This window comes from Sciurus carolinensis, chromosome X, assembly GCF_902686445.1.
Source record: "Sciurus carolinensis chromosome X, mSciCar1.2, whole genome shotgun sequence".
In the NCBI taxonomy this organism is placed as follows: Eukaryota; Metazoa; Chordata; class Mammalia; order Rodentia; family Sciuridae; genus Sciurus; species Sciurus carolinensis.
Genome location: NC_062232.1, coordinates 92,640,684 through 92,712,772, shown reverse-complemented (window position 1 = coordinate 92,712,772; position 72,089 = coordinate 92,640,684). Strand labels below are relative to the sequence as shown.

General features: G+C 38.4%; 2 pseudogenes; both read right to left on the bottom strand.

Moving 5' to 3' along the window:
- Window positions 1-30,647: 30,647 nt before the first annotated feature.
- LOC124971608 (microtubule-associated proteins 1A/1B light chain 3B-like) lies at window positions 30,648-60,726 on the bottom strand (annotated as a pseudogene).
- LOC124972203 (small ubiquitin-related modifier 2-like) lies at window positions 31,444-31,753 on the bottom strand (annotated as a pseudogene).
- Window positions 60,727-72,089: the final 11,363 nt, after the last annotated feature.

The following is a 72,089-nucleotide window of genomic DNA, read 5'->3' as shown; positions in this document are numbered from 1 at the left end:
AGAAACCTAATATCTTGTAGAGCACCAATTATTATACATTTCTCAATACCTTTGCCAAAGGAGGCATGCATCTGTCATTACATGAAAATGATGCAGGTCAGGGACAAGATAAACTGCATTGGAACCCAGTGAAGGCATTGAGTATATGAAATGGCTTACTTGATTTTATATAATCCTCATTTTGCTTCCATAAACTTGGAATGTTTTAATATCTGTTTTCTGCTACCGGTAAACTTAAATGAACTTTCCTTATTTCATAAAGAGTAATGCACTTTTATTCTCTGTCATTTAGTTTGCCGTCTATATGAAAAGGATTTATTGATCATGATATAATTTGGGTGGCAAAATAATCTATAGATTGTGAACTATGGGCAAGACTTCCACATCATGATTTAACCAGACATTAATAAGGCCATTTCACTTATACTGATGAAGGTAGTTTAATTATTTCTATGGCGATTTGTAAAAATTAGTTAGTTGATAGAAATGAATTGATGATCTTCATGCCATAATACATTCATCTCATTTACTTATAGATGACATGATTTTCTCATTAAAATGAAAGTATGTTACTTTGACTTTATGAAGCATACTTAAAATAAGCAAAAGGACCAAGTATCTGTGTTTAAAAAGGACCAAGTATCTGTGTGTAAATAAATACAGATATTCTGACTGATATATAATTGTGTGTGTGTATATATACATATATAATATATATAAATAATTATACATATGTGTGTGCAGTTGAGATATTATACATACATATATAAAAAAATAAGCACAAATATAAATTATGTTAGAAATACAAATTTGCATTCTAACTACAATAAGTATAAATAAAATTTGTATTATCATATAAATGATAAAAACTTTTTAAAAATAGTAATTATCTTGTATCTGCATTTTGGCTGCTTGACATATCACCATCACAGACAATTACTAATTTCATTTATATATATTGCTGTACTAGGTATTATGAAAAGGTAATAAGCCAAAAACATTCCTGCCTCTAAATGTTTATAAACTATGAAAATCACTGCTGACAGATCTGAAAGCTTCTTTATGTCAAAATGTCCTCATAATATCTCAAAATTAGAAGGGAAATCATGTAGTCCAACCTTTGACTAAATACAGAAATCTCACCATGATATGACTAGCAGACAGTGTCACTCTGAAAAAAAAAGGACTGCAGAAGCAGATGCGAATTCAAATTCCAGCTTACCATTCATTAGTTTTGTTACTTAACATGACTTTTCATTTCCTAATCTGTAAAATAAAAATGATGATGATGTTAACCTTGGCTGATATTTATCAAAGCAGTCACTATGTAGTAGACATTGTCCTTTACATAGTAAGCACTTATAGTCACCCTTCCTAATCTCTCATATTTAAGGTTTCCCAAGATATATGTGTGGATTATCTAGAATAACCTAAAATAGTTTGTATTGCTGGGCACAGTTCAATAGGATAGTGGCTGAACAATGTAAAAGCTGAAGTTTGTTTTTAACATAAAGAGCTTCCACTTCTTGCAAATAGCAAATAACAGAGAAAAAAAATTTTATTCTAAAGAAGTCATCTATAGACCTTTAGTTGCAGGTGGTTGACTTAGAATACACTCCCCAAATTTAGTTATAATTCATGTATAGTTATTGTACTATTGTGTTCATTGTAAAAAATTCAAAAATTAGAAATTGAAAAACAAGATTAAAAACATGTCCAAATAGAAGGGATTGGTAAACAGAATATATAAAGAACTCCTAAATCGCAAGAATAAAAGGACAAATACCTCAATTTTAAAATGGACAAATGAGGTGGGTGTGGTAGGGCATGCCTGTAGTCCCAGCAATTCAGGAAGCTGAGACAGGAGGATTGCAAGTTCAGAGACCACCTCAGCAATTTATTTAGGCCCTAAGAAGCTTTAGAGAGACTCCATTTCAAAATAAAAAAGAAAAAAGCCTGGGGGTATAACTTGGTAGTAAAGTGTCTCTGGGTTCAATCCTCAGACCAGTCTCCCCCAAAACTGTACAAATGATGCACATAGACATTTCTAAACAAGATGTACAAATGGATGCACAAGGTCCTGGGTTTGTTCCCAGAACCAAAACAAACCAAACAAATCATTTAAATGGGAAATACATACACAAAAATGGTTCTCAACATCATTACTCGTCAGGGAATACCAATCAAAACCAAAAAATGAGCTGGGTGTGGTGGCTCACATCTGTAATCCCTGTAGTTCTGGACACTGAGGCAGGAGAATCCCGAGTTCAAAGCCAGCTTCAGTAACTCAGGGAGGCCCTAAGCAACTTAGTGAGACCCTGTCTCTAAATAAAATTTTAAAAGGGTTGAGGATGTGACTCAGTGATTAAGTGCCCTGGGTTCAGTCCCTGGTACCAAAACAAAACAAACAAAATGCACATGATACCACTGTACTCGCACTAGATGACTATAATCAAATAAATGGAAAATAACATGTATTGGTGAGAATGTGGATAAATTTGAATCCATAATTATATGTTGCTACTAGAAGTATACAATGTTTCAGCTATGAAAAACAATCTGCCAATTCCTTAAATGAAATTTTACTACTTGATATATATAGCCAAAAAAATTAAAAACAAAAAGATTTTGTTAGTGTTTATAACATTATTTATACTACCAAATATTGGAAACAACCTAAATATTCATGCACTGATGATGAATGTTCAACTAAAATCATTGACTTTCACATATTAATCTAGTGAGATTTATACAATGCAAATTAAATATCAATAAAACTTTTTAAAAGGGAAAAAGACAAAATAAATTTAAAAACCTAAATAAAAACTCCAATTTTCTTTCCTATGCCCCATGGATCATCCTGTTCATACGTGGAGTGTACATGTCCACTTGGGAACACTCTGATCTAAAGGTTTTTCTTGGTGTTCCTGAATATAACATTATATGGTTACCAAAATTGTAGGTAGGTGAAATGAAATCTTTCCCCTTAATGCTAGAGAGTTCAACAGAAAATGGAAGGTAGGACAACAATACTGATTTGGTCCTCTTATTCATTTCATTTTCCTGTCATACCTATTATCCCAAATGGAGATTTTCTTTTATTTGTTTGTTTATTTATTTGTTTGTTTGGGGTACTGAGGATTGAACCCAGGGGCACTCTACTACTGAGCCACATCCTCAGTTCTTTTTATTTCTTATTTTGAGAGAGGATCTCACTAGGTTGCTTAGGGCCTCACTCAGTTGCTGAGGCTGGCCATGAACTTGCAATCATCCTGCCTCAGCCTACAGAGTCTCTGGAATCACAGGCAAGTGTACTTACTGATCCCTGACTCCAAATAGGAATTTTCTTAACTAATATTCTGACCAACAGTACTGAGTGTGCTTTAAAAGATAGTAAATCCATGATCAAACACTTGCTTATGATTTATCTAATGGTCACTACAAATATTCAGAAACTTTAAAATTACTCTGGCCCCATACCAAACTCACCTATATCATTTTTGGTAATGTTCTCTTGAAAACTAAATTTGCACAGGGTCAACATAGCATTGTATTCTTCTTCTCAAGGTATCCATCTTGATTACCAGTTTTCCTTTGACTCAATTTCAGCTACAATGTTTTCACACTGGACTTTCCTCCTTCCCACAAATTATATGTTGCAAATTTTCAAATGAGTTTAAATATATTTATGTAATATTGCTGAAAGCCTGTAGAAGATATATTTTATAAAAATATAAAGTTCTTCTACATCCTAGTAATATGGAAAAACATAACTACATGCAAATTCTGCTCACTAGTGGTATGTTGTTTCATCAACATAAGTTCAGTTGAGGAAAATATTGTGAAATTAGTGAATTGCTTTGAACAGAGGACTACTGATTTCACTTATAGAAATAATCATTGTAAGTATATGCATGTCAGACATCACATTTTTCAACCACATAATATATTTTCATTTCTATTACAAATATGAAAAATCTAAATTCAGTATGTTGTTATTGATTTGGGACAGATTTTTGCAGAGATTGAATTGAAGAACAAGAATTGAAAATGTCAGAGTTTATCTCATTAGTAATTTCACATTTATAGATGCTTTACAAAACTGAGCAAAATATCTAAGTCCCAGCTAGGCACAGTGGTTCATGCCTATAATCCCAGTGACTTGGGAGGTTGAGACAGGAGGAACTCAAATTTGAAGCCAGTCTCAGCAACTTAGTGAGGCCCTCAGCATGTTAGCAAGACCCTATGTCAAAATAAAAAATAAAAAGGACTGGGGAGGTGGCGCAGTCATGAAAACACCCCTGGATTCAATCCCCAGTACACACACACACACACACACACACACACACACACACTAAAACTTCATTTTTGCAGGATACAATCTTTAAACAATGGAATACTAGTTAGTGTTGGGCTTTGTTAAGGAGACCTCAAAAATGTTAGTAGGTTCTTATCAAGTTAACCCTCTCAGTAATATTAGCTATAGAGATGTTCATGGTTTACCCTAATGCTGTACAGAATGTAAAATGCAAGTAGGGAGCTGACATATCTTTCACAAAGACTTTTAGAAGCAACAACATAGTATATGTAAAAGCCTGTAAATTAAAGCACATCAGATTTTTCCATGTAAGGAAAGCAATTTATGTCCAGAGAAATTAAACATGACCATCTGTGTCCTGATAAGAATTTAGGTACCTGGCCCTTCATTAACTCCTTTTAATATATGAGTCTTCCTGTAGTTACAATAATCAACCTATCTCCTTAACTCAAGCCATACCTCAATTTCAATTTGGGAAGATAAACTCAGATACTAGAATACCAAACATATACCTATGGCATTTTGATCTAAACAAAGTCCTTAGATTTTTTTTAGATGCATGTAACATATTTTAATTCATTATTATTTACAATTATGCACTGAGATTCTAATTGTAAGTATACATAAAAAACCTTTCCAGGAGATAAAAAGTTGATCTTGCTATAGAGCAAAGAAAAGCTACCTGATTGAAATCCACCTTTACTTTTTTTTTATACTGCTGGGGATTGAACCCAGGGCCTTGTGCGTGCTAGGCAAATACTCTACCAACTGAGCTATATCCCCAGTCCTGAAATCTACCTTTTTAAAAAAAAAATTTCATAGTTGTAAATGGACAGCAGGCTTTTTTATGTTTAATTTTATGCAGTGCTAAGGATCGAACCCATTGCCTCACACATGCTAGGCAAGCCCTCTGCCACTGAGCTACAACCCCAGTCCTGAAATCTTACCTTTATTTCTTCAATATTCTTAGTCTCAGAGAGGTCTAAGATCCATTTTTTAAGATTTGCTTCCAATAGTTGTTAACTTCTCCCTCTCAGAAGGGGACCAAATAATTTACAATGGACCTACTAATTACTAAACACGCACATAGTTCATTTAATGCTAGCAAAAGTGTGAGGAAGATTGTTATTACTGCTACATAAATGAAGAAAATAGTTCAGTGATGTTAAATTCATTACAAAGGCAACATAGAAAAATAAAAACAGACATAAACAGGGCTTTTCTGAATTCAACTCTTTTTTTTTTTTTTGTACCAGGGATTGAAGAGGCATTTACCACTAAGCATTCCCTACAGGGCCTTTGAGTTTTGTTTGGTATTGGGTCTCACAACAGTACCTATAGTCCTGAACTCCAAGACTGGATTTTGTGCCCAGCTCCCCAGTAATGGAGTCTTGCTCTCTGTTCTGCTGCCCACCTTTGGGAAAGGAATAAAGAGGTATTTAGCTGCCTGGCTTAACAGTTCCAGCAGCTCAGTCCACATAGGTATTGGCTTGGGGATAGCAATCCTGGGGCTCTCTTCACCTGGTTTCACTGTGATGGGTCTGGTATTGGGTTAAGGCCTGGACTTAATTCCTATTCTCTCCTTTCAAGCAGGGAATCTTTCTCCCCATGCTGGTTAAAGTTGGGGGAGAGATGATTCCAGCAACTCTTTCCTTCCTTCTTCAATGCACTAAAACTAGCTATTGTGATCTCTCACCAGGGTTTCTAAGCTCTTATGAATGTAGTTGGGGTTTGTGAATAACTGCTCAAACTGGTGTATCTGTAGGGAGACATTTGCTATAGGATTTTACTTAGTCATCTTTTTTTTTTTTTTTTTGTACCAAGGATTGAATGAATCCAAGAGCACTTAACCACTGAGCCACATCACTATGATTTATCTAATGGTCACTACAAATGTTCAGAGACTCTAAAATTACTCTGGCTCCATACCAAACTCACCTATATCATTTTTGGTATTTTTTCTTATTTTGAGACAGGATCTCACTAAGTTGCTTACAGCCTTGCTATATTTCTGAGGCTGGTTTTGAACTTGACATCCTTCTGCCTCAGCTTCCACAGTAGATGGGATTACAGGTGTGCACTACCATGTGTAGCCTTTTTTTCAATCTTTATGAGAAAATTTGAGCTTCCCAAAGAAGAATCAACTCTGCCTCAAGACTGCAACTTTCTGAAAACAGTGATGAACTAAAGGTGTAAGTGTGATGGCAAAACCAGACCTGGTTGTGAAGTGAAATTACAAAAATCTTATGGTAAGAGTCCAGTGCCTGGGGAAGGGGTCAGTTCCCCTCCCCTCTCTCAGCCTTTCTCCAGGAAGCCTAGTTAACCACGGGTCCCTACCTCTTGCATTGTCAATAACTGCCCCAAGAGTCAGACTACTCCCTCCTGAAATGTAATAGATGTCTGTGAAAAGAGTGGTTTCTCCCTATCTGTTCTGTGAACGTGCTTCATGTTAGAGACCTGCACAGGCCTTCAGTCGCATAGATTAGGAATTTTCTTTTAAAAAGAGGAAAAAGTCCCAATGATAGTATGATGTCAAATAACCTATAAATATTGTGAGAAACTGTGGATTGGGGTTCAGAATTTTGGAGTGCTAATCTCCTCTGGGTCCACCAGCATAAAATAGTTTGGTTTCTCCTACTTTCTGAGTGCCGTCTTGTCATTTCCACAACATAAGCATCCTAATAATTTCTGTTGATGACCAAATAAGTGTTTTCAAAACCTTGTTCAGCTTTTTGAAAATTGGTAAAGTCTAGGAGATAATTAAGTTTTCCTTTTCAGGCTATAAAGTACTAATGAAGGAAAAAAAAAAGGTCCATATAACAACCACCTAAAATAAAGGGATGATTGAGAAAGTCTTTTGTTTTCTTGATCCTCATAAGGTGGTGTTCAGCAATATGGTGTTGCTGTTAGCTTCCTCAAGACTGCTTTGTGATTCTGCTGGCTAATGCCAATGTTCATAAATCAGGCAGTGTTATCGTTGCTAGGGAACATTGTAGTTACCTTCTACTAACCCAATCAATTTTGAAAAAATAATCCAATAGCAAATTTCATTTGTGAGTGTGTGTTCTGAACATTCCAAGCTGAATAAAATCATAATGAATAATATGTAAAACATTATGATTTTGACTAGTATACCACTCTAATGTAGTAATACATTATGCTATGGGAGAGGTCAGCCAGGGTCTTTTAAAATCTATGTGTTCAGCCAATTCTAATACTTTCAAGTGCTTTGCTCTTTTCCTCTGTGAGGATACATCAGTTTAGCTTAAAAGGCCTGATTTCCAAAGGGGTATTTGATTTATTTCTTTTGGCAATTCAGCTTTCTGTCTAAATAAATAAATAAATGCTTGTATTTAAATAGCCAGATTCTCCACACCAAACTGATAAGTGGAATTCTGGAATGAGAAAAGATTTATCTTAGGGGTTGATTACTGAAGCACATTTGAAATAATGAACTATGAAGAAGATTTAACATTTTCCCCCATAATCCACTATTAGGAGGTAAAGATACAAAATCTTCTTTACAAAATTCACTACTCGTTCCTCTATTATGGATTGACCCTGTAGATATGAGGTCCAAATAGATTTTGCAGATGCAATTTAGGTCCCTAGTCAGTTTCTTTTGAGTTTAACAGAAGAGAGATTATCCTGGGTAAACCTGAACACATCAGGTGAGCCCTTTTAAAGAAGACACTAGGCTGCAGCAGACATGTTCTGTTGGCTTTGAAGACAGCCACGAGTTCAGCAGTTGCAAGGAATTGAACCCTGCTTACAACCACATGATCTTGGAAGAGAACCCAGGCCTCAAAGGAGACCTCAGCCCTGGGCAGCACTTTCATTTCACTCTAGTGAGATGATGATCAGGGATCCAGCTAATCCATGCCCAGATTCCTGAGCCACAGAATTAAATAAACGAATAAGAATAGTCAATGGTCAGCAATCAGAGTGATGGGCCCCAGTCTTGTTCAAATGCAGAAACTACACCAGGAGGCTAACCCATAGAAATATTAATGAGCACCATCAAGGCTTATTTCAAAGTAAAAGACGATGAGGCTCACCTGTGGGAACTCTCCAGTCAACTCCTTTGTCCCAGAGGCAGGAGTGAACCCAGATGAAAGTTATGGGAAGGATTAAAACTCAGGCTAAAGGACATAGCCAGTATTTTTTCAAGGCCTGTTTAACATAGATTTTGCTCCCAAAAGGGGTTTTTCTGTTATCTGCCCATCCCCCACATGGTGGTAGTTCTCGATTTTCTCTCTCAAATGAATCCTGCTCCATTTCCTCTTCCCTTCTGTTATCATCCATGAATTTTATTCTTCTAATTTTGTGAGACACAGACCCAGAAGGAAATTAGTGAAGTAGGGAATCTAGTCTCTCCTCAAAACTCTGATTTCACATATAAATATACATGTTTAAGCTGCTAGATTTATGATGTTTTCTTACAGAGCAATAGAAAACTAATGTAGCCTCCTTTCCTCCAAGAATTGCCCCCCCCCCCCACAAATGGATAAACTGATAGTTGTTGGGACTAATGACACGTTAACCAACTCAGGCTGACTCCTTACTCCCTGGCAAGTGAGCAAGATCAAGGCCTCAAAGGCGGTTTCAAAAGTTAATGATGATAAATCGGACCACCGTCAGGGATTGGTTAACAACAGTTCCGCGAACGTGATCAGCTATGCTTACCATATAGTCCTATGGGACTCTCACCTGCGTGAACCCCGTGCCTTGCTGACCTTTAAGCTGATTGGTTCCCGCCTAGCCTCCACCCTACATAAAAGCTGTGTGACTTCCTCAATAAACTAGTTCCTGCTGTGAGTGGTCTCCCTGACGCATCTGATTGTCCTCCGCCCGGAGGACTGGGTGCGAGCGGTCAGTCAGCCCTACCTATCCCAGTCTGACCTTGCTGGGGAGTGTCCCCTTCCCTTGTCGCTGGTCAAGAAGAGCAGGGGGGCTTAAGACCCTGACAGATATTTAATTAAATGAATAAGGAAGGAAACAAACAAACAAAACCCATAGGAATAGTTTGTGGTCTTGGTTAGGACAGCTTGGTTAGGCATATTTTGAATAATAGTTGATCCTCCTCTAATCAAAAATAATAAGGCCATCTTAAATAAATCAGTATGTCAACATTTTGGGTTTGTGTTTTGTTTGGTTTTGCATTCACCAAAGGAATGCATGTTCCTTCTAGAAAAACTGAAAGCCACAGAAAGGCATACCATTAATATTTGAGTATTTCATATTAGTTTTGTCTCTATGCATATTTCTCATCTACCATGATCATCTTTGCCTACCACTGATCACCAGTTCCTAGAGTAGTGCCTGCTACATGGTGGATGCTAAGATAATATTTACTGAGCATAGAAGGATGAATAGATAAACAATTTTATTTTTTGTTGTTATTTATGGATATTATGTAACCCTAATTCTTGTAACATTTTCCACATCAAGAATGACTAGTCAGGTGTGGTGGTGCATGCCTGTAATCCCAGAGGCTCAGGAGGCTGAGGCAAGAGGATCCTGAGTTCAAAACTAACCTTAGCAATGGCAAGGTGCTAAGCAACTCACTGAGACCCTGTATCTAAATAAAATACAAAACATTGACATACTGATTTATTTAAAATGGCCTGATTATGTTTGATTAGAGGAGGATCAATTATTATTCAAAATATGCCTAACCAAGTTATCCTAACCAAGACCACAAACCATTCCTGTGGCTCAGTGGTTGAGTGCCCCTGAGTTCAATCCCTGGTACACCCCCACCAAAAATAGAATGGCTAATGTAGTTCTGAAAGAAGGGGTAAGCAATGTACAATATCCTGTGTATAAGAGAATACCTGTTGGGGGCTGTGCCATGCAGAGGGCACCAGAACGGCGCCTGATCACATTGGCAGTGAGGAGGTTAATTAACATAAGCACACTCAGGTGATTTATCACTGGCCGTATTCAGTTAAGTCCACGCGCACAATGCGTGCACAGGTGTTCCCCAGCAGGCCTGCTTGGGCCTGCTTGTTTTGACCCTTGCTGTGATGGGGCAGCTGGCTCCTCGCGTGATCGCAACTGGTGTGGCCCCGCCCTCCGCCTCCTGGAGGGAATATAAGCGGGCAGTAGGCGGGGGCGCTAGAGTAAGGAGCAGCAGCAAGCAGAGAAAAGCAGCAAGCAGAAAGAGAAGCAGTGCACCTTTAGTTCACAATCCTGTGAACTAAAATTCCAGATTTTTACAGTGCATGCATGTATTTTTTAAAACAAAATCAGGATGCACCTTTAAGAAAAGCTACAGAAGCCTAAGAAGAAATAGACCTCTGATAAGCGTAGAAGCCTTTCTTTCTCTATCTTTCTCTCAGTCTCTCTCCCCTCAAAGAGTCTTTCTTATGCAAAGTCTCTCTCTCTCTCCCTAAGAAAAACCTTTCTTCCTCTATAGCCCAGGGAACAAGCGAATAAGCGAGAAAGCAACCCACTAAAGAAAGATAGTAAAAGTAGTTCGTTTCCAGTCCACCACCCATAAAGACCCACGCAAATTGTTGCCAGGCGGCGACAAATACCTGTGGCAAGTCACACCATTGGAAAACCGGAGACTAATAAAGAATGCCTTAGTCATTGATTCATTCAAATTTATAACTATCCAGATCTTTGGTGACTTCTTCAAAGGAAATAGGTCATTGTAATTACTCTCAGATAGTGATTATGGTAACTAAAAGAAATTTTTTTTGTTACTAAAGTTAAAGATATTATTTGGCATAGAAAATTCCAGATTTTTACAGTGCATGCATGTATTTTTTAAAACAAAATCAGGAGTATATGGTCTATAATGTTTTGTAACCCATTTTCTTTTTCATAACAAGGTATCATAAAATCGTCACATGTTAAATATTTGTATAGAACAGGTAGCATACACACTGTATATATCCATGAATCAAGATACCTTCTAAGATCTGGTATAAAACAAGCCTGTATACTCTTACCATTTCTATTTAACATTTTACTAGAGCTTCTGTCCAGTGAAATTAGACAAGTAAAGGAAATAAAAGGGATCTATATTTGAAAGGAAAAAGTAAAACTATTTTTATTCTCAGGGAACATGATTGTTTATATAGAAAATCTGATAGAATCCATTAAGAAGCTACTAGAACTAATAGGTGAGTTCATCAGTTTTGTAGCTTATAAGTCAATAAACAAAAATCAATTGTATATTTATATATTAGCAATGAACTATCAAGAATTGAAATTTCAAGGCTGGGATTCTGACTCAGTGGCAGAGCACTTGCCTAGGGTGTATGAGATACTGAGTTCGATCCCTGCACCACATAAATAAAATAAAGGCATACATCCATCTACAACTACAAAACTAAAAAAAAAAAAAAAAAAAAAAAAAAAAAAATTAAAAAGATTTGAAATTTCAAAAGCAAGATCTTTTTTTTTTTTTTTTTTTTTTTTTTTTTTTTTTTTTGCGGTGCTGAGGATTGAACTGAGGGCCTTGTGCTTGCACTCTACCAACTGAGCTATATCCCTAGGCAAGGCCATTTATAATAGCACCTAAAAATCAAAAATACAGAGATAATTAGGGTTAAATACATAGAGACAAAGCTAATGAAAGATGTGCAAGACCTACACATTAAAAATTATGAATCATTGAAAAAGTGAAAGAAGACATAAATGAAACAAAATAATTTGTTCATGTATCAAATGACTCAATTTTGCTAAAATGTTGATCTTAATAAATAGATCTGTGAGGCTTGGGTTGTGGCTCAGTGGTAGAGCATTTGCCTGACATGTGTGAGACTGGGTTCGATTCTCAGCACCACATAAAAATAAATAAAGGTATTATGCACATCTAAATATTTTTAAATAATATTTTAAAAAATATTTTTTAATATTTTTTAAAATATTATTTAAAAATATTATCTAATATTTTTAAAAAACAAAAAACAAATAGATCTGTAAATTCAATGCACTCTCAATCAAATCCTGGGTTTTTTTTGAAGAATTGATTCTAAAATATATGTGAAGAACCTAGATTAGGCAAAACCAGTCTGAAAAGGATGGACAAAGTTGGAGGCTAATACCACCTGACTTGAAATCTTATTATAAAGTTACAGTAATCAAGTCAATGTGATATTGGCATCCAGACAGACAAATAGATCAGGGGAACAGAATAAGTACAAATATAGACTCACATATATGAACAACAGATTTTTTTTCTTTCTCTTTTCTTTTTTTCTGTCCTTTTTTTTCTTTTGGAAGTACTGGGTACTAAACCCAGTAGCACTCTGCCACTGAGCCACATCCTCGACTCTTTTTATTTTGAGACAGGCTCATGCCAAATTGCTAAGGATGGCCTCGGACTTGTGATCCTCCTGCTTCAGCCTCCTGAGGAGTTGGGAATACAGGAGTGTGCCACCATGCCCCACTGGACCACTGATTTTGACATAGGCACAAAAGCAATTCAATAAAAAAGACTGTATTTTTAATAATGCTGCTAAAACAAGTGGCTAGCCATATGCAAACAAAACAAAATGCCTTAGTCTAAACCTCACATCTATGGGCATGTATGAATACATCACAATTAATTCCACTTTTATATATAACTATTACATACCAATTAAAAATGGAAGGAAAACCAACAGTGTAGAGGAAGGAGATGGAGGAAGGAGGAAGGGAGGAAAAGGAAAAGTACCTCGGATTTAAATGCAGCATGTTCACATGAATCTTTTATAACTAGGCGGTTGTGAAAATAAATTTAAAAGAGGCAAACCAGTTTTATAATTTTGGGGGGGTGGGGGATTAACAGGGATTGAACTCAGGAGAACTGAGCCACATTCCCATCCTTTTTTATATTTTATTTTGAGTGAGGATCTCAGTAAGTTGCTTAGAGCTTTGCTAAATTGCTGAGGCTGGCTTTGAACTCTCCATCCTCCTGCCTCAGCCTCCCAAGCTACTGGGATTACAGGCATGCACCACTACACCTGGCTAATTTTATAATTTTTAGGTGACTGATACAGAAAAATGGATAGCTAATTTTTGAAAGTACTGCTAGGATTTATGATAAACTCCATAATACTTAGCTCATTATAATGAATTCATTCCAGAAATCAGAAACAGAAACTATACATAGGTAATTAGCATTTTAAGTCATCTGTTATTTCCTTTGAGCTATCACAGTTCTAAGACAAAGAAAACATAGACTCACTTGCAAATTTCCATATCTGTTAAACACTTAATATTTTAAATAAACCATGAATGTCACATATATAAGCATTACACACTTACTAAAAGAAAACATTTCTGGGGTGTGAAAAGCCTAAGATTTCTAGCTCTGAATTTAGGTTTCCTTGTAAAAACAAAACTATATAAAAACTCCATTTCTAAGAATTCCAAATGCCTGTTCTAAATGTATATATTTAATTTATTCTTTTTATCGTTATCTTTTAATTACCCATGGAAATCAAGCAAAATCAATATATTGTTTTTTTTTTGTTTGTTTTGTTTTTGCCGAAAATGTCCTAAGAGGCTGGGCGTGGAATGCTCCAGAGGTTAGGGCAGGAGTTTAAAACCAGCCTCATCAACATAGCAATGTCCTCAGCAACTTAGACACCTGTCTCAAAATAAAAACTAAAAAGGGCTGGGGATGTGGTTCAGTGTCTCAGGGTTCCTGGTTCAGTCCCTGGTACCAAAAAAAAGAAAATCCAAATGTAAATAGTCATCCATTTTATGCTTTGAATATAGCCCTTGATGCTCTACCACTGCAACTTATTTTTAAAAGGACTCTTGTTTCTTTCTCTTCCTCTCTCCTCCTCCTCCCTAATCTCTCCCACTCCTTAAACTCAGAGGAAAGAGGATTATCATTCTTCTGCCTCATCTTGGTTCCAGAGCAGTGGAATTGGCCATCAGTGGATTGATACTAGAAAATGTGAGCCAAAATAAACTTTTCCTTTTCTAATTTTTCTGTCAGTTCTTTTGGTCACAGCAATGACCAAGAGTGACTAAAACAGAAATTGGTACTGAGAGGTGTGGTTGTTGCTGTGACTAAAATGACCATGTGATTCAGAAGCCTTTGGAGCTGGTTTATAGGTGGCAGGAATTTTGAGACATTTGAAGACACAAGCTGGAAAAACTTTAGAATGTCATAAGCAGAGCTTAATGGGTGATTCTGGTGGGAGTTCAGAAGACCACAATGCTGATAGGACTGTGGACAGTAAATACTGGACTCATGAGGTTTCAGAGGAGAAGAACTCCATTGGAAATTTGACTAGAGGCCATTCATGTTACATTTTGGCAAAGGAGTTGTCTACATTTTTTCCTGTTTTGAGACTTTCTGAGACTCAATTTAAAGGTGATGGACTAATTAATCGGATGGACTTTTAAGGCATCATAGCATTCAGGGGGTGGCATGGTGATTGCTGGTGGCTTTTAGCCAAGTTTGCTATGATAATCAGGAGCAGAAAGCAAAGCAGAAAACTTTGAAAAACTTGCAGTTTGGCCAGAAAAGTGAGAGTAAAATTGGGGCTAAGGAAATTGTGGTTGTTAAAGACATTCTAGACACTAACAGAATGTCAAATACTTTACACGGAGAAAACAGAGCATCTCAGGAATTGGCACACCCATCTCAGGCTCAAGGATGCAAAAGTAAAATCTCCTTTGATAAGAGACCTTGGGGGCACTCTCTTTCAATGAGAGACCTAGGAAGTTGTTTCACCATGCTCTGCTGCCCAGGCACTCAGAGACTGCTGCATCCAGGGTTCCAGGAATCTTGGCTACTGCTTGAGATGATGACAGAACTTGGAATTAACCATGTGGTGCTGGTTCTGCATCAGGGTTAGGGCTAGGGTAAAACAAAATGCCTCAATCTAAACTTCCTATCTATGTGCATGTATGAATACATCACAATGAATTCCACTTTTATATATAACTGTAATGCACCAGTCAAAAAGACATAAATGGGAGGAAAACCAATAGAATAGAGGAAGGAGATTGGGGTAAGGAGGAGGCTTGGAGAGCTAAGCACCTGCCTCCAAGTACACAAGGAGCTGCGGGGTGGAGGCAGGGGGATCCTGATTCCTGGGACAGGGCTCTCACCCCTGCGTCCCAGCCTGATCCAGAACTTATCACTCTCCAGGCCTCCTGGCCATGAGGATCTTTATCATTCAGAGAACCCCGGAAGAAATGCTGCAGGAATGCAGGATGCTGGAGTTAGGGAGTCAAGGAGGCTTCCACCAAGATTTCAAAGGAATGCCTGGGAGACCAGGCAACGCGTAGCAGGGTTGAAGTCCCTGGTAGTTGCCCTACAGAGGGTGATGCATGAAGATGCGTAAAGGAAGCTGACACTGCAATGGAGACACTTGAGATTAAGAGGTACCAGTACATGGGACATCTGTCTAGGAAAGCTGCAGGAACTGAACAGAAACAAGCTGAGAGAGAGGCCATGTGGGCTGAAACCAGCAAGGATATAGGAGCAAGCCCTTTAGAGAGAACATCACAATTCCATGTACCCTGGATGCTGGACATGGAGTTGTTTGCCCAGCTGGATTTCAGTCCTGCTTTCAACCCATTCCTTCTTTCTATGCCCCCATATCTTCTTTTTGGAATGGAAGTGTTTACTATGTGCCATTATGTATTATATAAATGAAACTTGATTTTGACTTTTATAGGGGCTCATGCTCAGAGTGTCTTGGGACTCTAAGGCAACTTTGGATTTGAAATTTTGGGTAGTGCTGGAGCTGTTAAGACTATGAGGAATCTTGGAAATGGACTAAATGTATTTGGTATTGTGAGATGGGCATGAGCTTTTGGGGGCCAGCAGCAGAATACTATGGTTTAGATATGAGGTATACCCCAAAAGTCCATGATTTAGACAATGCAAGAATTTTCATAGGTGACATGATTTGATTATGAGAGCTTAAACCTAATCAGATTCACCAATATGGATTAACTGGGTGTTGAGTATAGGTAAGAGGTGTGTGTAGGGTGTGGCTAGAGGAGACAGGTCACTGGGAGTTTGCCTTTGGTGTTTATATTTTTTCCCTCGTGAGCAGAGCTCTCTCTCTGCTTCTTGGTGGCCATGTCCCTAAGCTACTTTCATCCATCACACCCTTTTGCCATGATCTTCTGCCTTACCTTGGATTCAGAGCAGTGGAGTCTGCCATCTATGGATTGAGACCTCTGAAACCATGAGTCCCAAATAAACTTTTCCTTTTCTAATTGTTCCTGTCAGGTCTTTTGATCACAGTGATGAAAAAGCTGACTATAACAGCCAACTCTGAAGGAAGATGGAAGAAACTTCATTGTTCTACCTCCTTCAATTTTTTTTAAAGAGTAACTTTTTTTTTATTGTAAACAAATGGGATACATGTTGTTTCTCTGTTTGTACATGGCGTAAAGGCATACCATTTGTGTAATCATAAATTTACATAGGGTAATGTTGTTTGATTCATTCTGTTATTTTTTCCCTTCCCCTCCACCCCTCCCACCCCTCTTTTCCCTCTATACAGTCCTTCCTTCCTCCATTCTTGCCCCCCTCCCTAACCCTAACTCTAACCCTAACACTAACCCCTCCCACCCCCCATTATGTGTCATCATCCACTTATTAGCGATATCATTTGTCCTTTGGTTTTTTGAGATTGGCTTATCTCACTTAGCATGATATTCTCCAATTTCATCCATTTGCCTGCAAATGCCATAATTTTATCATTCTTTATGGCTGAGTAATATTCCATTGTATATATATACCACAGTTTCTTTATCCATTCATCAATTGAAGGACATCTAGGTTGGTTCCACAATCTGGCTATTGTGAACTGAGCAGCTATGAACATTGATGTGGCCATATCTCTGTCAATTTTTTAAAGACTATGAAATATGAACCAAGGCAGAAGAAAATTATTTTTTGAATATTGTCCCAATGATACTTTTGTATGCTTTAAGCCTAAAGTTTGGGTGATCTTACTTTTTTCTTGATAAATAAAAGTGTCAAATCTATGCCATTATCATGGCCCTGATAAATCATGTAAATTCCTATTACTGTCTATGTTCTGACTAAGACAGCTTGAATCAAGGCTCTCTCTTCATTCGGATTTTCAAGAAATTTTGACTGTACAACCCTACCAACATTGTTGTGAGCTGAACAGTTAACAACACCCCTGGGTTCAATCCCCAGTATTTCATTTCATCAATTCTGGAGGCAAATATCTCAGAATTATGGCAAAACAACTTAATTCTGTAGCCTATGTCATAGCAGCTTCCTTAATAAGCCAGTTCTACAGTTAGGTTTAGGGAGTTTTCCTGGATATTTAACCTAGTTTTTTCCCCATGTATTTATTGATGATTATAATCATACACAATCATGGGATTCATTGTTACATATTTGTACATGCAAACCAAATAATAATATAGTGTAGTTTGTCCTTTCAAATCTCCCCTAATGCCCCTTATTAAGCTTAATTTGGAAACTAGTTAGAATGAATTATTTTGTTTATGTCTAAGAATCCTTACCTGAAGAGTGATTGGTGTAAGAATGGTATTGTAACCAACAGAATTCTAGAATATAGTATTGGCTGAAATGAAAAGATGGATAAGTGACTATTAAAGACACACACATCACATTCCTGTGATTCAGGAGGCTAAAACAGGAGGATTGTGAGTTCAAAGCCAGCCTCAGCAACTTAGTGAGGCCCTAAGCAAGTTAGTGAGACTGTCTCAAAATAAAAAATAAAAAGGTCTGGGGATGTGGCTCAATGGTTAAGCCCCCCTGGCTTCAATCCCCAGTACCAGAAAAAAAAAAGACATACTCATTTCAATCTGGAAAGCTTATGACCATGGTCAAACTTTTGCCTGATATTCTTGGAGTGTAAACCAAGTATTAATTAAGACTATAGTATTAGGAAAAGTGATAGGAATATGTCCACCAATGAATGAATAAAAAAGGAATATGTGATATATATATATATACATCACATATCTGTCATATACATATCACATATATATATCACATACATATATAAAATGAAATGTTATTCAGATACAAAAAAACAAAATCCTGTCATTTGCAGTAACATAGATGGAACTGGAGGTAAAAGTGATATAAGCCAAACACAGACAAATACCACACGTTTTCACTTGTTTGTGGAAACTAAAGGAGATCTCATAGAAGAATGGAGAGTAATAATTGTCACTAGAGACTGAAAGGGGATGGGAGAGGGGATGGAAAGATAAGGGGCACCAAAACACAAAGAGGAGGAATTAGTTCTGGATTTTCTAATAGCACAACAGGGTAACTCCAGTTACAGGAATCTATGTTATATTTGAAAATAACTAAAAGAGTACAAAATTCTTAACACATGAAACTGATTAATGTTTGAGGAGATAGAATAGCTTATTACTGATTAGATCATTATGCATTGCATATGTGTATCAAATTATCATAATGTATTCTATAAAGTTGTACGAATAAGTCTCAAAGAGGAAAGAAAAATGGAAGGGAATTTCAGAAGTTCACAAATTCTGGCTTCTTCTTATGGCTTTTACAAAAGTTCTATAAAAGATTAAGTCAAACTGCAGAAATGAAAGGAAATTTAAATGTACTAAAAGAGATGATTTCAGCCTTTGACCTGAAATTGAAGTTCATTGAAATTCTTGTAATTTGGACCCTTGAGGGACTGAAAAAACTAAAAGCTCTGTATTCCAATTGGAAGTCATTGATAATGATGAGAACAAAGCTATAGCCTTAGCAGGAAATAAGATTAATGCTCTACTGGACAAATTCACTGATCAAATTAATAGTGTTTTCTTCTTGACAGAGCTTATTTTTTCAAATGTTCTGAAGATAGCGACTGTTAAGTTAAAGGAGAGGAGGAAAAAATAGATGGAGTATAAAGGTAAGTAGCTAAAAGCCCCAATTTGTCAAGCTTGGGAAATTTGTGTAGATATGGTACTCAAAGTGGATCCACTGAGTGACTGTCAGTTCACAAATTTTTGGCACTGACATGAAAGGAGATAAGGAGCTTGAACCAGTATGTAAATCAACATTGAATAAGTAGTTCTAGGACATAGGTACTTTAGTTATTCCCATTTTGCAAATGAGGAAACAGATTCAACCATAGTAAGTCATTTGCCTAAGATCACCCAGCCAATTAGTGACAGAGCTGGACTTCAAAACCAAATGGGTCAGAGTCCAGAGAGCATGTACTCCTAAGTGCATATTATACTGTGTACTAGTCAGGGTTCTCTAGAGGAACATCACAAACAGGATAGATTACACACACACACACACACACACACACACACACACACACACACACCACACACACATAAAATCATCCCCCTAAGTTTGCTGTACAACCCGGCAATCATCTCTTAAAACACCCTCATGGACACAACCAGAAGTCCCTTAATCTTAGGTATTTCTTGCTCCAATCAAGTTAATCTATCCCTTGTCAACTTGACACCCAAATATATCTATTTAAGTCATACTTAACCTCCAAATAAACCCAATAATGAAGTCATCATTCTGCCTAACGTGATATAATTATCCTTCATACAACCAAAAATTCACTAATTCCTTCACCTGTTTGGAGACATCTATCCATATACCTGATCCCCAAGTATCTTCACCACCAATTTCCCAATCATGTTCTTTCCAGGTTCCTAATCATCCAGTCAAACTATTTTGGCTACAGCCCAAGAATCAGTATATAGTCAAATATATGGCCATTTTCCTTCCAATAAAAATGTACAAGGTGCACAATATGAAGTTCTGCTCCCTGTGGAGATTTCCCTTTACCATTGTTCTTCACAGATGTCCCAGAAAGGGACAACTGTCCACTTTCAGGTGGTACCCACATATCATGCAGAACCATCTGTAAATCATGTCCTACCCTGCTCTTCATCTGCTGTGATCATAGGGTGCATCCTATGAGGTTATAGGTTTATGCTGGCAGACAGAAGGCATTTTAACAGAATAGGAACCATGGGTATTTGGGTTCTTTCTTCATGCAACTTACTCATGTTTTCAAGACCTGCCCATGCCTGATCATTATGTGCCACTTCCACTTGATGGATTGTTGCTGTGCACATCCAATATTATGGTTTGGTGGGTTAGGTAACACCCAGTTCATGATGGGAAGCTCAGGTTACATGGTAATGTGGTGGCCTGTTGTCAGTCATTCACTTTCCATTAAGTCACGGTTGCAGGCCAGAGCTGTTTCTGAAAGGGAGAGTATTTGTCTGCAGATGATATTAGCACCTCGCTCTAGAATTCCAATGGCATCCTCTTTGATTAACCTATGGGGACCTGCCAAAGGCTTCAGACATCATCCCTAGCTGCTATTGACACCTTAAGTACCATTGGGTCTGCCCGTGTTATATGGCCCAAGGGCAGAGCAATGTGCACAGCAGCCTGGATCTGTTGCAGAGTCTTCTGTTCTGGTCCCCACACAAAATTAACAGCCTTTAAAGTCACTTGGTAGATGGGCTGGAGTAACAAACCCAAACGAGGAATATGCTGCCTCTAAAATCCAGATAGGCCCACCAGGCATTGTCTTCTTTCTTATTTGTAGGAAGGGCCAGTGGAACAACCTACTCTTTATCTTAGAAGGGATACTCTGGCAGACCCCACACCACCAAACTCCTAGGTAAAGGGCCCTGGAATTTCAGTGGGATTTATTTCCCACAACTGATATACAAATACTTCATTAGCAAGTTCAAAGTGGTTGCTGCCTCTTTCTCAGTTGGTCCAATCAACATAATGTTATGAATGTAATTAATGGTCAAGTGGAAGTGAAAGGTGATCAAGATCCTGGTGAACCAAGTTATGATACAGGGCTGCAGAATTCATATAACCATTAGGAAAGACAGTGAAGGTGTGTTGTTGGTCTTGCCAGCTGAGAGCAAATTGCTTCTAGTGGGCTTTATGAATAAGTATGGAGAAAAAAATAAACATTTGCCAGATAAATAGCTGCATACCAGATACCAGGTGAGGTGTTAATCTGCTCAAGCAAAGAAATAGCATCTGATACAATAGCTTCAAGCTTATAATAATCAGATGTCATTCTTCAAGATCCATCTGTCTTCTACATAGGCCAAATAGAAAAGTTAAATGGGAATGTGGTGCTTCCCACCCCCCCTGCATTTTTCAAGTCCTTCATGGTGGCACTAATCTCTGTGATCCCTCCAGGGATGTGATATTGATTTTGAGCTACCATTTTCCCAGGTAGAGTCAATTCCAACAGCTTCCAATTGGCCTTTCCCATCATAATTGCCCCTACTCCACAAGTTCTGGAACTAATATGGGGATCCTGCTGATAGGTCGTAGTTAGTAATAAGCAGTGGAATATATAGTGAGGTCACGTGTTTACTTTAAGATAGTCTTAAAGTTTTCTTTAAGTTACCGACAAGTCAATGAGTAAATAACCTGTAGCAGATAGCCAGTGGAAAAACATCAGTACACAAACCTTGAGAATAAGCAAATAAAAGCAATAGGAGCTATTTGGTGTGTGTGGGGGGATAAATCAAGAAAGATTTATGGAACTAACTCTTGAGAGGCCCATAAAAGTCAAGATAAAACTAGGAGTTTTATCCCAAGTGTCTCCTATCTCAAAAGGTGGGATTCTTTAGTGGTACAGGCATAGTAAGGTAACCTCTCACTGGTCTCTTACCCAAGTACCCATATTAACATAACCCCCCATAGGAAGGCCACCATGACAGTTCTGGAGAAGACCAATTAGGATCAAAAACTCCACTGCCCAAAGTGAAGGAAGATTTGAACACCTGATTAGCAAAGAGTGCAGAAGGTGGCCCAGTTCTCAAGACAAATATCAAACTAATTAATTTGGAGACAGCATTGTTTCCTTTGTCATTCTCTGCCTGGAGATGATCCACTCTCTCCTTTTAGAGTGCTCTCTGTTTGAATCTTACTCTACTTTTACCCTACTCTCACTTTGCTTCCATTCTATCTTCATTTATAATAAAATGCTCTTGCATGACTTTTGGTGTCTGACTTTAAATTTCTTTCATCAGAACACAAGAACCAAGGATTGGAATTTCAGCTCCCTGCTCTCCTCTGACACTGTCAAGTGCGAAGTGTATCTATCCCAAAGGCACATTTTGGGACTGGAGAAATAACCATAGGATGAATTCAGGGACCACTAGACCCACCATGAGTTGGACTTTGGCCAAAACGTTATTGATGACCTGACCTCCAAAAGCCCCTATTAAAGAAATAGTTGCAGATGGACACAATACCTTTATTTTATTTATTTTATTTTTATATGGTGCTGAGAATCAAACCCAGTGCCTCACACATGCGAGGCAAGCACTTCAACACTGAGCTACAACCCCACCCAAGTCTCTATTTTGACTGAAGGAACACAATGACATTTTAGATCTCCAGGAATCAATGTCAATTGAGATTCAGTGTCTAGTAGTCCCTGAGAGGTCTGATCATTGCCCTTCCACCAAGGCACAATTACCCTGGTAAAAGGTCATAGGTCCCTTTTTATCGCGTCCCCTCTGGCCGCAGAGAGAGACACGACAAATGTCTGAAGCTTTGGAAGTTTATTGTGCACAGTTCCTCTCCTACGCTTCTCTTACCCCTAGCTTCTGCGCACTTCCAGCTTCCCTTCTCCCAGCTTCTTCCAGCTCCCGCGTACTCCCAGCTTCCAGCTCAGCTCCAGCCTCTGCCGCCGCCGCCGCCGCCGCTGCCGCTGCTTCTTCCGTCCCCGCCGCTTCTGCCTCTTCCTCAGCTTCTCCCCCTACTCTCCCACCCACCAGGCTTATATACACTTCAACCAATCAGGGGAGAGTACACGAGATAAACGCGGACAGCTGCAAGCATAGGATGGGTACACGAGGGGGGCATGCTCTAGTCACATCGTTAACTAGCCAATCATTGGAATTCGCTGGTTGTTTACTGTATAGCTGGCCGCTTTTGGCTCAGCGTCAGGCGCCATCTTGACCATGCCCAAGGCTGGGGGTCCCGGGAACCCCACACCTTTTGGGAGGGATAGGAGAAAAATTAACAGTAAAACTTTATGATACTATACCAAGGTCCTTCCTCAAGTAGACCTGGCCTTAAGATGTCCTGGGGACTTAAGATGTCCTGGGGTAGGGCTGGGGAGATAGCTCAGTTGGTAGAGTGTTTGCCTTGCAAGTACAAGGCCCTTAGTGCTGGGTTCAATCCCCAGCACTAAAAAAAAAAAAAAAAAAAAGAAAAAAAATAGGTTCTGGGTCTATAAACTGACTGATGTCTGGGAATTGGCTAGGGTCCATGATTCTCTTCTACTATTATTTAAGGCAGACTTTTGTACATTTGCCCTGGAATTTTTCTGCTTATATAAATCAAGTAGGAATTTGGTGGGTTTCTTGTCTATGTGATGTCTGGGAAAACCATGATTAACCAACACCATAGATCTGCACGAGTCAGAAAGAACATACTTGTCATTTGCTGCCCACTACAGTAAATAAAACCACCTTGCCTTTGGCAGGTGAGTGCTGCCACTTGGCCCCTGCTGCTCCAGGATCAAATTACACCCCTCACATTTAAGTTTCCCAATGGAGTGACAGCATTTCTCATGGCCTAGCAGACAGAGAAAGGCAATGAGAGGTCTTCAAGGATGCTGGTGCTTCCCTCACTAATCTGTTTCTTCTAGTGTTGGTGAAGGGTACTTCTTCTGGCCCCTCCCAGTGGGGAGAAGCTTATACAGGGAAAATTCACACCAGCATTCCAATCTCTCCTCTGAATTCCCAAACCTAGGCATATCAGGCATTTCTTACTCTTACACAGGAAGTCATCTTTTCACCCATATTTCAACAAACCCACTAAATAAACTATTAGAACCTTTTTTAATGCTGCGAGCTGCTACGTTAAATCCAAATCTCTGCTTAACAGTAAATCCAAATCTCTGCTTAACGGGTACACATCAATAAATTCAGCCTGGTCTAATTTTATGTTCCTTCCATTATCCCATACACATTCCCTACACCTCTGCTTGTCTGAATTAGAAAAGTCAAAAATCAAACACAAACACTCATCTTATAGTTGGTTGAATTACAACACAAGTTTAATTCAACCAATTGCAAATGAAGGTGTGTATTTGATTTGACTACCTTAGCCCTGTGACTACAAGAGTTAAGTTTCTCCTTCCAGAGTATGCTGGGAAGCTGTAAAATTGGTTATGCAAGTCTGGAGCTGAGAAGTTGAATCTCTGAGCTCATCTTTCTCTTTTGTTATTTTGACCAGTGAAACCAATCAGCCAACATCATTGTATTTCTTTGTGTTCCAGAATTGCTCAAAAATATCATGAATAGCTGGGCACGGTGGTACACACCTATAATCCTAGCAGCTTAGGAGGCAGGAGGGTCCCAAGTTCAAAGCCAGCCTCAACAACTTAAGCAACTCAGGGAGACCCTGTCTCTAAATAAATAAATAAATAAATAAAGGGTTGAGGATGTGACTCAGTGGTTAAATGCCCAGTACGGAAAAAAATCATGCATAGAGTCATTAAACTCCTTTGCCTCTCACAAGTGGCAAATTAGTATCATCAAAAGGTTTACTTTGTTGTCTCTCTTAAAACAGCTCACAGCATGGATTATCCATGCTCTCCATTCTACCAGCAGGAGAGACTAAAGTAACTTTAGACCTAATCAATTTAAAGATCCAACTCCAGAAATCACACAACCAACTAAAGGAAATTCATCCACACAACCCGATTTCTTTAGAATCCCTCCTGGTACAAAAATCTGTATTAGTCAGGGTTCTAGAGAAACAGAGGAACATAATCAACAGGATATACACACACATATCCTGAATATGTATGATGATAAAAAGGAGATTAATTAGACTTTCTTACAGGTTCAGAAGCTGGATAGTTCTACGATGGTCATCTGCAGGCTGAAGAGTCCCGAAACTAGTAGCTGCTCAGTCGAAGAAGCTAAAGCCTCAGAAGAAGCGTCAATGATACAGTCCTAGTCCAAGATTTAAGGCCTGGAATTCCCTGGAGAACCACTGGTCAGTCTGCTTTGGAAGAGTGAAGGAGACTTGAGCCTCATGTCCTCAGGCAACAACAGCAGCAATCCAAAGACCAGCTCAAGAAGAATGAAGCTTCATCTGCATTGACTACCTCCTTTTTCGTCTTTTGTTTCATCCAACTCTACAGCCTATTGAACTGTGCTAGGCACGTTTGGGGCGGGCCTATTCCCTCAGTTTGCTGTCCCATATGCCAATCATTTCTGGAAACACCCTCATTGAAACACCCAAAAGTCTCTTAATCTTAAATATCTCTTAATCCAATTTTATTGACAATCCAGATTAGCCATTACACACTCCTTCTCATATCATTTCTATGCTGCAATCAAAGACAAAAGTCATTTGTTCTTGTTCATTAATAGTTTGTGTAGCATATAGATGAAGATGCCACTTCACCTGTTTAGCAGCGAAAGAGAAATAACATTGAGAATACAGAATGAAAAAGACTTTCAAAACGGCATTGATAGTACTGGGGATTGAACCCAGGGACACTCTACCACTGAGCCTAGCCCATTTTTTAAATTTTGTGAGTATGTCTCACTAAGTTGCTCAGGCTGACCTCAAACTTGTGATCCTCCTAAGTCAACCTCTTGAGTCTCTGAGAACACAAGCATGAATCTTTTCCAGACTTTAAACACTTATTTCATTAAATGTCCTTGCTTTTCTTTCCTAGTGATTTTTTTTCTTAGTCAATTGTTAGAAGTGTTGTTAAGGGCATGTACACTAGAACCAGATTGCCTGAGTTCATAATCCTGACTCCACTAGTTATTAGCCTTATAGCTCAGATTTGATTCCTTATACCCCCTTCAATCAGTTTATTAACCTTTGAATAGCCATCAGCATCTATGAGGGTCTTCATATCTTGGTCACCAGGGATGATTGCGGTGGTTGTAACAATAATTTTGGTGATAAGGGAAGGTCATGGTGAACTGGTGACAAGATAAAAACCTTGATATACCAGGACCATTCTTGATAAATTTAACATAAAATGAAATAGGAATTACAGGATATCTAGTTAAAGTGACTAAACAATAAGGAAAATAATTTATTTAATTTAACTAACAGAAAACTTAGTAGGTAGGGCAGTTTCAGGAGTGGTTGCTTGAAAGACCCAACAATGTCATTAGGTTCCAGGTTCATTTTCCAATCTGCTTGCCTGATTTCCTTCCACATAGTCACAAGATGGGTACACCAGCTTCATTATTACCTATTCATCAAAATATCTAAAGCCTAGACAATGCAAAAGAATGCTGCTTTTCCTTATGACCATAAAGACAGAGCTTCTCCAGTTAACTTCTCTTCATTTTCCAGTGTCCATGCTGTATCACTTACCTATTCCTAAAATAAGGTATAGCAAGGAAAATGACATTGCTATGATTAGCTATACCTTCCACTTAAAGGAATAATTCACCATAATTCACAAAAATAAAATTATTTGCACATTATTATCCAACACACATACATGTCCACACACATAAGCACATATCTATCTACATTTATAAAACTTAAATAAAAGCATCACAAAGTAGTTATTCATATGTGCAATACACTTTTATATGATTATTATTTATAATCATCTATTTCTTTATTTTCAAAAACATGGGTTGTGAGGACTGGGAATGTGGCTCAATGGCAGTGTGCTTGCCTAGCATGTGCAAGAACCTGGGTTCAATCCCCAGCACCTCAAAAAACAAAACAAAACAAACAAAAAACCTGAAAAAATGTTGGTTGTAACTCTTCCAAAAAATTAGAGTAGGGAACATTTCCATATTCATTGTGTGAAGCCAGCATTATCCTGATACCAAAGCCAGACAAAAATGTTACCAGAAAACAAAACTACAGACCAATATCCCTGACAAATATTGATGTGAAAATCCTCAACAAAATACTAGCACACAAAATTCAAAGCACATTAAAAAGATTATGTATCGTTGGGGCTGTAGCTCAGTGTTAGAGCACTTGCCTAGCATATGTGAGGTAATGGGTTCAATCCTCAGCACTGCACAAAAATAAATACATAAAATAAAGGCATTTTAAAAAGTTAATATATCATGACCAAGTGAGATTCATCTTTAGGATGCAAAGTTAGTTTAATATGAAAAAAATAAACTAATGTAATATACCACATCAACAGAGCAAAGGACAAAATCACAAATCATCTCTATTGATGCAGAAAAAAGCATTTGACAAAATTTCAACAACCTTTCAATTTTAAACAATTAAACTAATAAGAGAATAAAATTACCTATAACAAAGGTCATTTATGACAAACCCACGGCTAATATCATACTCAATAAAGAAAAGTTGAAAGTTTTTTTTTTTACTGTTTTAGTTAGTTATGCATTTACTCACTTAGTACATTAAAAGCATACTTGTTTTAAAGATCCTATGAATAAAGATCACCCTCTCAGCATGGTATTTGTTTTTTAAAATGTAGTATTACAGGAATCTTATTGATCACATAGTAGTTACAAGAATCTTGACTATAATGATGTATGCAATCTAAACAAGACAGACTGATAGAGAACGTACATAATGTAAAATATACATATTAAATTTAGCCATGTGCACAGATACAGACAGCAGGGAAAGTAGGTGGGGGATCCCTATAAACAGGAGCCCAAGGGGCAGAAGTGGTCATGTTACCTTTCCCTCCATTATAGTACATGGCTTTTCACAGTTACTCCACGGACACAAACACAAGGGCTACTGTGACCTAATACAATCTGCATTGGTGTAACAGTCCCAAGAAAAGACAGTGATTAGCCCATGCAGGGAACAAATAACACTGGTGGTTTATTCTAGGTTGGATCTGGAGTATACAAATGCTGGATGTGAGTGTTTGTCAAAAGTATATGTCTACTTTTGCTGGTTTCTTCACAGTTGACATGCATGTAAAGTGGGAGAATCCTGGTGGGTGTCTGAACTACTCTTAAGAATGTGAGCAACTTTTGCCTGACACAGTGGTGTAGTCCTATAATCCCAGCCTCTCGGGAGGCTGAAGCAGGAGGATTGCAAGTTCAAAGCCAGCCTTAGCAAATTACCCAGGCCCTGAGCAACTTAGTGAGACCCTATCTCAAAATTGTAAGAACCCAGAAACCACTCCGGACGCAGGAACTCACGCAAGAGAGTTTATTAAGTAAACAGGCAGAGTGTCTCCCTGCAGGGTAAGAGAAAAAATGAGAGGAAAAGAGAGAGAGAGAGCGCATGCAAGAAAGAGAGTGAAAAGCCAGGAGGAGAGAGCATAAAAGCAAGGAGGAGAGAGAGAAAAATGGCGGGGGAGCTATTCTTAAGCAGTGGAATTCCACAGACTAACAGGGGACCAATAATGGAGAAGGATACTTGCAGGCAGACTAATGAACCAATAGCTAGCTAGGATGTTCACAGACTGACAAGCTAGGTTGTAAATTGGGAGGTGGGGAAATGACTGCAGCATAAAGGGCAGGGTAGCAGCTTTATATTATATTAAAAATAAAAAAGGGCTGGGGATGTGGCTCAGTAGTTAAGCACCTATGGGTTCAATCCCCTGGTACCAAAAGAAAAAAAAAGTGGGAAACTTTTAATAACATATTTTAGTTACTTAATATAAAAAAATGTGTCTTTAAGTTTTAAGCCAAAAGGCAAAGAGCATATCTGAAGCCAGTGATGTTTGGCTCTTCCATTCTGTCATTTCCACCACATCCTAAGGAATCACAGGCACACTGCTTGGTCACTTAAAACAGTTACCAGTTTAAAGTCTCAGACCAGAGAAAATCCAAAACAGAATAAACATCACTTTTCTCTGCAGCCTTCTAAGAAACTAGACCAAAATTAAACATAGTTCAAGGTTCCTATTTTCTACTGAGCAGTGTTGCTTTCCTGTGCTAATTATCTAGAGAAGGAACCAAGGGAGATGTTTCTACCTGGAGCACAGACTCCTTTTTTTTTTTTTTTTTTTTTTTGGTGCTGGGGATCGAACCCAGGGCCCTGTGCTTATAAGGCAAGCACTTTGCCAACTGAGCTATCTCCCCAGCCCTGGAGCACAGACTCTTGGCATGCTGCAGCTAGGAATGAGAAATGTTGTGTTTTCCTACATACCTGCCTTGACCCTATTTTATGCAAAAGAAAAGGTGTTTGGAGGCTTCTGCTTAAAAATTTCAGCTTAAAGATAGACTTATGGAGATTTATCTAGATGAGTAGAACTCCTTTTACAAAAAACCAGCAGTTTCTTTGAACCCAGAGAAGAGACTTTAAATCTAAATACCTTGGAATTGCTGCCCAGATTGCAAGTCCCCTCTGGAGGAAAAGCATCAGAACAACTAGATGGCCAGACATGGTGGCACATGCCTATAATCCCAGTGATTGGAGAAGCTGAGAAAAATTAGAGGTCAGCCTCTGCAATTTAGCAAGGCCCTAATAAGCAACCTAGCAAGACCCTGTCTCGAAATAAAAAAAATAAACCAAGCCCAGTGGCACATGCCTGTAATCCCAGCGGCTCAGGAGGCTGAGACAGGAGGCTGACAAGTTCAAAGTCAGCAACTTAGCAAGGCCCTAAGCAACTCAGTGAGAACCTGTGTCCCAATCAAATACAAAATAGGGCTGGGGACATGGCTCAGTGGTTAAGCGCTCCTGGGTTCAATCCCCAGTGCCAGAAAGAAAGAGAGAGAAGGAAAGAAAGAGAGAGCGTGGAGAGATTGAAGGAAGGAAGGAAGGAGAGAGAGAGAAGGAAGGAAGGAAAGAAAGAAAGAAAGAAAGAAAGAAAGAAAGAAAGAAAGAAAGAAAGAAAGAAAGAAAGAAAAAAAAAAAACGACAACAACCAAAATCCCAACAACTTGATGGCCATTTTATTGGCAACTTAGGGTGTAAAGTATTATTTTCAACTTCTAGAATTTGAAGACAAGATGCCTAGATCAAATAACAATACTTTTCCAAAGTTAAATGTGCTCATTTGGAGCTGTTTTTCTGCTTGAAATACAAAAACAACCCCTATGTGGAACACAGCTGTTATGATGACCTGTGACTACATGAACTTATTATCAGTTTCAGTTGGTGACATCCCTTTTTTGCCATTGTAAGGGCTGTAAAAACTTCAGATGTGCCAGACACTGTGGTGCACATGTATACTCCCAGTGGCTCGGAAGGCTGAGGCAGGAAGATCGCAAGTTCAAATTCAGAGTCAGCAACTTATTGAGGCCCTATTCAGGGAGACCCTGCCTCTAAATAAAATATGAAAAAAGGCTGGGGATGTGGCTCAGTAGTTAAATGACCCTGGGTTCAATCCCTGGTACCAAAGAAAATAAAAACCCTTCAGATGCATTCAGAATGATTGTTCTAGTCTTACACTGACAACTTCATTACAAACATCTCCTGAGAGGTGTATACAAGAACCCATCTTCATTCTTCTTACTTTGGCATACCTCCAAGATGGGTGTGGACAAGCTCACTGTGTTGTTTCCCTTTGCCAAGAGAAAGAAGGTTTGGTTAGTGTTCAGCTATAAGCACCTTCTAATTATCTTTTTTTAAAAACAAGTTTATTTAAACAACAAGATGCTTGACTTGAAGGGAAAACTATCTAGGAATCTTTTTTTTTTTTAAGAGTAATTTACCACTACTTAAAGACAGATTGCCCTACATGTAACAGCTGTGTACAAAAAAGTTATAAAATTGTCCTTGGTTTTACAATGATAAATGAAAAACATTAAAATTCTCTAATTGAACAAGGTATGCAAGGATTTTTATGTTTTCAGGTTTTTCATTGTAGTTTTTTGTTTTTTGTTAAAACAGTGAGAGCAAAATAACTCACTGGAATATAAAGATAAGAGCTGAATGGGCATGCCACTAATGGAGAAAGGGGATAATTTCACAGAACCAGTATTTTTCCCCATCCCATCTCCATTTGATCTCAATCAAAACATATCATTGGTCATTTAGTTAAAAAAATGCAATATGCTTGTGCACATACACCAGTTACTTTATGTACAATAAAGGAATGGGGAATGGGGAAAATGAAAGAATAGAGAAAACTATACTGTAGTTGTCAGGATGTGGTGGAACCAAATTTCAGTTTTCTACTGAAGAATGTATTCTTGGTCTGTAGGAACAGAGTTCTGAAGTAAAGTAGCAGGTTCCCTTTTTAGTAGACACCTCCTGTCTGCTGCTGGAACACATCCATTGTATCTTCATCCTCCATTTCCAGCTGTGCAGGTGTGTCTGTTTCATTCATTGGCTGCCCATCAAATCGGAATCTGATCTGCCTGGCGTTCACAACAGGCTTTCATTAGTCTACTAAGTGGTGTCTGCCTCTTCATCTTACACTGCACCACAGAACCATCCTGCCCCGCCACCTTCAAGTTAATATGATCCTTGTTCTCAGTCTTGACTCCTTCCTTGGGCTTTTCATCGGCCTTGGCGAGCTCCGGAGTCTCCTCAGCTGCTGCTTCACAAGAGGTGCCAGATCTGCACCGAACAAGCACACAAGCAGCTCCAGGAGCCGCAGGAGAAGGAGGCGGCAGCGGCGGACAAGGGAGTCTTCTAATTATCTTGATGAGCTTGCTCATATTGGCATGGTTAGGTATGATGAACTTGATTTTTCCAGGGCGTGTGCTGCTTCTCACCTTTGTATCATTCTATTATCACTGGGATCTTGGTGGAATGCTGCTTTCAGATGAGTTACATACACATCTTCTACTCTTTGTTCAAAAGTGTGGAACTACTTGAAGGTCTTTAACCGGCATGGTGCTGGAGGTCCTGGAGAAGGGAGGTGGTAAATCTGACTGGTGATGGTGACTTCCTTTATGTCTCCTGAATGTCTTTTTTTTTCTCTAACATCATGAACAATACAAAGATGCCAATTTGACACTTTTTTTTTTCAATATAATACTGGAAGTCCTGGCTAGAGCAACTGGGTAAGAAAGAGAAATAAGTTATTCAAATTGGAAAAGAAGTAAAATTATCTCTGTTCTCATATGATATGATCTTTTATGTAAAAAACTGCTGAGCATGGTGACACATGCCTGTAATCCTATCAACTCCTGAGGCGGAGGAAGGAGGATGATAAGTTTGAGACCAACCTGGCAACTTAGTAAGGCTCTGTCTCAAAATAAAAATAAAAATAAAAATAAAAAGGGTTGGGGATGTAGCTCAGAACATCCCTGAATTCAATCCCCATTACCACATAAAAACAAACACTCTCAAAACTTCACAAAAATCAAGCCAGGCATGGTGGTGCCTGCCTGTAATCCCAGTGGCTCAGGAGGCTGAGGCAGGAGGAGCTCGAGTACAAAGCCACCCTCAGTAAGGTGCTAAGCAACTCAGTGAGTCTCTGTTTCTAAATAAAATACAAAAAATAGGACTGGGGATGTGACTCAGTGCTAAAGTGCCCCTGAGTTCAATTCCTGGTACCTACCCCCCAAAAAACTTCACAAAAATCAAAGTGCATAAATCAGTTGTTTTTGTTACTAATGAACTATCTGAAAAGGAAATAGGAAACAATTTCATTTACAACAATACCAAAAAACCAAAAAACTTAGAATAGACTAAGAAACTGAAGGACTTGTACACTAAAAACTATAAAATATTAATGGAAGAAGTTAGAGACATACAAACAATAAAAGAATGAAAAGACATCCTGTGTTCATGTATTTTTGAATAGTTAATATTGTTAAAATGTCCATGTTACCCAAAGTGATCTTCAGACCCAGTGCAATTCCAGTGGCACTTATTTATTGCAGAAATAGAAAAAAATTGTAAACTTCATATGGAATCTCAGAGAACACTGTACAGCCAAAAATCATGAAAAAACAAACCTGGAGGCCTTATACATCCTGACTTCAAAACACGTAGCAAAGTTACAGCAATAAAAACAATATGGCACTGATGTAAAAACAGATATACAGACCACTGGAACAGAGCAGAGAGTCTAGAAATGAACTCTCACATATATGGTTTCTGTGGGTTTGGATATGGTTTGAGTGTGTCCCCCAAAGATTCAAGTGCTGAATACATAGTTCTCAGTATGGCAATGCCAAGAGATGATGAAACCTTTAAGAGGTGAGGCCTAGTGCCAGATGATTATGCTATTGGGATTGGGAGCACTGTCCTCAGAAGGGGATAATGTAATTCTCTCAGGATCCTGGTTAGAGCCTACAAGAATGGATTGTCAGGGCTTAGGTTGTGGCTCAGTGGTAGATCACTTGCCTAATAAGTGTGAGGCACCAGGTTCAATCCTTAGCACTGCATAAAAAATAAATAAATAAAATAAAGTCATAAAAAAAGAATGGAATGTTATAATAAATAGTGAACCTGGCCCCTAAATCTCTCTATCTTCCAGTCTCACCATGTGATCTCTTCTATACATGCTTCTTTTAAAAATGAGTGGGAGGACTGGAATTGTGGCTCAGTGGTAGAGTGCTTGCCTAGCACATTTGAGGTGTCAGGTTCAATCCTCAGCACCACATTAAAAAATAAATAAGGTTAAAAAATGAGTAGCAGAGCAGCAAGAGCTATATTCAAAGTATAAAGTGGACCACTGTTACAGTAGATAATTTGGTCTGTGCAGAAGATATTCAAGAACTTTCTTGACCTCTGGTGTAGCTTCCTGGTTCTTTGCTTACATAATAGATTGATGTCTGGGTCAGTAATTAACAAGAAAAGTACTCTATATTTTAACAATTAAGTTCAAAGACTTAACTACTGTTTTCTCCATTTTAGTAGTAGCTTCTGATTAATAGCTCTTTCCCAGTGCATATATAATACACAAAATCCATTTTTCCTAGTCATCCAAAAACCATTTGTGAATGCTTTATGTAAATGACATTGTTTGTTAAAGTCATCATGATACCTACTACCTATTGAGAATTGGAGGAAATTACACAATACAGAACTTTGAATACACGGAGAAGGAATAAATGTGAACGATAAAATGAAAGCAATTATAAGGAATACATGACAAGCAAAAACTAGAAGCCTAGCAAAATACATGCAAATTTTAGAATTAGTGGTATTTGGGGACTCACAGAATCAGGAGAATTAGGGCAAGTAGACCATTTCATTTGAACTGGGACAGAAAAATAAAGGAACAAGGAAAACTGGATATTCACATGCAAAAGAATAAGGTTGGACCCTTATTTTATATCATAAACAAAAATTAATTCAAAGAGGATTAAAGACCTAACCATGAAACTACAAAATTCCTAGAAGAAAACATAGGGAGAAAAACCATAACATATTATATTTGGCAATGATTTCTTAGATATGACACCAAAAATATAGTCAGCAAAAATAGAGAGGACTGCATCAAACTAAAACAAAACAAAACAAAACAAAACAAAACAAAAACTTCTGTGTAGTAAAAGAAATAATCAACAGAGTAAAAAGTAACCTATGAATGGAAGAAATATTTACAAAATTCATGTTTGACACTTAATCCCAAATGCAATGTGTTGGGAAGTATAGCCTTTTGTGAGATGTTTAGGTCATAATGGCTCTTCTCTGTCGGGTCTTAAGCCCCCTTGCTCTTCTCGACCAGCGACAAGGGAAAGGGACACTCCCCAACAAGGTCAGACCAGGATAGGTAGGGCCGACTGACCGCCCGCACGCAGCCCTCCGGGCGGAGGACAATCAGACACATCAGGGAGACCAGTCACAGCAGGAACTCGTTTACTGAGGAAGTCACACAGCTTTTATGTAGGGTGGAGGCTAGGCGGGAACCAATCAGCTTAAAGGTCAGCAAGGCAGGGGGGTGTCACACAGGCGAGAGTCCCATAGGACTATATGGCAAGCACGAGCTGATCATGTTCACGAAACTGTTGTTAACCAATCCCTGAAGGTGGTCTGATTCATCATCATTAACCTTTCAAGCCGCCTTTGAGGCCTTGATCTTGCTCACCCACCAGGGAGTAAGGAGTCAGCCTGAGTTAGTTAACATGTCATAAGTCCCAACACTTCTCTCATGATGGTATAAAAAGGGGTGATGGTAAATGGATGGCAACGGAGAACATCACGCCAAGTGAAATAAGCCAAACTCAGAAACTCAAAGGTCAAATGTTTTCTCTCGTATGTGGTAAGTAGAATAAAATAAAGGAAAGGGAGTGGAAAGGATAATATAAAATAAAGGGAAAATCAGTAATGTATAAGAAGGAAATCAAGAGGCAGAATGGAGGGATGGGTAAGGGGAGGAAATGCAGAATGATTTTTTTTTTGTGGTGCTGGGGATTGAACCCAGGGCCTTGTGCATGCTAGGCAAGCACTCTACCAACTGAGCTATATCCCCAACCATAGAGTGAGTTCTTAAAACATAATGTTATGTGCATATATAAATATACTACAGGGAATTTCACTTTTATGCATAGATAGAAAGAACCAATCAAATATAAATTAATGGACCAAAAGGAAGTCTAGTGGAGGAAGGAGAATGGGAAAGGGGAGGGAGGACAGGAGGGAAAAAGGAGAGGGAACAGGAAGGATCATGAACTGAAATCAAGTTCCATGTATTTTAACAAGTCTTCACTTGGGGTCCATCATTTCTGATTGCTGACCGTTGACTATTCTTATTCAACACCACAGTGAATTTCATCTTTGTGTGTATTCACAAAGCACATAATAAGTAAGTAGAAGTTAAAAATAATAAGTAAGTAGAAGGAAGAGCAGTAGAATAGAAGGGGAACAAAGAGGAAGGAGGAAGAGAAGAAAAGAGGAAGCACTAGGAACTGAAATGGAGCAAATTATATTCCATACATGTATGATTGTCAAAACGAACCCCACTATTATATTTAAGTATAATGAACTACTAATAAAAGCATTTTTAAAATAACAACAAGGACTGGGGATATAGCTCAGTTGGTAGAGTGTTTGCCTTGCAAGCACAAAGCCCTGGGTTCAATCACCAGCACCACAAAAAACAAAACAAAAAAAACACACAAATAACAACAGCAAAGTCTAGAAGGCTGGGGGTGTAGCTCAGTGCTGAAGTGCCCCTGGATTTAATACCCAGTAAAAAACAACAACAAAAAGTCTGGAGTCTCATTTTATGAATACTATGATTCTACTAATAAGCAGTGGTTGACCTCAGTCTTTTCAGTCAATCCATTGTTAATTTTGTTGTATTTATTTATTGTCCCCTGTCGGGGTTTCCAGGACCCCCAGCCTTGAGCACGGTCAAGATGGCGCCTGGCACTGAGCCAAAAGCGGCCAGCTATACAGTAAACAACCAGCGAATTCCAATGATTGGCTAGTTAACGATGTGATTAGAGCATGCCCCCCTCGTTTACCTATTCTATACCTGCAGCTGTCCGCGCGTTTACCTCGTGTGCTCTCCCCTGATTGGTTGAAGTGTATATAAGCTTGGTGGGTGGGGGAGTAAGAGGCAGAAGCTGAAGCTGGGAGGGCGCGGAAGCTGGGAGTAAGCAGAAGCTGGGAGTAAGCAGAAGCTGAGGGCAGGAGCTGAGAGTAGAGTCGCAGAAGAAGCTGGGAGTAAGAAGAAGCTGGCAGAAGAAGAAGCTGGGAGTGGGAGCGGGAGCAGAAGCTGAGAGCAGAGGCTGAGGGAAGAAGCTGAGAGAAGAAGCTGGGAGTAGGAGCAGAAGCTGAGGGCAGAAGCTGAGAGAAGAGGCTGAGAGTAGGGGTAGAAGCGGAGAAGCGGAACGACCGGAGCAGGCGAGAGTTAAGCGGAGGGAAAGAGAGCAAGAGAAAGAAAAGAGAGAAGAAACTGAGAGTAGGAGTAGAAGCTGGGAATAGAGGCGTGCAAGCGGGCGTGAGCCGAGCGGGAGAAACAAAGCGGCCGGCGCAGGCGAGAGCCGAGCGGGAGAAGAGTGAAGTGCAGGAGAGGGAAAGAGAGCAAGAGAAAGGGATAGATAAGAAGGAAAGAAAGGAAGACTGTACGCAATATACTTCCAAAGCTTCAGACGTTTGTCGTGTCTCTCTCTGCGGGCAGAGGGAACGCGATAGTCCCCCATATGAGTTTCTTCAGGCTAAGGCATCTAATTACCAGGTGTGACATTCTATTAGAAATTTAATCTGGACGCAGAAGGAAGAGGCATCCCCATGCCTAGACGGCTGTCACTCAATCAGTGATGCATGACTTTATCTTCTCTGAAGCTCAATTTCTTTATCTGTAAAGTGGAGATCACAATTTATTTGAAGATGTTGTTGTTATGATGAAGTCATATGAAGTACCTAACATGAAGCTTAATATATGGGAGATTCTCAATAAACAGTTTCTGCTCAACCATGTTGCTTTGCTGGAGAGTATTATTATTATTATTATTATATATTATTATTATTATTATTATTCTGGGGATTGAATCCAGAAGTGCTTTGGCATTGAGTTACATCCCCAACCGTTTTTATTTTTTATTCTGAGACAGGGTTCTACCTAAGTTCCTTAGGGTCTAGATAAGTTGCTGAGGCTGGCCTTGTACTTGTGATCCTCCTGCCTTAGCCTCCTGAGTTGCTGGGATTACAAGCGTGCACCACCATGGCCAGCTCTTGCAAGAGATTTAAGAATATAGCCTATCCTTTATGTCTGTGTTGTTCATTTAAGAAAATAGATTCAGAATTGAAACATGAAAAGGTAATTATTCCTTGAATTCACAGGGTTAGGTTAATATTTTTTAGATTACATTATAATATGTCAGATGACAGAACCTAAAGGGAACTCCTGATGTTACAGTCCTTTCCCACTGGACATGTTAAATAACTGAAAAGCAGGAGAGAACTAAAGTTTTAGGTGAAATTTAAGAACTGGACATTTAGAGAGAAGTGGCTCCTAAAGGCGAGGTGCCAGGTATAATGATCGGTTCCATTTTAAGTATTATGGCTCCTGCCATTTGTCCTAGACAGGCAGGCTCAGCCTTGGCCCAGACTCGCAGAGTCATCTGACTGCCAGGGAAGGGAAAACAAAGATTCCTGGACTCAAAAGCTCAGTCACTCAGTATGAAGTCATTCTTCCTATCAGTCCATTTTGGACCTAATATTCTATACCAATAAATGGGCTCTTGTTCCTTATGAATAAATTATTACTTAGTAACCCAGTTGCAGTAAGTAAATCCTCTCCACAAACAGTCCTCATATTAATTCTCTTTTCCATGACACTGGGCAAGGAAAGGTTTAACAGGCATATTTTTCTTTTCATATTGAGTTAATTTGCTTTGAGGATTTATATCTGAGTGACTGACCACCTCCTCTGTGGACTTCTGTAAATGTTTGAATCCAGGAGTCAGAGTCAGGTAGATTTGGGTTTAAAATCTAATTTTTTCTACTATATTGCCTTGGAGAAAACACTTAACCTCACTGATATTCAGATTCTTCATCTGAAAAATACAAATAATGTCTATCTGTCAGGTTGCTGGAAGGATAAGATGATATATGCTAAAGTCAGACAAAGCACCTGAAACATAGATGTTCAAGAAGTGGTAGCTTTTTAAAAAATTCAGGTAAGCCGAGTGCAGTAGTACATGCCTATAAATCCCAATGACTTGGGAGACTGAGGCAGGAGGAGCTTGAGTTCAAAGCCAGCCTCAGCAACAGTGAGGTGCTAAGCAACTCAGTGAGACCCTGTCTTTAAATAAAATACAAAATAGGGCTGGGGATGTGGCTCAGTAGTTGAGTGCCCCTGAGTTCAATCTCCAGTACCCTAAATAAATAAAGAAACAAAGAAATGGGCTGGAGATGTAGCTCAGTGGCAAGAAAACCCTTGGTCCAGTTCCCAGTACCAAAAAAAAAAAAAAAATCAGGAAAAATTCATATAACAAAATTAATCATTTTAAACTTTACAATTCAGTGAAATTCAGTACTTTCACAACATTATACACACCATCATTTCTATCTTGTTCCAGTACACTTTCATCACCCCCAGAGGAACTGACTTAGGGTGGTAGCTCTGTTATAGATTAAAAATACTTTGAAGCATGTGAACCATAAAGCAAATGTAGCACAATGAGAATAATAAGATTACATTCTAAGGTTGATTAACTATAGCACTCCATTCATTGTTCTCTGATTTCTGGTATGATGTTATTAGTGAAAGTTCAACAGATTAATACTAATCCTACTTGCTTTACAGGTCACCTTCAGGATTTTTCATTTCAATAAGGTCAGCCTGTAGGTTTTTATAGTTTGCTTGCCCTTTCCAATCACCATCATAGCATAAAATTTTAGTTAAACACATTACTCAGCCAGGTTCAATGCCAACTTCTTGTAACACAATTTATCACTGACCTAGTCTAGGTGTTTGCTAATTCACTCAGAATTAATTGTGCACTTGAATCATTTTCATTGAATCAATTCTCATGTGTATAGCTTTTGTAACCATAAGTACTAGCTGCATACTGATTAAAATTTTTCCCATCAGTTGTATAGGATGTATGACTATAAATTTTCTTTTTAATTTTTCTTCTGTGACTCATAAATTGGCTTAGAAAGCAATTTCAAAAAGGAGAAAAAGGTTTGCAAGTGATAATGGCATCCATGGAATAAATGCTTTTTTCTCTTAGGAAAATATACAGATGTATACATTATGATTTGTTAAAATTGCCTGGTTATGTTACAGTCAGAATTAATATTCTTCAATTCAACGTCATTGTTAAAATCTTAGTTTTGTATGACAAATTTCAGCTTGTTTTTGGTTTCTAAAGGATAACAGAATATAAGCTTTTTGCATTCAGAGTTTTTTTAAAAAAAACAAAAACCTAGTGTTTAATGATGTGTTCCATTGGGTGAGATTTTCTTTACAAATAGTGAGAAAAGTATTTAGTACCTTTCATAACCTATGTCAAATTGCTTATTTTGGCATAGTTATAGAATGAAACAACAAAACTATAACTCTGTTAGGAAATGGGTTGTGGGCCTTAGTCTGTAATTAAATAGCTCTATAATTTTGGACAAGTCACAATCTCATAGAGGGACCACAATTTCTTTTTGCCATCGTATCATTGTCTCTCCTTTCTATCTCATTAGTTTGATGTAATGAAACTTTTAGATAATTTTACAAAGGATTACTTTACTTGGATACATGGTACAATTTGAATCAGGTCTACATAATAGATAATAATATAGTATCAATGTTAACTTCCTGATTTTGGTAATTGTACCATGGTTATGTAAGAGGCATCTTGCTGTTTGAATAATGTAGTGACATCCAAAGGTTGATGAATTAAAGGCAGAGTGGTAGTATTGGGAGGGAAGGAAACTTTAAGCAATAGGACCTAAATGGGAGGTTCTTGTTTTGGGGGGCATGCTCTCAAAAGGCATTGTAGGGCCCTGGTTTCTTTCTTTTCCTTTCTCTCTTTGCTTCTGACACATGAGGTGAGCAGTTTGCTCCACCATGTCCTCCTTCCATTATATGCTGCCTCATCAAAGGCCCAAAGAAATAGGGTTACTCCATCTTGAACTGGAAGCTGTAGCACTGTGTACAAAATGATCCTTTTTCTTCACAATTGAAATGGTTCAGATATTACATTTATAGTGATGGAAAGTTGACTAGTACAATCTTATCTGTATCTTATCTTCCCAGGGATAATTTCAGAATATCTTTACTTTCTGACATCTGGGATGTTTCAGAATCATCTTATTTTAACATACTTCAGAAAAAGTTAGAGACAGAGAGAAAATGAAAGTGGTTAAATTATATCATTTGGAAATCTGGTTAAAAATTATAGTAGAATCCTATGTACATGTATGAATACACCACAGTGAATCTCAACATCATGTATATCCACAAGACTGGGATCCTAATGAGAATAAGATATAAACATGTCAAAATATATTTTGCTCTCATCTATAACTAAAAAGAACAAATTAAAAATTTTTAAAAGTTATAGCAGAATTTTTTAAACAATTTTTGCCTTTTTTTGAAATACTAAAATTATAATAAAATGTTTAAAGTTTTTTATTCTCAGAGAATTATATTAATAGGGTAATTTACCTATTAACATTTATTTCAATTGCTGATATATTTGCACATAGTATTTATTAGATATGGAAAATGAGAAAAAAACCCTAAAACTGTGAGGCCTGAGAAAAGGGAGTGAAAATGAAAGCCATACATTGATAGCGTTCTCAGTGCATTCCTCCCCAATGACACAACAGTCCCTAGAAAGGAAGCCAAAGCATTGATTCTTTCCCAAATAAATCATTTCCCAGTGACAATACAATGGGACCCTGAAGGGAGAGATAAACAATGAACGCTGACCCCAAATCCTCCATTCTTCTCCAAGTAAAAATATTGCCCAGTAAGAACAAACTTTTAAATTCTCACAAACCTGACCCCAAATCCTCCATTCTTCTCCAAGTAAAAATATTGCCCAGTAAGAACAAACTTTTAAATTCTCACAAACCTGCTTCCTGAATGCCCAAACTGATATGCTTACTAGACAACCCCTCAAAAATAACCTATATAAACCCAGTCCCTTTCTTTGTTCAGTGACTCCTTTTCCACCAGGAAAGTGGGTTCACCAGCACCATTCCAACCCTGCACACCTATTCCTGAATAAATAGCTGAAATGGCTCATGAGGTTTGCGTCCTGCCCAGTCTTTTTGTGCCAACAGTATTACTGTCATGTTCAATGTTTTGTTTGTCATTTTTCTTGTTTCATTTTTCTTTTCTTCCTGTCATTTGGATTATCATTTTTGTTCCTTTATTTTTTTTTAAATTTCAAAGGTAAATATGTTCTTTATAGGCATCTGACTGGTATTCCTAACACACACACACACACACACATTTCTCAATATCTATTAAAATCTATTTTCCTTTGTATAGACAATAATTATAACAACTATAATTTTCTTCCAAGTTGAGATCTCCTAGGAGTTTAGTTCCAAATAAATATAAAACAATTTTGACATTATTCATCTATAATTATTTGGATTTATCTGCAAACTTTACTGGTTTGATTGCTTTCTGAATTTTCTTTTATCTTATATATCTCCTCTGTAGAAGCCTTTGAGATTTTTTTTTTTATTCTTTGCTTCCCTAATCATTGATGTGTTCAGAAATTTTATCTCAATACATTTATATGTAAATTTTCTTTTGTTTACCTTATTTAACACTTGATGGTCTCACCATCTGAAGAATAATATCTTTTATCATTTCTGGGAAATTATTTTCTATTATTGGTTTATTAATTTCCTCTTTTGTGTTCTTTCTGTTTGAAATTCCTGCTACATGGATGTAGAAATTCTAGATCTAAACTTCATTTCTATTATTGTTTTCTCAAAATTCCTATTTATTTTGCCTTCTGTCCCATCCCGTGAAAAGTTTTTGGTTTGATTTTATAGTACAATTTTTTCTCTTCTACTATGCTATGATAATATAATATTATAACATTTACCTGTATTTCATATAAATTGTGTTCTTTATTTGGTTATTATTTATTTATGTAGTTTCCAAGACCTATATAATTTGTTCTGGTTCACATTAGTATTTTTCTTGTTTATAGGTATGATAATCTCTCCTCCTTCTGAGAACACTAATTAAACATTTTGTTCTTTTTCATTTGCTACATTCACTATTTCTTCAGATGTCGGTTTTTGTTTTTATTGATTTTGCTAAGTTTCTTACATGGTGTCTGTTGCTCAAGTATTAATTGGTTCTGGGCACAGTGGCACATGCGTGTAATCCCAACAGCTCTAGAGGTTGATGCAGGAAGATCATGAGTTCAAAGCCAGCCTCAGCAACTTAGCAAGGCCCTAAGCAACTCAGGGAGACTCTGTCTCTAAATAAAATATAAAAAAGGGCTGCAAATGTGGCTCAGTGGTTGACTGCCCCTGAGTTCACTCCCCAGTACCAAAATAAATAAATAAATAAATAAATAGAAATTAATTGTTGCCTCTTGCTCGTGTGCTTGTATTTCTTCTTTTATTATAATTATTAATTTTAGTTGTAGATGGACACAATACCTTTATTTTATCTATCTGTTTTTATGTGGTGCTGAGGATGGAACCCAGTGCCTCACCTATGCTAGACAAGTGCTCTACCACTGAACCACAACCGCAGCCCCTTGTCTCTGTTTTTGAGACTCCTTATTAGCCTGTCTATAGATATTGTTTTGTACACTATAGATATTGTTTTTGTACACTAAAAAGACTGCCTCTGATTAATTGTGGGGAAAAACAGAACATGCTGCTAGATGATGTATGTCAATAGTTTAATTTCTAAATGAGGCAGCTAACTAGTTCTACTTATTCTAAGCAAAAAAGCAGCAGTAACATTTGTACCCAGACTAAAGCATTGTATAAGAATCAGTCCCCAGAGGCATATTTACCTAAGATGCTCTGAATACAGCTCCCCACTAATTATGTTGAAACTCCCTAAGACTCTTTCCTTTGTATTATTGACTCTGAGCTTGAAGATATTTAAATCATTCCTATTTTTACCGTGGTGTTTACATACATTTTGGATTACTATGGTTTATTTAACTTTTGTTTTTGTAACTAAAGTGGGTATGAATCTCAATGTACAAACTCATGTTTGCCAGAATTATCTGTTTATTTCCTTATATATCAACTACTTAATTCTCTGAACCCTATACTTCTTGGTAATTATAGTGTGTGTGTTTGTGTGTGTGTGTGTGTATGTGTGTGTGTGAGAAAGAGAGAGAGAGAGGGAGAATGCTAATGAGCAAGTGGATGTGGGGGGGAACTATGATTTTTTGATTGTAAGTCATAGTTCTGGTCACAATACCATATTACCTTATCAGTAGAAACACAACAGCTACTTTCATCACAGCAAGTGTCACTGTATTAGTGGTCACCTAACTTAACTACTTATAAAACTTAGAGCTACATGGGAATAGCATAGGAAAGGAGCACTAACCAAAGTTAGGATCAAAAGATTGCTTGGTGTGCTATTTGTAAAACCTATACCAGAAGGATATGAATAACAGAGGCAGTTGTGCAGTCAATCAGCATACCTAAGATGAATATATTAAGATTTTCTAAGTATAAGAGCTTAGAAAGTATAAAGTATGAGAGTGTGCATAGTTTTATAGCACTTGTTCCCACTGCAGGGCTGTATGCTGCAGGGCTGTATGCAGGCTGTCTTCGGAGTCTTGAATATTATGCTCATAGCTGGAGGCTCTTGAACTTGCTTTGGAAAGAGTGTTTGGGCCACAGCCCATCCACAATGATGGTCCATGTAACCAATGGGGGAAGAAGAACACACTCTCACACAAAAAGCAATCAATAACCAGTATAGGCACCCACCCAGAGGTTCAGTTACTGTGGTTTTCTACCCTTTCCTCAAAGAAATATGCTTCAATGTGATATGTATTATTAGATTAGGATTTGTATTAGATGATTTTTGTTATTTTGAGTAATTCCATAACAAATGTAAGTAACTTGTGAAAGCTAACACTTCTCAGGTTCCTTTTATTATGCCAATGCCATTGCAATAAATGCAACAGAGTTTATTATAGGTTTTAAGTATTTCTCCTTCAGCTATGCTTTAACAGCTATGCTTTGAGCATTTGATATGATTTAACTAATAGCAGTTTCATGAAATTATTGAATGCATGGATTCAGGAGCCAAATAACTTAAGCTGTAATCCTAGTCCTGCCAATGAGTAACTGTGTGATCTAGGGCAAATTATTTAATTTCTCTATTAAGCCTATTTCTCAGTTTCATCATTTATAAATTGGGGATGATAATAGTATCTATGTTATATAAGGACCAAAGAAGCTATTAAATCTAAAATACCTAGAACAGTACCTAGCACATATATCCTCTCAGTAAGTGAAAGGCCAGACAAAATAGGTCATACTTGGGGGCCAAGGATGTAGCTCAGTGGTAGAACACTTGCCTAGTATATGTGAGGCCCTTGGTTCTATTCCCAGCATTCCAAATATAAGCTATATATTTTGAAGATCCATTCATGGGAAATGTCTAGCTTAGCAGACAGAAAATAGATTAATCTATTTTTTGAGTGGTTTAAGGATAAGAGGGAGTTTTTAGAGAGAAATGGGGAGAGACTTCTAATGAGTATGGGGTTCTTTTCGAAGAATGAAAATACTCTGGATTTAGTGGTATGATTACACAGTCCCGTGAATTTACTAAAATCAGTGAGTTCAACACTTTAAAAGGCAAACTTTATTGTATGTGAGTTATATGGCAAGAAAGCTGTTTTTCTTTCATTCTTTTTTTTTAAATTGTACATGGACACAATACCTTTATCTTATTTATTTGTATGTGGTATTAGGAATTAAACCCAGTTTCTCTCATGTGCTAGGTGAGTGCTATACCACTGAGTCACAACCCCAGCTCCAAGAAAACTGTTTTAAAACTTAGTTGTTAGCAGGGCACAGTGGCACATGCCTGTAATCCCAGCAGCTCAGGAGGTTGAGGCAGGAGGATGACAAGTTCAAAGCCAGCCTCAGCAATTTAGCAAGGCCCTAAGCAACTCAATGAGACCCTGTCTCTAGATAAAAAATATGAAAAGCGATGGGGATATGGTTAAGTGGTTAACCACCCCTGGGTTCAAACCCTGGTACTAAGAAAAAAAAAAACTGTGTTGTTCATTTGAGGTCATACTTTATCTGTAATAAATTTTCATTTTAAAAATTATGTGTACTAACAAAGGAATAATATAAAATGTATCCTTTTTTAGAAAAAGTAAAGTATTGTAATTGGTTCATTTGTTCCCATATGAAAATGATTCTAGGGTTATCATGGCTAATCAATTAAATCAACCAAATGGCTAAGTTCATCATACATTCTTTTTTTCAGTACACTTTTCTTTCACACTGTACTGTGATGGTTGCTATCCTTATCTATTCTCCCCTACTAGGCTGTGAGTGCCTTCAGGAGATGGAAGAAGTCTTATTACTTTTGTAACCCAGGCCCTAGCTCAGTGCCTGAAGCACTGTAGCCATTTATCAAATATTTGATGACAGAATGAACAAATAAGTGATGAATTATAAGCTCTATCTCAGTTAGTCAAAATTTGCAAATTTATCTGTTTTCTTTTCTTCTTTTTCAGGAATAACAAACACTGATCTTTCCTGATCCATAAGACCTCTAGCAGTCATCTAAATGTCAGCAGCATGAATACAGGCAATTTTTGCATAAAATTCTCAATTGGAGTATGTAATATATATAAGATACACTAAATGCCTTAAGATCACAAATGGGAAATATTAGTCTTCTAAATATCTAGAAGTAGAAATTTCTTTTATCCTCCCTTTTCAAAAGCTACACCTCATATAGTATAAAATGTTAAACTGTAAAGTCACTGAATAAAAATTTTGAAGTTGAGAGAGAGAGAGATTTTTTTCGGGAAGGGGTACTGGGAATTGAACCCAGGGAATCTTTATCACTGACCTACATCCCCAGACTTTTTATTTTTTATTTTTGGGGTACTGGGATTTAACCCAGGGGCAATATACTGATGTATATCCCCAGTACTTTTTGTTTTGTGATAGAATCTCACTAAGTTGCTTAGGGCCTCACGAATTTGCTGAGGGTGACCCTGAACTTGGATCCTCCTGACTCAGTCTCCTGCATCACTGGTTTTACAGGCATGTGCCACAGTGCCTAGTGAGAAAGAGATCTGAATACATGTATGATAAGAAATGTTGTATCTTAAGAGAATTCTAATTTTAATGCATCATGATTTAGTTTGAGGATAGACTGAATAGACTGCCTGGGTCTTTTTGATATGATCAGGAACAAGTCTTGATCCGTTCTTGCATTAGTCAGCTTGGGCCCTCATAACACAATTATAGACTAAGTGGCTTAAACGATGGGAATTAATTTCTTATCTGAAGGGTACAAGTCCAAGATCAAGGTGCTGGCTAATTCAGCTCCCTGGTGAGGGCCCATTTCCTGGTATACAGACAGATTCTTGCTATGTCTTCTCATGGTGGGATCTGTGGAGGGGTGGAGAGAGAGAGAGAGAGAAAGAAAGAGAAAGGGAGATTGGGAACTCTGATTTTTTTCCTTAAGGGCACTAATCCCTTTGTGAGTACTCCACTCTTATAACTTTATTTAAACATAATTGTTTTCCAAATGCCTCATCCCCAAATATCATCACATTGGGGTTCAGGGCTTTGACATTTGAATTTGGATGGGGGGGCACAATTAAATTCATGGTAGTGCTATAAGTGGGTTTAAAATCTAATACACTGAGAATTCATTCATTCGTTCATTCACTCATTCAATAAAGCATTTATTGAACAATATTCTACACTAGGTTCTGTTCTAGGCCTTGGGGATATAGTAATAAAGAGCAACTATAATATAAAGTTGCTCCCACCCTTTACACCGCAGCCATCTCTCCCCCTCCCATCTTACAACCTAGATGTCAGTCTGTGAACATCCTAGCCAGCTAGTGGTCCACTAGTCAGCCTGCGAGCCCCCTTCTCAGTCATGGGTCCCTTGTTAGCCCACGAAATTCCACTACTTAGGAGAAGCTACTATGCCATTTTTCCTCTCTTTTCCTTCTTTCCCAACCCTGAGCAGACGCTCTGGTCTTCCGCCTAATAAAATCTCTGGTGTGAGTGCCTGTGTCCAGAGCGGCTTTCTGGGTGCTGTCGCTGCACCGCGACTCAGACTGGGCACCCCAGAGTGCTTGCTCCCCTGGATTCAAGGGTCTGAGCTGCCTTGGGATCCGAACGGAGCCGCATTTTTCTTACAGTTAGCATGTTAGGTAAAACACATATATGACTTTTATTATCAAAGTGGACCTACCTTGCTGTTTTTACCGGTTATAGAGAACTGAAGATTCTTCTTTTTAAAATATTTTATTATGAAAATGTTCCAACATACAGAAAAGGTGAAAGAATTTTACAGTGAACACACATATACTCACTACATATATTCTGTAATTAACATCTTATTTGCTTTATCACATATTCTTCTGTTTATCCATCCCTCTATTCATCCATCAATCTGGAAGTGAGAATTTATAGTACTTTCCACAGGCTTACTGAATGAATTAGGTGTACAAATAGACCTGATTGCTATGCCCTTGTTCTATGTTGTCCTTTGAATTTAATCTCTTTCATTTGTCAAATTGAATTTAGTTTTCGAATACTGATAGCTCTGTAAAGACTGATCTTTTCTATTACTCTCTTATCTAATTGAGGAGGATTAACCTGGTTGGAAGGCTTCTGGTGGTTTATTTATTTAAACATTCTTGCAATTGCTCAGCATGTGTCCAGAAGCTCAGATAAAATATGATTTTCATTCATCTTAGTAATAAGATATGCTTATAATAATAATAATTCTATTAAATGTCACTTCTCATCCCCGGACAGAGTTGATTTAATCCAGGATGGTTCTATTGCTGCCAGCATTTTTCTGTGGACTGTATATGTTAAATTAATTATAAGATTTGAAACATGATTATCTCTATTCATATTTGACTTGATCTTTGTCCTTTTCACCCTTTCAATTTTCTTTTGTACACTCTGTTCTCATTCACCTCAGTGATAGCATTGAGTGTGAAAGGCATAAGAGAAAGAATTAAATATGAAACATTTGTCAAAAGATTATCAGCATCACATCCCTAAAATATGGTATTTAACACAATGAACTTATGTTTTAAAACATGCCACATTAAAATGTACATGTTAAAGTGTAACGAAGAGTGTAGATGTCAGGTGGGTTCTTTGTCTCATGAATTTGAAGAATGAAATCCATGCACACAAGAATGAGAGCAAAGTAACAGGATTAATTAGAGTAATAGACAGAAAGAAAGCAGAGTTGCCAGAGGCTGGGGTCCCTTGAGATGGATGCCAAAGAATGGCTGTCATCTAGGGGTTTATATGAATCTATAGGTTTAAGAAAGTCAGCCTTGGGTCCAGTCCTGCATAAGACACTCAACGTCCATGAGGCATTCATGCAGCCTTTAGTCCAATCTAAATATTGATCAGACATTTTTCCTTCTTTAAAGAGGCTGTGAATTCCAGGTCATGTATATCCCGATTTAAAAATAAACTTTTTGCAAGTTTCTCAGCAAAATGCTGCAGCTGTTTGTGCTCTGCTGCCCAGCAAGTCACCCAGGGACCCATTTCTCTATCTGCCCAGCCTTATCTCCTCTTCCTGACTTCATAAAACTACCATTAAAAAAAGTATAATGCCATAAACCAAAAACCATTGAGTTGTACACTTTATTTGTTTGTGGTACTGGTCATTGAACCAGGGATACTTTACCACTGAGCTAAATCCACAGTCCTTTTTACTTTTTATTTTGAGACAATTGAGACTGGCCTCAAACTTGTGATCTTCCTGCCTCAGCCTCCCAAATTGCTGTGATTACAGGCATGTGACATTACTACTGGTGAGTCATAATGGATGAATTATACGGCGTTTGAATATATCTCAGTAAGGCTATTAAAAAAACATGCAAGAACTTGATCTTTTAGAAATTCAGTCTCGGATCACTCCCATCATGTGATTTAAAATCAATTTAAAAGTCACAGCAAGAAGCTGGGGGAGAGGGATGGGATATGAGAGCACATGGAGGATAGCATGTTAGTAGGCAAGACCACACCTGGGTAATGCACTTTATATGTCCTGTGCTCCAAGAAACAGCACTTTTCTTTTTCTTTTCTTTTTTCTTTTTTTTTTTTTTTTGGTATCAGGGATTGAACCCAGGGGCGTTTACCTACTGACCCACATCCCCAGGCCAGGAAGCAGCACATCTATGACCCAGGTACTGACAAACTTTTTTGTTAAATAAATTTTGGGGGTGGGGTTTTTAACAGACATAAAACAGGCCTCATCAAGGTCAGGGTGACTTCTTTGTAAGCAGGAAAAACTGATAGTGAGTCATCTGCCATCTGGTACCTGGACCTCCATCCAAAAAGGGAACCATGGTAAACTGATTGGACCAAAGAGCACGTGAACTATTCATGGACACTGAGTGCCTTACCCAGGATTGGGTAGGGGGCTAGCTTCTTTAAACCTGTAGATCTATATGAACCCCTAGAACATAGCCACTGTTCAGTATCCCTCTCTTGGGACCCCTCCCTCTTTGAGAGCCCTGCTTTCTTTCTATCACTCTAATAAATCCTGTTACTTTGCTCTCATCCTTGTGTCTGTGAATTTTATTCTTTGAATTTATGTGACAAAGAACCCACCTGACATCCATGATCTACACTGCATGGTCTCAAAATAAAATTAAATAAATAAATGAATGAATGAATAAATAAATAAATAAATAAATAAAAGGGTTGGGGATGTAGCTCAGTGGTGAAGTACCCCTGAATTCAATCCCCAGTGCCAAAAATTAAAAATAAAATTAAATTAAAAAGGAAAGAAAGACCTTAGGGATACATAGACATCCTACAATGGGAGAAAACATTTGCAAACGTATCTGACAAAGAGTATAATATCTGGAATATGTAAAGAACTTTGAAAACTCAACAGTAGGGCTGGGGTTGTAGTTCAGTGGTACAGTGCTTGCCTAGCATGTGTGAGGCACTGGGTTCTATTGTCAGCACCACATAAAAATAAACAAAATAAAGGTCCATCATAAATATGTATATATATATATATATATTTATTTAAAAAACCAAAAAACAAAAAAACTTAACAGTAAAAAATAATCAGTTAAAAAAGTGGGCAAATGGCTGGGCATGGTGGTGCATGCCTGTAATCCCAGAGGTTTATGAGGCTGACACAGGAGGATCTTGAGTTCAAAGCCAGGCTCAGTAACAGCAAAGGGCTAAGCAACTCAGTGAGACCCTGTATCGAAATAAAATACAAAATAGAACTGGGGATGTGGCTCAGTGGTTGAGTGCCCCTGAGTTCAATCCCCAGTGCCAAAACGAACAAACAAACCTCCCAAATATCTATACCTAATTGTAAATCACAATAGCACATTGAAATGGACTGGATTTGGCCCCCACACCTCTTTCTAAGTTGGGAACACATTTTTCCCTGTTGAGAAAGGAAGCTGAAATGCTATTAACCCTCTACCCTGGCAGACACCAAAGAAGATGGGAGCAAGTAGAAGATAAGAGAAGTGAAAGATTATCCACTTAGGTCTAACACAGGCTGGCCAACTAAATCTACATATGTGTGTCACCTGTCTTTGTTTGTATAAATTGTAACTGCTTCTGTAGGACCAGTGGAGAGAAGCAATCTAGCTACTTCTCCCCAGTTTGATCAAACTGCTTAAAGTTTATTTTTCCATCTTTTGTCTATTTCATATGCTGGTAGGTGGCTCAATACAGGTAGGACTCCTCTGCTAGGATGTTGGTTATAACATATATTTACTGCCAGTGGGAATATAAAATGGCACAGTTAGCTACATTGGAAACGTTTGGCAATTTCTTACAAAACCAAACATGCAATTTACAACCCAGTAATTAAAATCTTGGCATTTATCCTAAGAAACAAGGATCTACATTCATTCAAAAACCTTCACACAAATGTATTCATAACTTTATTCATCATAGGCACCCACTCAAAACAACACATGTCCTTCTAACAGTGGATGCTTAAACAAATGGAGTACCTACAAACTAAAGAATACTATTAGTCATAAACAATAACTATCCATATACACAACTTGAATGAATCTCAAGAAAATTATGCTAAATGAAAAACTCTCAAAAGGATAGTACATGATTCCATTTATGTAACATTTATGAAATAGCACAGTAACAGAGGTGGAGAACTGATCAGTGATTGCAAAGGATTTCCAGGGATGGATGGAGCGGGCTACAAAGGACCTGTACAGTGTTGAGTACGAAGTTACATTGATGTGGAGAGCAATCTGCACCCTACTCAAAGTTACTCCATGATGCATAGCTCAGCAGTTTTCAGTTTGTGCCTAAACCTGTTACTCCTTTTCATAAATCAGTAGTTTTCTATAAGCTACTGCATTTTGAGTGTAAGTGCTGAGGTGGAATAACTCTATACATGTTTGTACAGCAAGTAGGGAACCACCATCTGCCTAATATAAACATAAGGCACAAACTGATAAATTAATCATGCTAATAAAAATGATCACCTGTGAACTTATTAAATTGACCAGAAGCATATGTATGCATGGGTATATCAATTTCATATTGGAAAAACGAGGTCCATGAGCTTATCAAACATGATGTGTGACTTCAGTGATAGACACTAGAAATTAAGATTGGAGTAAAAGAATTTATGTTTGCCTGGCTTATGTCTATCAGATGACCCATGAGTATTTGCAAAATAACCATGCATGAAAATGGTGCCTGATAATTTATTTTTATTGAACAAATTCTGACACTGTGGAAAGACACAAACATATTTGGTCTATGTTAATGACATAACTGGCTCAATATGTCACAGGAAAGCAGGGAGCTGAAACTTAAAATCTCAGTTCTTATGTTCTGATGAAAGAGAATTTAAAATCAGACACAAAAAGTCACACAAGAGAACTTTATTAGAAGTGAAAGTGAGGTGAAAGTAAAATAAAAGCAAAGTAAGGCTCAAGCAGAGAGTACTATCAAGGGAGAGTGGACCATCTCTGAGCAGAGAATGACAAAGGAGACAACACTGTCTCCAAATTTATAACTGTTTGAGGTTTACTTGGAGAAGTGGGGACCACCTTCTGTACTCTTTGACAATCGGGTGTTCAACTCCTCCTTCACTTTGGTGGTGGGGTTTTTGACCTTAGTTGGTGCTCTCTGGAACTGTCCTGGTGGCCATCCTATTTAGTGGGGACTTCAACTACAATTCAATCCCATGTTCATGTGGGCACCAGGGTCAATAGCTGGTCAGAAGTTACCTTAGTGTGCCTGCGCTACTAAAGGAATCTTCCTTCCCAGACAAATGGAGGCACCTATAGCATAATTCCTAGCTTCAAATCAACATCAACGGACCTTGTCAAGAGTTAGTCCCATTAATCCTTTTCTGTTGAAGTGTTTCCCATTAGCGCCTTTGCTTCTGTTTATTTTTTTTAAATTTTTACAAATTAATTACCACCCTTTGTTTTCTCATATACTTTGGAAGTAATTTAAAGAACACTTGTGACCTTGCCATGCATTTCACTGCTCATTGCCAGCTACTATCTAACTACAGTGTACATGAGAAGGGGGATAAGGAAAGGAAAAATAGGGCTCACCCCATCTTTTTTTTTTTTTTGTGGTGCTGGGGATTGAACCCAGGGCCTCGTGCTTGCAAGGCAAGCGCTCTACCAACTGAGATACATCCCCAGCCTGGCTCACCCCATCTTGAGTGATGAAAAATCACTTCATTTCATGTGACATAAATTCCATGCATAAATTCACCTCCTTCATGGTCAGATAACACCATCTTAAACTAGAGAAACCAGGGATAACCACCTTAAGAGACTATTCCAACTTTAAGACATATGCAGGGCACTGATGAACAGTCATTTGGGGACCCTAATTCATTGTAATTTGCATTACAGTTTTAAAACCCCTGTAGGTTTCATTTAGATACTATGTAAATTTTCCAACATGGTAAAAACAGTGCACATATGTGTTAGAAATAATGAGGTGCAACAAGAAATCAAATACATGCTCGAAACTGGGTGGGCAAGGGAAAACTCTACTTCTGCCAGAAGGGTGTGCCACAGGAACCTGACTAGCAAGTGTGCCTGGGTGGGCGTGATGCCATTTTATATGCCCTTTGCCCTGATTGGAGGACAAGGGTACAATTTACACGAGTGGCTAATTTTAAAATTGGGATGGGCAAAAGGGAAGGACTGCAATTGGATTAAATTAAGGCCAAATGCCATATTCTGAAAATGAACCACCAGTGGTCCACTGCATCCTTCTGCTCTGCCACTGAGGCTTCTTTCTCTCTCAAATTAGCAAGTTAATTTGGACCGCCACGCCAGGGAACACCTGGAATGCAGCCTTTGGTTTTTTTTTTTTTTTTATTTTAACTTTTTTTTAGTTGTATATGGACCCAATACTTTTATTTTATTTATTTATTTTTATGTGGTGCTGAGGATCAAACCCAGTGCCTCACATGTGCTAGGCAAGCGCTCTACCACTGAGCCATAACTCCAGTCCTAGAAGGTAGCCTTCGAATCACCTCTTTAAAAACCTTCTGTTCTCCCTGATGGGGAGAATCACAGCCTCTGAGACAAGAGTCCCCTGTGTTTCTCCTTTGCTGACATAGCAATAAAACTTATTTTTCCTTTTTCTCAAAACAGTGTTCTTGTTATTGGATTGGCATCAGGGACAAGGACCAAGCATTTGGTAATAGGTGCACTAAGCTGTGGACATCAAAACCACAGTAACCACTACAAATACATAATACACAATGAGGGAGGCTCCCAGAACAAATATAAAATCCGGCCATGTGGAAAGCCCCAGGCCATTTCCTCTCTAGGAGATGGCCCGCTCCACATGGAGTGTTCTTCTGTTACACTAAATAAACCCTTTGTGCTTATTCTCTCTCTTAAGTCTCTTCTAAAAAAATTAAATAATATTCTTTCTCTTAAGACTTTTTTTTTTGATTCCAGGGATTGAACCTAGTGGTGCGTAACCACACAGCCACATCCCCAGCCCTTTTATATATTTGATATAGAGAGAGGGTCTCACTGAGTCACTTTAGGATCTCACTAAATTGCTGAGGCTGGCTTTGAATTTGTGATCCTCCTCCCGAGCTGCTGAGATTATAGAAGTGCACCAATGCACCTGGCTCTTTTAAGACTCTTGAATGAAATCTTTCTTCTTTTTTAAAAAAATATTTTTTAATTGTAGATGGACACAATGCCTTTACTTTATTTATTTATTTTTATGTGGTGCTGAGGCTTGAACCCAGTGCCTCACACATGCTAGGCAAGCGCTCTACCACTGAGCTACAACTTCCTCCCCTGAAGTCTTTCTTCTGGAAGAAGATGAGAACTAGAAGAGCCAGATGTAGTGGCACAGCCTATAATCTCAGCAACTGGGGAGGCTGAGGCAGCATGAATGCAAGCTGGAAGCCAGCCTCAGCAACAGTGATGAAGCAAGAATTAAAGACAGGCAGACAGCGTAGGTAGGTAATGGAGTTGGATCGTGAATCTGGAGACTGGTTTGGGTCCTGGAAGTTGAAGACTGCCCCTGGAATATTGGAACATTAATGCCTCCAGAGTCCTTTGATTACCAAGATTACCTGCCTATATCGCCCCTCCCAGAAAGTTGTTAATGAAGTACCCTCTGAGCAGACAGGGAGCTGCTAATTAATGGCCCCTGGGCTGCTGCTCCCTTAGCTCCCTTGCTCCCTTCCTGCACCAATCACTCCACCTTGGCCCTTCTAGCCCACCTGCTTCTCACCTTTTGGCCATTCCATGGGCATCTCCTGGGCCTAGTCACCTATGCAGGAAGGAGAGAGGTAACGGGGGCAGGAGAACTAAGAAAGTCTAAAATGCATAAAAGGGGCAGGGTGCCCTCACTTCTGGGGATACCAGGACACCAGCTCTGGCCCCCTTCTCCCTCCTGGGAGAAGTCTGTGTTATTATTTTTTAAATAAAACTTGCTTTCTACACTTGCCTCGGTACGCTTCTCTAATGTTCAAACTTCAACGTTTGAGGAAGCAGAACTCGTCACTGATAACCAGCAGTATCAGTGAGACCCTGTCTCAGAATAAAAATTAAAGGGCTGGGGATGTAGCTCAGTGGTAGAGCACCCTTGGGTTCAATCCCCATCATTAAAAAAAAAGAGAGAGAGAACTGAGGAGTGTTAATGCCCAGTAACAAACAGTAAAACAGTTGAAATCTGAATAAACTCTGGATTATAACAATATCAACTTCTTGATTTCAATAATGTATTATGGTGGTGTAAAATGCTTGGTTTTGTATGACAGTCCAAACTGTTTTCCAAAGTGGCTGTGCCATTTTACATTCCCACTAGCAATGCATACATGTGATATTAAATTTTAAATTTATTATGTGCATGTATACTTTTAATTTACTATATGTAAAAAAAAAGAGGCATGTGTAATAAGATATATATGTAGAGCTGGGTGTGGTGGCTCACACCTATAATCCCAGCAGCTTGGGAGGTTGAGGCAGGAGAATTGTGAGTTCCAAGCCAGCCTCAGCAAAAGTGAGGTACTAAACAACTCAGGGACACCCTGTCTCCCAAATAAAATACAAAATAGGGCTGGGGATGTGGCTCAGTGGTGGAGTGTGCCTGACTGCAATCCCCGGTAACCCCCAAAATATCTGCCTAATAAATAGGCATGTATACAGATATTTACTGAAATATTATTTATGATATCAGAAATAAGCACAGTCTTAGTGTTCAGTAAGAGAAGAATGATTAATAAACTGTGATTCATCCGTCATCATCTGTATCACACTGAACTATATATAACTGTTCAAATGAATGAAGTAACAATATGTGTTTGACATGAAAAGAATTCTGAATCCCACGAGTAGATGAAGAAGGCAAGTTGGGGCTGGGGATGTAGCTCAGTTGGCGGAGTGCTTGTCTCCCAAGGGCAAGGCCCTCGGTTCAATCCCAAGCACCACAAAAAAAAAAAAAAAAAAAAAAAAAAAAAAAAAAAAAAGCAAGTTGCAGAACACATACACAATGTCATCCTAAAACCATGTGAACTCATGCATTTATGTATGTATGGAACCTTATTTTAATGATCAAGATGACACATATCAGGCCGGGAACACTGGCACACACGTATAATCCCAGTGGCTCTGGAGGCTGAGGCAAGAGGATCACAAGTTCAAAGCCACTCTCAGCAACTTAGTTAAGTACTAAACAACTTAGGGAGACCCTATCTACAAATAAAATACAAAATAGGGCTGGGGATATGGCTCAGTGGTTGAGTACCCCTGAATTCAATCCCTGGTACCCACAAAAAAAGATATATGTATATGTGTGTGTATATATAGAGAGAGATAGAGAGAAGTGAATGTTATCTTCAATTTAACAATAATTTATTGAGTACATTCTATGACCAAGATTTTGATTAATGAAGAGTTGAATAAATACATTTTCAGTGACCATTTATTCCACTAAAGAGAGCCTTCTTGAGAGGTTCCAATCAATATACCATTAATCTCTAAAAGTGAAATTTGCCAGCTAGTAACGAAAAATAATTGAAATCTATCAGCTTTGTTTGAAATAGATTAATTATGATAATTACATAATGTATTCTTCCTTCCACCACTCTACTAAACCACTCTTGCTAAAATCACAAAAGATGTCCTAATTTGTCAAATACAAGGATAGTTGAACTCCTTCTTAACCAATTTCTCCTTTTTAAACATTTTTTTTGGTACTGGGGCTTGATCCCAAGAGGGGTTTTGCCATTGAGCTACATCTCCCACCCCTTTTATTTTTTATTTTGAGGCAGGGTCTCTCTAAGTTACTGAGACTTGAACTTGTGATCCTCCTGTCTTAGCTCATACCTTGACAGATAGTGTCATCTATAAGTGGGGAAGATAAAGTTAGCAGTAGAGGAAAGGGAGGAAATTTGGGAGGTAGGGAGGGAGGTGGGAAGTGCTAGGGAATGATATTGGCCAAATTATATTTGATATTGTGTGCATGTATGAATATGTAACAATAATCCCATCAATATTTACGACTATAATGAACCAATAAAAAATGTGGTTAAAAATTTTTGGTTTACGGTGGGTCTTTCATTTGGAGAAGGGGTTTGATTATGATTGGGTGAGGACCATGATACAATAGTTTAAGCTTTATGGATCCAGAAGTCCACCATTGGGCCCTCAGGACCTTCCTGATAGTTCTTCCAGGAAGTTCCTGAAGTGTGTTTTAGTCAGCTTTTTCACCGCTCTGACCAAAAGATCTGACAAGAACAATTTTTTTTTTTTGTACTGGGGATTGAACCCAGGGGTGCTTAACCATTGAACCATACCCCCCCAGCCCTTTTTAAAATATTATTTAGAGACAGGGTCTTGCTCAGTTGCTTAGAGCCTTGCTAAGTTACTGAGGTTGACTTCAAATTTGTGATCCTCTTGCCTCAGCCTCCTCAGCTGCTGGGATTATAGGTGTATGCCATCATACCTAGCTCTGACAAGAACAATTTTAGAGGAGTAAAAGTTTATTTGGGGCTTGGGGCTGTAGCTCTGTGGTAGAGTGCTTGCCTAGTACACGTGAGGCACTGGGTCCAATCCTTGGCCCTGTGATGGCAAAACCAGACTTGGTTGTGAAGTGAAATTACAAAAACATTACAGTAAGAGTCCAGTGCCTGGGGAAGGGGTCAGTTCCCCTCCCCTCTCTCAGTCTTTTTCCAGGAAGCCTAGTTAACCACAGGTCCCTACCTCTTGCATTGTCAATAACCTTCCTAAGAGTCTGACTACTCCCTTCTGAAATGTAATAGATGTCTGTGAAAAGAGCAGTTTCTCCCTATCTGTTCTGTGAGCATGCTTCACCCTGTACAGGCCTCAGCAGCACAGGTTAGGAATTTTTTAAAGAAAGAAGAAAAAGCGCCAATGGTAGGATGGGTCTAAGACGATGTCAAATAACCTATAAATATTGTGAGAAACTGTGTATCGGGGCTCAGAATTTGGAGTTTTTGTTTTCCTTTGGGCCCACTGGTGTAAAATAAAGTTCTCCTCTCTGAGTGCTGCTTGCTGCTTCTCATCTAGTCTGTTTTCCCCAGCACCACGTATAAACTCATGGTTTCAGTTTTTTTTGCAGCTGTGACTAATTTTAGAGCAAAATTTTAGAGGAGGAAAGGTTTATTTGAGGGCTCACAGTTTCAGAGGTCTTAGTCCGTAGCAGGCCGGCTCCATTCCTCGGGGCTCAAGGTGACGCAGAACATCATGGCAGAAGAGAGTGGCAGAGGGAAGCAGCTCACATCATCAGGAAGCAGAGAGAGAATCTCCACTCTCCAGATACAAAATATATTCTCCAAAGCCACGCCCCAATTCCAGTCTCCTCCAGCTACACCCTAGCACTTCAATTAATCCCATCAGGAATTAATTCATTGATGGCTTAAGACTCTTACAACCCAATCATTTCTCCTCTGAACCTTCCTGTATTGTCTCACATGTGAGCTCTTGGGTGACACCTCACATCCAAACCATAACAAGAAGTCTTAGTCCACAGACAACCAGCCCTATTTCTTGAGATTTGAGGTGAGGCAGAACATCATGGTGGGAGTGTGGCAAAAGGAAGTGACTCAGGACATTTTTCCAGGAAGAAGAGAGATAGAGATAGAGATAGAGATAGAGAATAGAGACAGAGACAGAGATAGAGATGAGAGAGAGAGAGAGAGAGAGAGAGCAAGCATGAGGGAGCAAACTCTGCTCAACAAGGACAAAATATAAACCCCAAAAGCATGTCCCCAGGGACCTACCTCCTGTAGGCACACCCTATCTGCCTACAGTTACCATCCAGTGAATCCTTATCAGGGGATTAATGCACTGATTAAGACTCATAACCCACTCATTGTAAGCCAGCCTCCCTTATCACAGTCTGCTTTTGTAAACAGTTCCCACTCGAAGACCCTTATACACAATCATATGCTGTTTTTTGAAACCTTGCATCCAATTATGTACTGTTTTAGACTAGAAAATGTATGACACTAGACAGCCTATAAATGCTATGAAAAAATGGTCAGGGGTGCTCAGAATTTTGGAGTGCTAATTGTGATGGGCTGACAGATCTGACTCCATGAGAATGTTATAGGCCAGACTCTAAGAGAAATGACTAAACAGACTCCATTTTACTCTGAGACTCCATGTTATGTAGGAAATAAGCTTCTCCCATGGGAACACCCCGCCTCTGTGCCCATCATCAGTTACTTAGTGTGACATGTTTAATAATATACAATGGCAACTCCTATGTAGTAAAGAATTGCTCTCTTTTGATTCCTATTGCTCCTAAACAATGTACCATGTGAACAGTGATTGTGTGGATGTTAGGAACCATTCTTTAGTTTGTACCTAGGTAAGGGTCATTTTGACCCACTTCCCCCTCTGTCGATCTCATGATGTTAGTTTGTAATTTCGAATCATAGCAACAGACACTTATGATTGATGTGATTTTTGGTATAAGAACCCCTACAACCTGTGGTCGGGGCTGTTCTCCCAATAGTCATTTTTTGGGGGCATTGTGTGAGACAGTCAGCCGGCCGACTTAATAAAGACTCTCAAATTTGGACTTCTCAGTGGTGATCGGTCATTCTTAAGTTTCGCCCTGTAACATTTGGAGGCCCCAGCGAGATCCTCGCTGCCTGGTGGGTAACCACCGCTCACCACTGACCTGGGAACTCCTGCAGAGGGGAGAGGCCACAACGTGGCTCCTAGGGGAAGGCCTCTAGAGACGTTCCTCAGCCCCGGGCTGCACAGTCTGTGGAGCTCAACCCCAGGACTGAACCACATTCTCCCAGAGAGTCACCTGTTTCTGCACCCCTGGGGGACCGGTAAGTCTGTTTCTGGCGGATCCGCATCTGGGAACTCTGAGGAAGGCTGGACGCAGCATTACTTCCCGAGTCCGGGACTGGCCAGACGTTGCTCAGTTCCTCTGTTCTGGAATCTGGAGTGGCCATTTGTCTGTGTCTTTGGTGTTTTATCTGTTCTGTGTTTGTTTGTCCTTTTCTGTTTTTTTGTCACCCTTAAATGTAAGCATGGGTCAGTCTCCCTCACATCAGTCATGTACTCCCTGCCAGTGCATGTTAACTGATTTCCAAGAATTCCAGAAGAGAGCCAGTGACTACGGAACCCGCTGTGATGTCTTTTCTCTCTCTAAATTCTGTGAGAGAGAATGACCAACTTTTGAGGTCAGATGGACCCCTCAGGGGACCACCAAATTGTCTTTGGGCAACCTGAACATCCTGATCAAATGTTTTATAGTCAAATTTGGATAAAAAAATGGTTAAAAATGTTTTTAGCCATGTTCGCTGAAGCTTACATTAAAATGTAAATAGCTGCCAATAGGAACTTACAACTATTGGAGTTGGTCCACCAAAATGCCAGGCTAAAATTTTGAAGGCTGCTATCCAAGAGACCAGAAAAACCAGTTTAGAACAAGACCCCAACCTGTGGGGCTCTCCCAAGGAGACCAATGGAAGCAGTTCCCTTGCTGTCTCTTTGGGAAACTCCTTCAGGAAGGGATAGGGCATAACCTTGTCTATATTATCTTAATTCCTTTTCATCTCTGATGAGAGGGACCACATCAGGATGGAGGCCAAAAAGACTTTTAAAATTCTATTGTTTTTGAGTTCATAATTTCGATCTGGTGCACCTAGGTTAATTTTTAATCAGAACTATTTTATCCAAATATAAAGTTTTCTTAATGCTCTGTTTCATTCAGAGGCCAGTTTATAAGGGTTAACTCTCAATCTAATGGGTTTAAAAAATAAACTATAAGGCCTTTGTCCTTCTGTTTATTTTATGTATATGTACACTGGTGTATTATCATGTCTACATATATTTGGTACCAAAATTGACATATGAGCTCATAAATTAAAATTTTAAAAAATGGATCCAAATGCTTTTGATTTACATGATTTAAAAGGTTTTTAAATTGGGTAATTAAAAATATGGCTTTCAAGATACTAACACAGTTTTGTTTCCAGGTGGTCAAAAAATAAAAAAAAATGTTATTTTTATAAAATGTCTAATATCCATTGTTTCTAGGTTTTTCTTCAACAGGAAAGAAATGACTGATATGGCACAATACAATTCTCTGAAATCTTGGCTTTTAAAAATAACTAAATTAGATTTAACATATATGGGATTGATTACGGATGTGTTTGTTAGAGATATCTGATTGGTTTAGAGAGTTAAAATGCTGTTAAATATAACATCAAGTACTCTTAACTCCTTAAATTCCACAGGGTAACATACTTAAAACATTTTTGGTGTTTTCATAAATTGGTAAATAAGAAGAGGATTTAAATTTACTTTATGTTATCACCAAAAACATGATTACTAAAAGTCTTAACAGGTATTATTCTATATAAAGGGTCCAAAAGTTTCAACTGTATTTAAATGGAGTTCTATAAGTAACAAAGTATTTCATCGGATTAAAATGGAGTAATTTATCTGAATTCAGAAATTTATAAGGGTTGTTTCAGAATATAAATTTAAAAAAAGGGATCAACAGATTAAAACATTACAAGGTTTTAGATATAAAAATATATTTAATAAAAATGTTTCTAGATAAAAAAGTCTTTATGTGATAAAATAAGGCTGTAATACATCTAAGTAAACAACAAGAGTGTCTAAGTGATTAAAAAATGTTAATTAAGAGTAAATTTTAAAAGGTTTACGTGTATATGTAAGAAACACAACAGTTAAAACTATTCAAGGTTTTTCCTAAGGTCAAATATTAATGTACTGATATAAACCAAATTTCAGTCTATATGCTAAAATGGCCAATAATTCTAAAAGCATTGATTCACTCTTAACATTGTATCTGTTATGTTTTATTCTCTAGAGCAACTAGTCTTAAAAATTGGGGATTTGGGGGCTGGGGAGATAGCTCAGTCAGTAGAATGCTTGCCTTGCAAGCACAAGGCCCTGGGTTCGATCCCCAGCACGGGAAAAAAAAAAAAAAAAAATTGGGGGGTTTGTACAACTCTGGTTAAACAGCAACTGTTAGAGTGTTGTACTACATTACAAAGTCTAAATTTTCTTTAAAAGTTAAACATGGTTAATATAAAAACATCAATGTAATTATGATTCTATTATTCTTATTCATATATTAAATGTGTTCATATCTTCCAGGTATACAAGTCTTTAAAAGGTTTAAAAGAACAGTTTATCAAGCTGGTGTTCTCCACCTAAAGTTGTAATGGTAATTTTAAACTTATCAAAATAAGAAATTTTATTGGGGATTTATTTATATCATTTAGTGTTCTGTAACTGGTCCTGAACCTTATGTTACCTTCTACACTGGGATAAAAATGTAAATGTATTTCTAAAAGTTAATGGGAGTCCAATCTGTTTAAAGGTTAATATCATGAAACAGAAAAACATTTTGCCACTTTACTACACAAAAGGAAAGCTGAAAGCTCTCTCAGCTTTCTTTAATTCATATTTTAGGTATAATATCATACTGTGTTAAGTAACATTTATATAAACTTAGGAAACAATATATGTAAACTTTATAAAATGATATTTTTTTAAAAAAAGATAACAATCAGCTTCAGAACTAGACTGCTTTACCTAAGATTTATGAAGAGCCCTGCCTTACCTGAGATGAGGTTCTGCCTCCCACCTTACTACATGTTACAGTGTCTCCAAAATAAGTCAGACTTCAGTTCACTTAAAGTTATATTCAAAAGATTGGTTTTTTGTTATAAAATTACTGTGATCTCAAACAGGGGATATAATATATAGCTCAACCAAAATTTAAGACAGCTATTACACAACTAAATATGTTTTTTCTGTTGTTAATTCCATTTTGTATTTTCCTTGTAAACTCTAACTGTTGACTGATTAATGTTTTACAGAGGTACTGCTTCAAGAACGATCTAAATTAATTTGAGATAATAAGTCATCACCTATAGGACAGATAATATAGACCTCAGTTTAATAAAAGTTGATAAATAACTATTAAGTCATATACATTAAAGTTAAAACCCAGTACTCTTACTGTGTGACTGGTAAAACTGACTTGCTGGATGTTTAAGATCAAAACTTAAAGATTGAGATTAAAATAAAGGGGTCAAGAGAATCAATATTTGGCTCTTGCCCTCAGAGTCAGCCTAAACCCAGGGAACAAGAGAACTTCTCTAAGGAACTTTGTAAGGCCACACAACCTTCCCATCAGGGAGATTGATGAGACCACTAGAGGTTGAGAAGCCAATCAGTGCACCTGCTGCAGAGGAGGGTCCCTGGAGCCATCCCTAATGCTTCCAAAGGAAACCACCTCATCAAGGAGACCCTACCTAATGAATGACACTAAAGGAGCTAAGAAGCTGCTCTCAAGTTCCCCAAGAGTGACCCCTGTGGGAAGTCAACTGACTCTTAAAAGCAGATAAGAACAAAGTCAATTTGACCAGCTTGATCTTGAACACCTAGCAAAAACAGTTAAAACTAAAACACAGTCATTCCTGGACATTTTAAGTAAAACTAGAGGTAGTAAAAAATATTCTTAGACAAAAATGCCTGATAACTATCAAGAGAAACTGCCAGAGTTATAAGTTTTCAGTCAGCTTAAGGCCTGCAGATCATCCTAACCTCTGATATAGGTAGACTTAATCATGTTTGCTAGTATGATTCTCTAACCCTAAGTAACAAAAGTAAAGGGATCTCCCATCTCACCCCAATTAGAATGGCGATTATCAAGAATACAAGCAACAACAGGTGTTGGCGAGGATGTGGGGAGAAAGGTACACTCATACATTGCTGGTGGGGCTGCAAATTAGTGCAGCCACTCTGGAAAGCAGTGTGGAGACTCCTTAGAAAACTTGGAATGGAACCACCATTTGACCCAGCTATCCCACTCCTTGGCCTGTACCCAAAGGACTTAAAATCAGCATACTACAGAGATACAGCCACATCAATGTTCATAGCTGCTCAATTCACAATAGCCAGATTGTGGAACCAACCTAGATGTCCTTCAATTGATGAATGGATAAAGAAACTGTGGTATATATATACAATGGAATATTACTCAGCCATAAAGAATGATAAAATTATGGCATTTGCAGGCAAATGGATGAAACTGGAGAATATCATGCTAAGTGAGATAAGCCAATCTCAAAAAACCAAAGGACAAATGATATCGCTAATAAGTGGATGATGACACATAATGGGGGGTGGGAGGGGTTAGTGTTAGGGTTAGTGTTAGGGTTAGGGAGGGGGGCAAGAATGGAGGAAGGAAGGACTGTATAGAGGGAAAAGAGGGGTGGGAGGGGTGGGGGGGAAGGGAAAAAATAACAGAATGAATCAAACAACATTACCCTATGTAAATTTATGATTACACAAGTGATATGCCTTTACTCCATGTACAAACAGAGAAACAACATGTATCCCATTTGTTTACAATAAAAAAAAAAGTAAAGGGATCTCTACTAAACAAAGAGATCGTGCCAATAAAAAGATATTTTATAAAAATCAGGTGACATTAAGTAACTTAACTAAATGTTGTGCTTACATTCCTGATAACTCCAACAGTGTTAAAGATTTACAATTGAGGCTTTATCCTCTGCAACCTTGTTAGGCTTTGTTAGGCCTTTTTATGGGAACAACCTCTCAGCTCTTCCACTTCCTGGTAAGAGATCATTGATTTCTATCAGCTTCATGAAATTCATTGACACGTTCCAGATGCTATTTATTTTGTACTCATGGTTTTTTGTTTCTTTCATAGAACAAGACTTTTACCCCTAGAAAGGAACTTTTTACTGCTTGCCGTACCCCACATCACCCCCTCTCAGCTCGAAGCAGCAAGAGCGGTCATTGCCCTTTTTCCTTACAGCAGTAAAAAGTCCCTAAAATTAGAGGGGTAATAATAAAAATTTTAAAAAGACAATCAGTGTAGATAGGCAAATTGGGTTAAATCACAAAAATAAGGGCCAGTTTGGATCCAGAAACTTGGAGGCAAATGACCTCTGAGAGATTAAAATGTTAATTCTTTCAGAGTCCTTCCTCCACCCTTACCAGGAACCTGCTCCTGTTCTAACCATTGTTAAGTCTCTCCAACAGGTTCAACTTATGAGAGAACCAGCCCCAAGAGACCACTGATTTCCAACACCCATTTCAGTCAGGAGACTATGTCTACATCAAATTGATCCAGAAAGGACTAACGCCCAGCTGAAATGGAAGGGACCTTACTCGCAACATGGACTCATCACATCTGAGTCAAGAAAACAGAAAAATGGAGCACCCTTAGAGACCTCAACCACCAACTAAAGATAAGACTAAAAAAATGTTAATCATGTTTTTTCTCTTACTTGACTATGTCAGGAATAATACCATGCTTAACCGTTCAACTTTTTGAGATTGCCAAATGGACTAAATTCTGTATACTATTATGATGGGGAGAAATGAAAGAAACATTTGGGGCTAATATCTAAACAAGGGACCCCTGTCTTAGTTCCCCTCCTAGTGGAAATAAATATAACTGACTCCACAGCAATAAGGACCACTACAATCACCTATACACTACTAATGAATCAATGATTTGATTATGTACAAAAAACCAGTGGGGAATGTAATGGGCTGACAGATCTGGCTCCATGAGAATGTTACAGGCCAGACTCTAAGGGAAATGACTAAACAGACTCCATTTTGCTCTGAGACTCCATGTTATGTAGGAAATAAGCTTCTCCCATGGGAACACCCTGCCTCTGTGCCCATCATCAGTTACTTGGTGTGACATGTTTAATAATGTACAATGGCAACTCCTATGTAGTAAAGAATTGCTCTCTTTTGATCCCTATTGCTCCTAAACAATGTACCATGTGAACAGTGATTGTGTGGATGTTAGCAACCATTCCTTAGTTTGTACCTAGGTAAGGGTCATTTTGACCCACTTCCCCCTCTGTTGATGATCATGATGTTAGTTTGTAATTTCAAATCATAGCAACAGACACTTATGATTGATGTGATTTTTGGTATAAGAACCCCTACAACCCCGTGGTCGGGGCTGTTCTCCCAATAGCCATTTTTTGGGGCACTGTGTGAGATAGTCAGCCGGCTTGAATTCACTAAGTATGTAAGCCATGTAGAGGTGTGACAATGGTCCGCCTCACCTTTTGACTATAGCCCTCATTACTCTGAGGCTTATTTTTGTTATTTATTTATTGATTTGCTTGTTTATGTTTTTGGTACTGGGATTGAACCCAGGGGCACTTAACCACTGAACCACATTCCCAGCCCTTTTTTGTATTTTAGAGACATGGTCTCAACTGATTTGCTTAGGGACTTGCTAAATTACAGAGGATGGTGATTCTCCTGCCTCAGTCTCCCAAGCTGCTGGGATTACAGGTGTGCACCACCACACCTGGCCTAAGGCTTATTTTTAAAAAGGACATTCCCCCCTTCTCTTTTCTCCCTCTCCCTTTCTCTAACAGCATTAGGGAGACAGGGTTATCTTTTCCTCCCCTAGTTATCTGACCTTTAGCACAGGAATATGTCATCAGAATATCTAGGAAGTGACTATCTCCCAAATTAACGAGTGAATTTCAACACACCATCCGGTATCAGGGAACACCTGGGACTGTGACAGGTTGACATATTTAACTCCATGGAAATGTTATAGGCCAGGCTATATGGGCAATGATAAGCAGACTCCATTTTACCTTGAGACTCCATGTTATGTAGGAAATGCTTCTCCCATGGGAATACCCCGCCTCTGTACCCATCAATAGTTGCTTAGCATGACTTTTTTGGCAATACAAAATGACAAAATGGCAATTTTTTTCTTTTTCTTTCTTCTTTTTTGCAGTGCTAGGAATTGAACCCAGGGCCTCATGCTTCCAGGCAAGCTCTCTACCAACTGAGCTATATCCCCAGCCCAGCAATTCTTATATAATGAAAAATTGTTCTCTTTTTGATTCCTAGTTTCCTAAACAATGTGCCATGTTAACAGTGATGTCAACAGTGATTGTTTAGAGGTTAGTAACCATTCTTTAGTTTGTATCTAAGTAAGGTCATTTTGACCCACTTCCCCCTCTGTCGATGATTTCAGATCCCATGATGTTAGTTTGTAATTTCAAATCATAGCAACAGACACTTATGATTGATGTATCCCTACAACCCTATGGTTGGGGCTGTTCTCCCAATAGCCATTTTTGGGGCATTGTGTAAGATAGTCAGCTGGCTTAATAAAGACCCTCAAATTTGAACTTCTCAGTATTGATTGGTCTGTTCTTAAGTTGTGCCCCATAACAGAACCTCCCCACCCCCCTGTCAGGACACATCTGGAATGCAGCCTTTGAAGAGCTTCTTTAAAAGCCCTCTCTTCTCCCTTATTGACAGAACCACAGCCTCTGGTACTAGAGTCCACTGTGCTTCTCCTTTGGTAGCAAAGCAATAAACTTTTTTCTTTTTTCTTAAAACCATGACATCCTTATTAAATTGGCATCAGGAACAAGGACTGAGGTTTCAGTAACAAAATTGGTGACACACAAAGGGAACAGAGAGCAACCCCTATTCCAGCTTTCTTGGGCAGGCCTGGCATTCCAAGTAACCCCACTTCCATGCTTAGGATATAAGGAGAACTTGTTGGAAACTGACTGCCAGTTAGGGAAGTTTTCCTAACGTTGAACCAGAGGAGCTATTCCTGTGAGTAAAGGGAGGGACTGAAGGACTGTCCCAGCAGCTGCCAAAACCCCTTTTCCTTTGGGGAACTCCCGCCTTCCTTCCCTGAACTGTATGGATTGTTCCATCTTGGTCTACTTTGAGAAAAAGGGAATTGAATGCAATAAAGTCATGACACCTTGACCACATGGTGAACTCACATGGTGTGCACACCAAGACCCTTGATTTCTGCACATCTGGTTCCCCTTTGTGGGAACATCTCTTCATGGGGACATCTATGGTACTGCTAGTGCAGAAGTTACTGTTAAGAAGCATTTGGGAACTTGGGGGGAATTTTCCTTTTATCTGGTCTGTTTTAAAGGGTCTCATCTGTCAGTCATGGTTTGGGGGATCCTCTCTGTCTCTATGTTTTGTTTTGTTTTTTAATTGTACCTGTTACTAGCCCTTTAAGACATGGACAAAACTGCAATGATCTTGTAGGTTGTTTCTTGGAAAAGATCTTGACTGAATGGATCATCTGTAGATATAAACCTGTCTAAGAAAAAGATGATGTTTTACTGTAACAATCTTATCTTTGAATAATTTCCAGAATTATTGTATAATCTTACACAATCTTGGAGTTGTCAAAGATAAAAAATGAAAGAAAGGCATGTATGCAATTGCATAATAAGGAGTCTGAATAGTCAAAAACTGAGTTGAGGGTGCAAAAAGTCACTGCCTCTAAAGTGTGAGGGTAGCAGGACACCAGAAGAAATGGTTAAAACAATTTTTAATCCATTCAACCTAGTCTGAGTACTGCTCGTCATCCTGGCCCCACTCATCTGCAAATTATCCTGCTGTGGGTCATGGACAACAGTCCTGGGCTAAAGGAAAAGAAAAAAAATCCCAGGAAAGCTGCCTAGTCTATAGAGAAATAGGCAGAGGACCTGGCCTCTACCCTGCTTTCCAGCCACTCTTTGCCTATCAGAATAAAACTGGAGTTTGAGAACAGGCCTCAGTCATCCAGCTCTGCTGACAAATGAAATCTATGTGGGCTGTAGGCCTCACTGATTTCTTTCTGAGTTCTTGCCTCATGGGTTCAAAGAATGAAATCCACAGATGGTGGCACAGGACAAGAATGAAAGAAATAAAATTTGTTTTGAAAGAGAGAGGAAAAGATGGAACTCCCTGAGATGTGAGGGGAAACCTGAGGAAAAGTTTTTCCATTTGAATATACTAGTCTCAGGACTTAATGGCTTTGGATAAAGGCATTGATCAGAGTCCATTTGTGAACAGACATTAAAAAGAATTGCAGGACTGGAGTTATAGCTCAGTTGGTAGAGGGCTTGCCTCGCATGCATAAGGCCCTGGGTTCAATCCCCAGCACCACCAAAAAAAAAAAAAAAAAAAAAAAAACACATTGCAGTTGGGCTGGGGTTGTAGCTTAGCTCAGTGGTAGAGCACTTGCCTAGCATGTGTGATGCACTGGGTTTGATTCTGAGCACCACATATAAATAAATAAATAAAATAAAAGTCCATTAACACCAAAAAAAAAAAAAAAAAAAACCCAACCAAACGACAACAACAACAAAAAAAACCAGAAAGTATTGCGCAGCTATTTGTTGGAATCTATGCTTTACCGGTGTTGGGAGGACTCCAAGTCTGGGGCTATGACTTCAAAAAAATTTTGTTTGTTTGTTTTTAGTTGTAGATGTGCACATACCTTTATTCATTTATTTTTATATGGTGCTGAGGTTTGAACCCAATGTCTCACAGATGGTGTACTCTACCACTGAACCACACCCCCAGCCGTTGGCCCATGACTTTCTAGTTGGCTGTGAGCTTTTATTCCTTAAGTCTGAATTTTTCTGTAACCTCCATTTGGGTCCACCTTCATTTCCATTTTCCTGAAGTCTGGGAAAAAGGAATAGACTAGAATGCTTAATCTCACAGGGTTGTCTTCACAGTTGAAAAAAACCTTAAGTGGGGCCCATTACCCTCTTTGTCTGATGAATAACTAGCCTATCCTGTGGGGGTGGGGAGATGAAAGCTGCCAGTCACAAAGAATATGGCAAGGGGTTCCAGTACTATTAAATTATAACCTGAGGACAAAATAGTCTCCCCACCTTTTAAAAAAATACATTTTTTAGTTGTAGATAGACACAATACCTTTATTTTTTTTATTTTTATGTGGCGCTGAGGATCGAACCTCATGCCTCACACATGCTAGGCAAGCACTCTGCCACTGAGCCATAACCCCAGCCCTAGTCTTCTCTTTTTAAGATCTGACAGGATACCCCACTTGGCCAAGGGTCATTTCTGGGTGCAGTCCTACCTGTTGCCCACAGAGCCTAAAATACAAGAATTTTCCAGAGTCCCTATGTATGCAGGTGCTTGTATCTTGACCCTGCTGATTTCTGCAGAGAATTGTCTCTAAAATTAGTTGAATGGTCAACATGACCTTCATGGACAGAGTGAAGAGTCTCTGGGTACAATTGACAGTGAGGAACTCGCTTAAAGCTTTTTTTTTTTTTTTGATGGTGCTGGGGATTGAACCCAGGACCTTGTGCATGGAGGCAAGCACTCTACCAACTGAAGTATATCCCTAGTCCCAGGGCTTAAAGTTTAAAGCTAAAAGTTGATGGCATTGTGATGATGATAAGGGACACTGGTCAAGCAATATTTTGTGCTCCAACCCCTTGAATACAAACTGGGAAGAAGAAAGATGAAGTCACAGGTTTTTTTTTTTTTTTCTTTTGTATATGTCAGTCTGATCCTTCTGGAATAAAATTTGTTGTGTAAATTAAATATATAGATAACATTCTCACCTCAAAAGCAAAACAACTTCATTTGCAAGTGGGTCTCAGGAAAAGAAAGTAGTCTGCTCTCCTGGAGGTCAACTAAAAAGGCCTTTTAGGCCAACGGGACCCTGAGAAAGGTGATCAAAATTATCTTAACCAAGATTGTATTTTAGGAGGAAATAACTTGCTCCAGTGGGGACAATTACCCCTTAAGAGAGAGGCATCAATCCCCAAAAAAACAAAGGCCAAATGTTCTCTCTGATATGTGGATGCTTATCCATAATGGGAGGGGGCTAGGGAAGAATGGAGGAACTTTGGATTGGGCAGAGGGGAGTGAGGGGAGGGGAAGGGATGTAGGGGTGGGAATGATTGAGATGGACATTATTACCCTATATACATGTATGATGGCACGAATGGTGACTGCATCATGTACAGTCAGAGAAATGAGAAGTTGTGCTCCATTTGTGTACAATGAGTTGAAATGCATTCTGTTGTCATATATAACTAATTAGAACAAATTTTAAAAAAGAGAGAGAAAGACATTAATGGGGATTCATTCTTGAATCAGACATAACTTTCCTATTTTCATATATAAATACATGACCAGTGTAACTCCACCAAATGTACAACCACAAGAATGGGAAGTTATACTCCATGTACATACGTCAAAATACATTCTACTGTCATGTATAACTAAAAAGAACAAATAAAAATGGGGATTCATTCTCTTCTGGACAAAATTTTAAAATGTGAATTGAGTCAACTTTACCAGATAACCTATAATACTCTACCTGTTAAAAAACCTCACACTGATGAGTACCAATTTGTACAAGACTTGAGAGCTATAAAATATTTATTAAAATGTAATGTCCATTGCTTTTAAGATTTTTCTTTGTCAGAGAAAAAGATGACTTAAA